A 71,507-nucleotide genomic window follows, 5' to 3' on the forward strand; every position below is an offset into this window, starting at 1 on the left:
GCTAGGTCAAAATCTGGCCGGAGATCCACCTGGCAGCCACGATGGATTCCACGTCATCACCAGGATATGTCGACGTCGACTTAGCGAGTTTGGGATATACTGTGCCAAAAAAAAAGTTTAGGTTAACTTGCAGATTTTCGACAGATTTGAGCTGTACCGTGCTATTTACCCTTATAATTATAGTGCAGGGATGCGGACGGGACGATTTTTGCGTCCCCAAACGAAAAAATCGTCTCATCCAAGGGTTTGGATGATGTTTGGCACGAAAATTCGTCTGGAGGTCTCGGACGATGGACGGACGAATCTGGACGAAAAATCGTCAGATTCTCATCCGGCGGTTGAGATGTAGCCACGTGGCCTCGCTATGATAATTTGCATGAAAGTCCCTGTAGTTTAACGCGCGTGCAAACTGACGCCGCTCAGAAAATAATTGTAAATATGTTCCTTTGCATTCTCTCTCCTTTGTATTTCTTTAAAAAACTTATAAAAATCTATATTAATATATTAAAAATATAAATCGGGTTTTGTTCGTGTGGGACGAGGGACGGGACGGTTTTTCCCCCGGACTGGACGAAAATTCATCCCGAGAGGACTGGACGGGACGGTTTTCGTAGCGTCGGACAAAAAATTCGTTCCATCCTTCGTCCCTGTACTGGTACGGACGTCAGACGGGACAAAATTTGTCCTGTTCCGTCCATCGTCCATGTCTGGGACGATCCGAAACTATATTTATAATGTAGAGGACAAGATAGAGAGATAGGTTCATAAAAGTAGATAGATAAATAGGATATGAGAAAATTGTGGTTTTAATTTGGGTTTTTAGAGTGTAGAACATATGGGTTTATAAATGTATATGGATAAGTGGTTAGGATGCGAGAAAAATGGTGTTTTTCATTTGGGTGTTTATACTGTAGGATATGAGAAAAGTATGTGTATTAATGAATAGGATATGAGAATATTGTGGTTTTTATTTGGGTGTTTATGATGTAGGATGTGGAAAAAGTATATGGATTAGTGAATGGGATTTGAGGTAATTGTGGATTTTATTTGGGTGCTTATAATATAGGATATGAGAAAAGTATATGGATTAGTGCATAGGATATGAGAAAATTGTGGTTTTAGTTTGGGTGTTTAAAATGTAGAACATATGGGTTTATAAATGTAATGTTAAGTGGATGGGATATGAGAAAAATGGTGGTTTTTAGTAGGGTGTTTATAATATAGGATATGAGCAAAGTATATGGATTAGTGCATAGGAAATGAGAAAATTGTGGTTTTTATTTGGTTGTTTATAATGTAGAACATATGGGTTTATAAATGTAATGGCAAGTGGATAAGACATGAAAAAAATGGTGTTTTTTATTTGGGTGTTTATAATATAGGATATGAGAAAAGTATATGGATTAGTGAATATGAAAGTATATGGATTAGTGAAAATTGTGGTTTTTATTTGGGTATTTATAATGTAGAACATACAGATTTATAAATGTATATTGATAAGAGGATGGGATATGAGAATATTGTGGTTTATAAATGATAATGTAGAACATACAGGTTTATAAATGTATATTGATAAGTGGTTGGGAGATGAGAAAATTTTGGTTTATAAATTGATAAGTGGATGATATTTGGGTGTTTATAAATGTACATGCATATGAATTTATAAATGTGTATGGTAAGTGGATAGGATATGAGAAAAATGATGGTTTTTATCTGGGTACTTATAATGTAGAACTTATAGGTTTATAAATGTGTATGAATAAGTGGATAGGATATGAGAAAAATGATGGTTTATATGGGTGCCTTAATGTAGAACTTATAGGTTTATAAATGTGCATGGATAAGTGGATAGGATATGAGAAAAATGATGGTTTTATCTGGGTGCCTTAATGTAGAACTTATAGGTTTATAAATGTGTATGGATAAGTGGATGGAATATGAGAAAAATGCTCGTTTTTATTTGGGTGCTTATAATGTAGAACATATATGTTTATAAATGTAAATGGATAAGTGATGGGATATGAGAAAAATGCTTGTTTTTATTTGGGTGCTTCTAATGCAGAACTTATAGGTTTATAAATCTATAGGAGTAAGTGAATAGGATATGAGAAAAATGATGGTTTCTATTTGGTTGTTTATAGGGTAGAACATATAGGTTTACAAAGTTATATGGATTAGTGAACAGGATATGAGAAAACTGTGCCTTTTATTTGGGTATTTATAATATAGAACACGTAGGTTTATAAAAGTCTATGGATTAGTGAATATGATGTGAGAGAATGGTGAATTTTTTGGAGTGTTGATAATTATTTAATGGTACTTTATGGATATATTCGATCAAAACAGTGATGGCAAAATTTCAAAGTACATAAGACAAGAGAGAGAATGTAATAGATCATAGGTTCTAAAAGTATATAGTTAAGTGAATATGATACCTAGGAAAAATATACTACTCCAAGATCACGGCTGATGAAATGGGCGACCTCAAAAGCAATCATAGAATCTTAGGCACAGTCCTAAATTGGCCGCTATGAAAAGATCCTTTGCATGACATTTTGAGGGATGGAGTTTAAAAAGGGATATGACAAAATGGTGGTTTTGTTTGGGTGTTTTAAAATATCTTGGGGCACTTTATAGAGACGGGTATCTGATAAAAGCAGTGATGATAGCGGATTTTAAAGTATAGGAAACAACAAGAGAATATATATTATACACATATTTGTTTATATTTAGTACATAGACAAATGAATATGATATGAGAATATGATATTGATATGTTTGAGTGTATATAATTAGACTATGGTAGTTTATAGAGATAGATTGAGAAGATAGTTTAACACAATTGCAACCCTCAGACAATCCTCTTCCCATCCTTGGCTACCAAATATTCAACGAACTGACGTCACATTCATCCTTCTACTCCGTGCACCCATGCCTTCTCAAATATCAATCTCTGTTAAAAAGGTTAACACGAAGAACAACAATTTATAATGGTGATCTTCAAATTGTATCAATATCTATTTTGATCCATTTCTTGATTCCTCAATTAAGATCTCAGTAATGTCAAGTAAATATCTAATTTTGATCTCTAAAACTAGTCTCAACACAAAACGAAATTCTCAATCTTCAATTCAATCATGATCAAATAAAAATCCTGCCATGTCAAGTTATAGTACAAATCTAATCTAATATCAATCCAGTACTAATTCTCTTTTACTTCGCCCTCTGATAAGCCAATATCTTTATTTCAACCCAATTAAATAATACATAAAAATATAACCCGTTAGCTCTCTTTTTATTTTATATTTCATTTATTCAGTCCAACTCATTAACCATCCAGGATGCTTTAAATTTTGAAATCCCTCGGCTAAATGAAAAGTAGGGTCAAATTATTTGAACCCAATATTTTCACTAAAAGAATGCTTTATTCACCTCCCAATAACTAGTCCTCTAACCATAATATCAGAAGACACTAATATATAATCCGTCATATTTTAATTCCCAAGTCCAGGGTCCCCAACTGATGCCGTACGTCGTCAAGACGTTGTCTGGTCGTCACCGAGGGTAGAGGCTCGGTATCGAATCTGAATATCTATCAGTCAACGATTAGGGGGTGTCGTCCGATAATGCAGATGAACAGAGAGTAAGTATGACGGAACTATGAAAGTCCTAGATGTAGTATGTGCAAGAGCCGAATGTGCGGTTATGCCATTCCAGGGATTGACGGGGTCGCTTAAGGTAAGGTCAAACGGACCTCACGAACCTCGCCTGAGAGGGTCGAGGGCGAGTACGTCACCGAATGGGAATATCCCGCTAGTATGCTCACACACGTCGAGGGAACCCGACTCGTACCGGATAGGTAAGACTCTCGTGTAAATTATCATCGTCTTCTCAACCTCTCTCTCTCACCTACGTCTAACCCGAGCGCGGAGGAGGCAATACGAAAGTGTACTAAAGTAGATAAAAGACGTAAAGAGCAGTAAGAGGGTACCTTCATCGCGACCTGCGACGGAAATTTTGTAACACTAGGGGCCGGCGGGCAACGTCGATGGGGCGCGGGCAGAGCTGTTGGGTGTGTGTGTGGCGGTGGCGCGGTCAACCGGATGACGTGGGCAGAGGCGTGGCGCGGGTAAGTGCCAAATCTCGGTGCGTGATGTGGTAGGGGCACAACAGGGCGCCGTGCCGGGCGTAGGGCGACGATCGGGCGCAGCGTAGGGTGCAGCAGGGCGCGGGGCTAGGCGCGAGCCGGAGCGCAGGGCGCGGGCACGTCGCAGAGGTCGGGCGCGGCGCTGGCGCGGGGCATAGTGCGGGGCCGGGTGCGAGCGCAGCGTGGGGCATGGGGCGGAGCGGTGGTCGGCGCGACGCAGGCGAAGCACGGCCATGACGCGGGGCGCGACAGCGACAGCGGCAGGCAGCGGCAGACTACTCTTCCCAGCGGCGGCGACAGGAGCAGACGGTGGACGGCGGAGAGGCGGCGAAGCTGACGACGTGCGGCGGCGAGGAAGGCGGCGGCGGCGCGTAAAGCGACGGGCGGCAGCGAGTAAAGTGGTTGCGGCAGCGCGTGAAGAGGCAGGCGGCGGTGAGTAAAGTGGCAGTGGCGGCGTGTGAAGCGGTGGGCGGCAGCGTTCTGGCGGGTGGCGACGGGGACGACGGCCTTCTCTTCCCTTCTCTTCTCTCCGTCCCCCTCTTCTTCTCCTTCCTCTTCCTTCTTCTTCTTACTTCTTCTTCTTCCTTCTTCTTCTTCCTTCTTCTTCTTCTTTCTTCTTCTTCTTTCTTCTTCTTCTTTTTCTTCTTCCTCTCCTCAACGAGAGTGACTCTAGGACTTCTCATGTTATAACTTTAAGAAAAATATCAAGAGTGAGTAGGGAGGGCGCCCACCCCTTCCTTTTAGAGGGAAATAGGTGGATGGGCCCTTTGAAAGAAAAACAAAACAAAATAAGGGAAATGACTAAGGGCTAGGGCCCATTAGCGGGAGGGGAAGATATCCTCATACGGAAACTTCCCCTCGCTGCAACGCAGGTACGAAGAACAGAAAGCTATGAAAGCGGGAAATAAAAGCGGGAAATGAAAGGGGTCGCTTGGTCGAAGATGGCGTGCCGTCACGCAGAATATTTGAACCCGGGTGTGCGCGACATCGCTTTGGCTTGTCGCATAGGCTGGACGCACGTCAGCGACGGGCTCAATGACGATGCAGACTCCTTGAGCGACGGTCCTGCGGTGTCGGACGGTGCCGCGCCATCACCAACTAAACAATACATTAGGATAATTATGTAAATTTTCTGCCTTTAATATATCTCTCAATATTTTATTGTTTTTTATTTTATTTATTCATTTATCTTAACCTGATTTCGGTTTTGGCCTTTCAGATTTTAGAGATCAGGTTACACTTTGAAATTCAATCTTGTTGAAGTCAGATAATTTCAATGATTTCAGGACATATAAGATAGGATGGAAACACCAAGTATTTTGATATAATAAACTCAAAGAATCAAGATCATTAAAAAAAATTCCACGATTATTTTATCCATAATTCTGTGGGACTTCCAAAGAAAAAAAATCAGATTCTAAAAATTAATACTGAGGTTGATTTATTTGTTTCTTTTTTATCTAAAACTAAAAAAATGTTTGTTATTATGTATATAGGTAACTACTGGCGTCACTTTTTTGTAAAGCGAGGTACTACTAGAAAATGTTGACTCTACAGAGAGATAGAGATAAAGATATAATTTAGGTCAGTTATTGGTTTAAAACCATTGTCCATTGGTTTTTTCAACAACATCAACTGCCACATTAGCTTAACAGCAACATTTGATAGTTTATAGTTTCTTTCCAGAGAAAGAGATATCTCTAGGTCTTCAGATCATTTTTTATTTTTATTAATTTTTATTTTTAACATTCACTGAAACTCTAATTTTACATTCTCAATTGAGTGTTTCTACTTTCAATATTCAATTATGTACATATGCATGTATAAACAACCATCATTTAATATATTTTTCCACGTTTGAATTTTTATAAATGAATATACGTAATGCGTTTTTCTAGTAAATAAAATCCATTCAGAAGTTGAAAACAAAGATAATACATTTATTCAAAAAAATAGTTTAAAATATATTATAATTAAATTTCATATCAAAATCACTTTGCATTGACATATTTTAAAAGCATGTAAAGTAATCGATTAGTGAATATTTTATTTTTAATTCCAAAATTATGTTATCATTTTAACTAAATAGTACAATTGTTTATCATGATCTCATAAGAGAATGATCATTGCAGAGTTCAACATGGGGCTAGATCTGTGATAAACTTGGAAGGTGTTCTGAACCTAATTAAACCCAAGGAACTCAACAAAAAATTCCCTCTAATTTATTTATTTACTAAATTGGCCTATCTGTTTTTTTTATAAACTCCCTTAATATTTACCATTTCCATTAGCTCCAGATCTTGAAATATTTTTTATTAGAGCCAAATATCAAACTATTTATTGTTCGAGTCATCAATGTACAACTACAATTTTTTTTATTTTAGCCACTTCAGTTTGTTTTTTAAAGTAATAGGTTGATGGACTGTGTCGACACAGTCCCACGCGAATGTTAACATACTTTTTTAATTTTAGAGAATAAGTTACAGAGTAAGGTAAATTAAAGACTTTGAGTCAAAATATTCTAAAATTAGGGTGAATGAGCCAATTTTACTTGAAGACAAATGGAACATCTCTTTGAAAAATTGACTCAAATAAGTGAATCATATTGCACATCTTCGTGAAAAATTTTATTAAGAATAATGAATCATAATTTTAAAACCTTAGTTCATCTTGATCCCACGTACTTAGGGAGAAAATTTTATCACATGATCAAGACTTATAAGAAATCAGCCTTAAGTATAAATTTATTCACGTGGGATAGAATATCTCATTTTAATTTTTGTGAAAATTCTGAATGGAATATATAAATCCATCAATATTCTGGAACGCCTAGCATACATCATCCCTTTGTCATTAATATTTATGGTGTTTCTCATTCAAAGAACCATCGTGTTCTCTTTGGTATACTTTGTTATACCTTAGCGAAAAAGCAACTGGAGATGAGATTTCAACTGAGATGAGCTTAAAAGACAGACTTTGCAACCCCTTACATTTATCTTACATGCAATGTGTTGGGTTCGGTGCCTTGGTTCGTCCATGGAAAACACGTTCCATGGATGCGGAAGTGTGTCGATCGATTCACAATCGATCTTTAAAACAAAATATTAAATGTACCTTTTGGGGAACTTATTCCACCCTTGACATGGTCATTTTGAGATTGTTCTGAAGCCGTTCACGCATCCGGCCTCTAGAAGTATCCACACGATCACTCGGTGCTTGGATCTCCACCTCTTCCTCTTCAACTCTTCTTGGAGACCCTCTCCTTGATTGATGTAGAGAATGAAGAAAGGTAGGGGGCTCAAATCAGACTTACATGGATGCTTAAAATGAGACCCCTTTCCTCCTTACATTTCTCTTAAGGTTTTCTTAAAAACCCTCCAAAGTAAAATATATCCACCAATGCCCTTATGACCTTGTGTGCGTGACCTTCTAGGCCCATGTATCATTCTAGTTAATAACTTTAATGGCCCAATAATATTTATTGACCAAACTTATTAATTAACTATACCAACATATTGATTAATTAAATAAGGATCGATTTAACCCAATCGATAGGTTAAGTTTCCAGCCCGTGGGGTGCCAAGCTACACCTCGTGCTCTAGAAGATATCGAGTAGTCTCGAATGACTTAGGGTATGGTTTATCTTCAAACCCTAATACATCAGTCCATTAGTACTGATGTTTAACGAGGATCATTGGAGAATGCCTTCTCCAATATCCTCACTCCACTGGCCAGGGATTTTTCTTCGTAGTCTTCCTTGAATCAATCTCCTCTTATATCGGGGGTAGATGATCCCATCTTGACCACTCAATCATCTCAGTAAGCTAGCTTCTTACTACATCCGATCTATAACTTATTTGAATCCCATGATTAGAGGCTCGTAAGTCGTAGTCAAAACGTAGTCGTCCGCTCACGAGATATCCTTGGTGTCTCAGGTTAATGGATCTTATACAAACGTGACTTGAATCAACCGGATTGACGTTTAGCTATAATACCATTCATGGATTCGTACGGATCAATTCAGTGAACTTTTTCTCCAAAGAGCACCCACTACTTGTCCTTAGTGCTGCCACATCAATAGCCACAGGATCAGCTATACTTATCATATAAGTAGGGTCAGCTAGTGCTATTCTATCAAGATAATTTGATGTTCGTGGCGCCAATTGATAAGCCGAAAATAGGGGTGAAAATTACGTAATTTTTTTAGCCCTTGTCGTTGTGAATTTTTGGCTTATGCAATAAAATTTATAAAACTCTACTTAATATGTATAGTGATAAGTATGAGTGTCGTCCAAGGGAGGCAAGTAGGAATTTCAATTTGATTTTCTTTTTGGTGTTTTAGATCCTAATTAGAGTGAATTTGATCTTCAATGAGGATCAAGTCACCCTAATTAGGTGAGAATTTAGAGAGGGGGATAGAAGAGATGAGAAGACTAGAAGAATTAAGGGCTCTAAATTTCCTTCTTTGATCCTAATTAAAGGATCCAAGAAGTCATTTAGAGAGGTTGAAAGAGGATTCTTAAAATGAGTTGGGTTGATTTTTGCAGATTGATAATTCAGAACTAAAATGGGGAAATTGAGAATTCTAAGAATTAAAACTAAATTTTTTAGAATTTTATTTTGTAATGCAATTGAATGCCCAGGTAAAATTTCTCAATTTCTCCTCTCAATCCTAATCAGGGCTTGTACATGCCGCTCAAGCCAAGTGATTTAGAAGTTCAAACTAGAATGGAGATGAAGAAACAAACAACTTAACCTATTTCATTCAAAATGCACAAAAGTTTGAATACAATGAAAGAAAAAAATACCAAAACTGTTGATCCAGGCTGGGACTCCTATGTGTCTTGCAGCTGTGATGAAGCACCCTCCAGAATGAGCCCCTCCTCTCGAAATTCAGCTTTTATACCTAGGTTACATGGTGAAAATCACCATTTTATCCCCGTTTAGTAATTAATTTTTATTTATCAATGTAGGCTAGATCTGAATGATCCAACCGTACAGATAGAAAGAGGGGATCAAGACGCGCAAATCCTTAAAAAATCATCTCAATCGGACTTCAAGATCAAAAGTTATTAATAAATCAATTTTAACCAATTTTAACCATTGGATTAAAATTGATTTATTTCTTAATTCACGCTATTGGTTGCCGCATTTCAAATTTCTTTGGCGGGCTCTCTCTCATCGCGCCACGTATCGCACCTGCGAAAAAAAGAAAAACAAAAGAAAATCGAAAAGCGGGATTTGCATATGCATCGCTACGCACGTACCGGTGCGTTTCTTTATACCTTATCCATTAAACTGTCGCCACGTCACCACCCGTGCACACGCATTGTATGCGCTGCACGGGCGGTGTACTTACCTCCTACGTGTAGCGCACATCTCATATCCGTTGGATTTTAATCCAACGGCTATGATTTCGCCACGTCGACGCGGCGGAAGGCACCGGCGCGCTTTTTCAACAAAGCCCTTCATAAAACAGATTATTGATATCTGACGCCGCCAAGAGGTATTTGTATATATGTCCTTTCGGCACTCTCTCTCCTCCGATTTTCTCTAAAATTAATAATGCAATTGCAAATAAACCCTGAATGATTTTAAATTGGATCTTTACGCCTGCCATGGCGCATCGAGAGTTTTCAGGGTCTTTTAGCACCGAAACGTTGCAAAAAGGCCCCGGAAAGTCTAGAAATTGCATAAATACATTTTTTTCTCTTATAAATATGCCCTTTTTAATAGAATAAATGCATTTCTTCTTGAAAAAAATCCCAGAAAATTCCTAAAAATTCGTAAAAAATTATAGAAAATTCTAGAAAATTCCCTGATTCATTCCCATGTTGATATATGTCGAAATAAAAATTTTAATGTGCCATTTTCATCAAAAAATAATTATTTCTAGCTTCAATAAATCCTTACAAATTCATATAATTAACAGAAAATTAGGGAAAAATCAGAAATTACTTGAAAGCATTATTTTCGTGTAAATATATGATAACAACCCAATTTTAAGCCTTTTAAATGCATAAATCATGCTAATAACATGAAATAAAGACCGAAATTAGGGTGTTATCAACTACCATCGAATAGGAATATTTAGAATACATGTTTGAAGACTAGTGATCACTATATTACGATCTCATCATAATTCACTAAGTCATTGCACGTATTCATGGACTTCATTATAAACATCACACGGAATAATAATGAACACAAATATTTTATTCAATGAACTTAATTAAACATGGTACTGTGATTGGCTTGACGCCCTCATAATATCCATCATAATGCATAGGTTATATATGTGATTGGGTCATGTATGCGACTGATTGTGTGCACTAGGGAAAATTCATAATTTAATTAGGACTATAAGAAAAGACTTTTGAAAACTCTGACTATATTGAAGCTAATACGTATTAACACACTAATTATTACTTTTACCTCATGACTTTAACTGGTTTATTCACATTAAAAATGATTACATACATGTGTTAACAAGTTTAACAAATTTCTTTTTTTTGGTCTAAAATATTCTTCAGGGATTTATTTAAATGGTCTTGTGATTTAACATATGACTGAGCATTATTGTGTCCCAATCGTCAATTTAGGCCAATTCATGCTACACAAATTGACTATCCCGCTCAATATAAAAAGTGCTATTTATGTTGCAATAATCATTTTTGTGATGCAATAATCAGATAATTGTATAATTTTTTTTCATATTGTTAATCCACAGGGACATGTGGCGTTAGGGTAAAATATGTAGTTTTAATTTACATTAAACGTGATAGAATGTAATTAAAAGTTTTGAAATTGCTCGGATATGTCAGACATTACTTTTTGACGAGTCACCCAAACTATGAATTTGTTTTGAAAAATTCGACAGAAAACAAAAAGAAATAAATTTACCTTTACTTGCACCTTTACAAATGATCCGTATGTTGACCAATGGTCTACAAGCAACAAATGATCATTTAGCTTGTATTACTTGGTGGCATTTCATTTGGGTGGGTCTAACATCCTTTGATTGACCCATCATATTTATATATTTCTTATAAATACATGTTTAATTTATGATGACACACAATATATCTATCACAACATCTCAATAGATTACCAAACTGGTATAATTAAAAATATTTTATTATTTTGAGAATTTTCTTGTGACCCTTGTCCCTTCCAATCAGAGTGCTTAATGCAAAAAAATTAGAGCAAATCCCACTTGGATCAAATAATGAAAAAGCCAATCCTATAAACTTGTCTCCAAGCTCCTTTTGCCATAGTAAATATATGTGAATTCCAAGCCCTACACTTGAATGATATTCTCCTTAAGGTTGCATCGATTTATTTATGAAGAATCAACAACTCAAGGCCCATTCTATCAAGACATCACAGATAGCTTGCACAAACTTGATTTTGCATTAATTTTTAGGGCATATTTTTCCGAGGTTTAAGTATTGAGGCTCAAATGATTGAATCTCACATTGAGAATGATAGATACTCCATACAATTTAGAGTTAACTTGGCCATCACCTAGGTGAACTTGGTATTCAATTTAGTGTTAAAATTACCACAGAGTCAGTAAACTTGATTTGGTATTCGATATTGATGTTTTTTTTATTTTTTATTGCATAAAAGATAAAAAACCAAAATATTGCTATTATACGTAATTTGGAGTTTTTGTAATGCACTTATCTTCAGATTATGCTTCCACAAATAATAAATAATAACGATATCATATCACATATAACATACGCGAGAATCTGATAGCGCGTGGTACGAGTTAAATCCCAGAGATCTCCGCTGCCCTCAGATTAAAAGCAATCAACGGCTCAGATTAAACTAATCTCCGGCACGGGGATCGGTAACGTGCGCCGTCGATAAGAGTCTCATCCAACGGCTCCAGATTTCCCCTGGTGCTTCTTCGAAAATTTCGTAACTACCGGATATCCGACCTCTATAAATACCCAGTCATTCTGCCCAATTCAAAACATACATTTCCCGCCTTCCCACTCCAGATCTACGATTCAAACGCTTCGTCCTGCTCAAAATTCTCCGGCGAAGATGTCTGGCCGCGGCAAGGGAGGAAAGGGGCTCGGCAAGGGCGGAGCGAAGAGGCACAGGAAGGTGCTTCGCGACAACATCCAGGGCATCACCAAGCCAGCGATCCGGCGGTTGGCGAGGAGAGGCGGAGTCAAGCGCATCAGCGGTCTGATCTACGAGGAGACCAGAGGCGTGCTCAAGATCTTCCTCGAGAACGTCATTCGCGATGCCGTGACTTACACGGAGCACGCTCGCAGGAAGACGGTCACCGCCATGGACGTCGTCTATGCGCTTAAGAGGCAGGGGCGTACTCTTTACGGATTTGGTGGTTAGATCTGGAATGTGTATGTTATCGTCAGCGTTTGGCTGGCTTGTCCAGGTTATTTAGCCAGTTTCTGCTTGCTTTTATGAAACTTTGTCAACGGTGTTGGCGATTCCTCTCTTAACCATGTTTATCTGATTAAACGTTCTGTTGTAAAAGGTCGTAGGTCAGCACCAGCAATCACTAAATTTAGGTCAATACCTCTTTTATAAAAGAGATGACAAAATTGACTGTCATGATTTAAGCAACAATCAACGTTGTTGTATCATAGCGTCGCAATTCTATACTCCTTTCAACATTTTAATATTATGATCGCACAACGAATTAATAGATAACATTATGCATAGATATACGACATTTAGCGAAAACTCAGACAATGTGCAATGGATAGGGATTATTGCAGGCTCAAGTTTTGGCGTATTTTGAACGTATGTTGAATCTCGCTATAGACGCCTGCGACAATTATGTACATTTAAGTTTGGACAGTTAATAATAGGTAGGGATGTCTGAATGTTGACGCTTGACATGTTGCAATACTTATTCTTGCCAATCCGTTGCAGAGCATTATCAAAACAATTGTAATCGTTATACACACGTTATAATGATGATTTGAATCTACATCGACGGACTATAATGATGATTTGAATATTGCTGCCGCATCGACCAAATAGCGCACTAACTTCTAAAATTCTCAATTACGACACTTACCTTAAAAGTAATACATGATTAAGTTGGCAGTCGCCATCCGAGTAACACGATTTTTTCTACAGTGTCAACAGGGCAGGAGAGATTCAGACGGCTCTAATATTATAATTAATTTTCATACATCAATCTGTTCGATTCATCTCCTCTGGTCTCAACTCCGCCGCCGTGGGAGCGACAGCTGGCCAACAAACATCGCTCCCGGGCCCACCATAATCCGACGTGGCGACATGTGGCGGGAGAAACGTGGCGAACTGTGAGCGGTCACCGGGTAGTCGTGCACGGGCCCACGAACTCGAGAGTGATTCCACGCTGGAGGCGGAGAAGCTGCCACGTCAGCTCGCGCAATCCTCAGCGTCGGATGCCAGCCTCTAGATGCGGTGACGTGGCAGGGGAGGTCGTCCTCTTCTGGAACATTCCAGGGTTGAAAGAAGCGCGGGCGATATTTTTCTGTTTGGGAAGGACAAAGGAGGAAGGTCGCGTGGAGGGAATCGGTGGCGAGGAGGAAGAATGGGAGCGGAAGAGGAGTTCGGAGAGGAGCAGGCCGGCGGGGAGGTCCGGTGGGAGAAGTTCTTGCCTCAGGTGTATGTGCGAGTGTTGTTGGTAGAATCGGACGATTCCACTCGCCAGATCATCGCCGCGTTGCTCCGCAAATGCAGTTACAGAGGTTTGTGATCATTTTTTTTTCCCCTGGATGTCGATCTGATCTACTGTGTTTTGCTTTTTATCTGCTGTTGAATAGCGTTTCTTTTGTTCTTTTGAAATTTTAATTTGTCTGATGAACTAGTTGCAGAATTACGTTCGAAACACGTCTAAAGTCGTCGTTTTTGTAATCCTATGGTACCAACGTATTTTGCCTATTGTTCCTTGAAATTTTAAGTTATGCACGAGCCAGTACGTTGGGTATTGAGAAAGATACTTGCAAGTTTTCGTAATTTGGATTTCGCAGAACTAGCGCATTTTTCTCGCTGAGAGGGGGGAGGTCCCTTAAGATTTGATGCGTTTTTCCTCTGTTCTTTGAAAATTTTATTGATCCAACGTGTCGGTGCGTTGAGCGTCAAGGTCTTGTTGCAGAGTAATGTTCAAAATACGGTAAAGTCTAAGTTATTGTGATCGCAGGGAACCGACGTATTTTTCTCTCTGGGACGGTGAAACCTTCCAGTTTTGATGCGTTTTCCTTCTGTTCTCTCGAAACTTTATTCATCCTATGATCCGTCGCGTTGAGCTTTAATAACCATTCGCAGAGAGAATCAATGTTTTAACAATACTATCAGGTCTCGTAATTTATTGACATTCCAGGCAACTAACAGATTTTTCTCTCTGATGGGGGGCAAATCTTCTAAATTTGATGAGTTTTCTTCGTTCTTCTTTAAATTTGGATCATCCAATGAGCCAGTGCGTTGAGCTTCAAGAACAAGTAGCAAAATAATGTTCAAAATAGTTGCAAGTAATCGCTATTGAGATTCCGCGGAACTATTGCATTTTTCCCTCTGAGGGGGCCGAAATCTCCTAAATTTGACGTGTTCTTCTGTAACTGTGATTTTATTCGACGGATGAACTCATCTGAGGGGGAAAAATCTCCCAGTTATGCAGCTCCGTTTTGTTGATCCTGATGAACTATTAGAAATCCTTCTCCTCCTGCCCTTTCAAATTTTTATTCATCAAATTAACCAGTTTGTTGAGTTTCAAGAACAAGTTTCAGATTATGTTTAAAATACTAAGAAAGTCCACATTATCGATTCTTCGTCGATTTTCTTTAAACTAGAGAGATAATTCACAATGTTTATCCTTGAGGCAGGATAAATTCACAAGTTTTTGAAACATTTGACAGGTATTTAATCTCTTTTTTCCTGTGTCTAGTGGCTGCGGCGGCCGATGGATTAAAGGCATGGGAGACATTAAAAGAAAAACCTCAGAATGTGGACCTTGTTCTAACTGAGGTTGAGCTTCCATCAATGTCCGGGTATGCCCTTCTCACTATGATAATGGAGCACGAGAGCTGCAAAAATATTCCAGTGATTTGTAAGTTTAATCATATCAAACGCATCCGGATACATAATATGATCCGAACTTAGTCTCAAGCCAATGAATGCAGTGATGTCGTCGAAGGATTCTGTCGAATTGGCTTTTAAGTGCCTGTTAAAGGGAGCAGCGGATTTTCTTTTCAAGCCAATCCGCAAAAATGAACTCCAAAACTTATGGCAACATGTCTGGAGAAGGCAATCGGTAATATTTTCACTCATGTTTAAGTTTTTTAGTTTCTCTTATTGGTGACTTGACATTTCTTCTGTTTTCGTTGTCAGTCTGGTGGCACTACAAGAGAAAACAAAGAAAAAAAATCAGAAAAATGCCCGGATCAGAAAATAGAACCAGCAGAGGGGTACAGAAGTGTTTCTCATCAAGATAAAAGCGCAGCATGTGAACCGATGATTCATGAAATTAAGGTATGATTAATCTCCGCAATGATGTAATTTTCTATTATTTATTTCCAAGCGTCGGGTTTGAGGACTCACGGGGAGGATCTAGTTTTTCTCTAATTCTTCATCGGTACCAAACCTCGGTAATTAGCCTCTTCAATAGTTCAATTTTGTTATAATTATTCCCAACAATCTGATTTGGGTATTTTTAGGGAAGAAAAATTCAAAATATAAATAGTGCTTAAAATTTCGTCTTTAGTGTTTTTGCCGAGGCCTAGGAGAAAATCTACTAATTTTGTCCGTGTCCATTTTTTTTACGGATTTATTCCAGTTATATATGTTCTTTGCTACAGAACCTTGATAATAAAGCTCCTCAATTATGAAATTTCTATCACTCCGCAATTATAAAAATATATTAATCTTTCTAATATAATCAGAGCATCAAATTTATTGTTGGTCACAGAACGCGTGCGCAAGAACAGAGATTAAAACTGAGAGCACGTGCTCGGAAAATGGCCAGAACGATACCCAGCAGGACTGCGTCAGCTCCTCCGCCGCCCTTGACGGGAGAATTCACAGAGAAGATCTTCGAGGTCAGTTTTGCATCAAATTTTCCACATTTTAAAATTCCTTTTCCGGGTTCATGGAATTATAAATAATTTATTTTGCGCAGATAAATCCACGGAGAGGGTTCTCGATGCGGCTTGCTCCAGCCAAGCCTCCATGGCCGTCGATTTCCAGAAACCGTTCACTGGGCTCGATCTGATCGGCGCGATGGATTGCCACGTGCCCAGCCCCGGCCGCGTGGACGATCCCGATGACGGGGATTGGAAATTCCTCGAACTCTCTCTCGACAGCCACGCTCCTCCGTCGGCCACCCGGTTGTTGAACCATTCGAGCTCCTCGGCCTTCTCAAGGTAATAAATACTGTGTGATGGATGATTGACCGTAATGCCATCACGTCCCGTTCCGTTCGGGGTCGGACGGAACGGATGATGGCAGTAGTAGGGACGTGACATCCCAGACGTGATGGGACGAATGAAGATCCGTGACGGACTGTGACGCGATGAAAGTTTCAGCACGTCACCGTTCCCTCACACTTCCAAGGATTTTGAAAAAAATGCATCATGTTGGCGTCACCGTCATGGTTCGTGGCGTCCCCGTCACTTCCCCATCGCCGGACGTTGTCACCGTGCGGAAGAGAGAGAACTGAAGGGGCATATCTCCAATTATCTTTGGACGGCATCCTTTTGCGCGCACAAATTAATGCAGGGACTTTTCTGTAAAATGCAAAGAAATCTAGTTAGCGACACCACCTCAGCCGTGGAAAGCTTAAATCTAACAATTTTAAAGTTTTTTTGGTCATTTTTAAAAATCCGTCATGGCCGTCATCCGTGACGGCCGTCCTGTCACGTCACTCATCTGAGGCCCCCCGTCACCAATGCGTCACCGTCACTGTCATGGCCCCCTAATTTCGTCACCATCACCGTCACGTCATCCGTCACGTTGCTGTCACCGTGATGTGTGGCGTGACGGATGACGGCTGCTGTTCCCTAGGTAGTAAAGCTTATGTAAGTACAGTGCACGGATTTGGACGGGACGGTCGTTTGGACAGCCTACGGACGGGAACGTTTGGACAAACCTCTAAAAACATGTAAGTCTCCGTCTCGTCCTGCGTCCCTGTCCGGACGATTGTGCACTATACTAGTACATCTCTCTTGCGAAAAAGGAAGGTCAGAACGGGCAACGGACCATCATCCGTCCACAAGTCTTGTCTCAATTATAGTGCACGGTCGCGGAGGGGATGGTCATTTCGTCCGTCCAGGTGTTTGGATTAATGACGGGATGCTGTGCCACGTGTCAAATTCTTAGTGGCCTAATGTCTTTGGATGGGATGAGAATGTCTTGGACCTGATGGTTTTAGGATGGGACAGGACGTGGACGAAAATATTTGGGACGGGACGAACTCTGGACAGGACAACTCAGACAAATCTCTAAAAATTGGGACGAAGAGCGAGACAATCTTTGTCCCCTCCCGTCCTTTGTCCCAGTCCTGGACGATCATGCACTATAATCTCAAATTATGTATCTGACTTATTAGAAACTTCATTGTCAGGTACAGTACGAGGACCCGGAAAGACCCTGTAAGACCCGAGACGGGAGATAACGGATCCGGCTCCCGCGGTCATTCCCAGAGTAGCACCTCCGTTGACCTGTCAACCGGCAGCCCACAAAGTCAACGCGGTGTATTAACTCAGATCGAAGAGACACTTCGGTCAGCGCACCGAGAGGAGGCCCTGAAGAAGTACCGCCTGAAGCGCAAGGACCGCTGCTTCGAGAAGAAGGTGGGGGGTCATTAAAGAAATTAAGGAAAATGAAAAGTTGTTGGTTAATTGATTTTTGGGTTTAGTTTAATGGGTTTAGTTTGTTCCGCAGGTGCAATATCATGGGCGGAAGGCTATGGCAGAGAAGCGGCCCCGGCTTAAAGGCCACTTTGTCCGCCTGCGCCAGACCCATCATCCTCAACCTCTGGATACTGAGACCTGACAAGTGTGAGGTGATATGTTATCCCATTATTATATCATATTATGTGCCCATGTCACTAACCCCATCGCTGATGCAAATGCAACGTTGTTAGATGCATAGTTTGAAAGTTCTAAAGGTCAAATTTTAGGGTAATGTTTTTGTCCACTTTCAGTTGAGAGGAAGAAGTATAGTTTCTTGCCTTCTGTTTTCATCAATTCAGTAAACATTGTTTGCCATTAAAAAGAATAGAGAAGTAAATGAACTTCGTATCATAAATATAAAAAAAACGGGCGCTCCCATGTTCAGGGAGAGAGAGAGAGAGGACACACTAGTCAGTATTTTATTCTTCATGCACCCTGCTCTCCATAGATTAATTTTTTTGTGGATTGGATTTTATTTTTCTGTGGCTCTTTTACATGTGCTAGGGGTAGAAATTTTATGTATGTGTATTTCCGGGTGAAAGAGACTTGGCTTTATAATGGTTGCAATAAGGGGGAGAATTGTTCCCCTTGGCCTTCTTGAAAATCTGGGAGTTGTTGGAGGATAGCTGATTAGATTTAAGGGGCTTCAAAATCTTGAATACCCTTATTATGAGAGGATTAGGACTTTCAACCTAATGTGAATTGCATAACCACTGTATTCTGTGTCCACATGCTAGGGCTGGGTTAAGAATGATTTAGTGTACAGCATTTTCTAGGGCCATACTAACTGAAGTCCTCACTTTTCAAGTTATATTAGTCCAATAAATATGGAGCTTCATATAGTTATTGGCTCTCTCTATGTAAGTCTTGAGAAAATCTAGTTTCTAGTAATGAACTTTTCGAGGTCATGTAGTGGGGTTCAGGGGTGATCTAGTAGGTAGTACAATGGGGAGGTTGTGATCGAGAATGACTTTGAAAGGCCATATATTGATGCTTGAGTGGGGATAGGGTGTTGAGTTTTAGCCTTGATTGATGAACCGTAATATTCCGCACGATAAAAATTTAAACACCATACATAGAGTTACATTTGCTATTGATCGATTCTTTGATTGAGTCTTTTCAGGCCACAATTTTTTGGCCTCTTTATGTATCTTCGTGGTCCATGTTACACCGTATATCCTTGTCTTCTTCTCAGACATCTTTGCTATAAATCTGAGAAGACCTTCTCACCATTCTAATCATAGAGACATAGAGAAAGGGGGGGAGGTCAAGAGAAGATCGAGAGCACACCATTTTAATTGTACTCGGGAATATTTTGAAAAAGGAGATTTAGTCCTTTATAATGTATATCCTCTAAGGAATATATAAAAAAACTCCTATATAAAGTATATCCTCTAACACCCATAAATCTTATGCATGTGACCTTCTAGGTTTATATACCAATCTACTTTTTTTAGCTCCATAGTCCCAACAACTCTTTATTGGCATGTCTAATCAATTATCTAGATATAAGTATATTTATTAATTATTCAAATTTCTATTTAAATCAACTGATAGCTTGAGTCTCCAAAATGAGAATTGATAAACTACACCACATATATATTAGAAGATACAAATGAAATTAATAACTCTTTTGTTGACCCTTTTTGTCATCAATAACCATGCATACTCCATTTGTAAGATACTACTTGGATGCTTGAGGGCACGGTGAACTGTCAAACCCTACTTGGTCACCTTAATTATGACTAAAATATTAGAAAATAATCAGATAAATCTTTCTCCAATATTATCTCTTCCTCGGTAAAGGATTTTATCTCATCATCTTCTTGGAGTCAATCTTATTTGATATTAAGATTAGAAAATGCCATCTTTGTCACATTTTCATTTTCATACATTTGCTGCTTCATCTGAGCTAAAAGACTGTTTAGAAGCTCGTATTTTGGAATTATTTCAAAATACACCCTAAAGTATGTCTTTGGTATCTCAGGTTTAAGACTACTAACACAACACAAACTTAAATTAACTTTGTTGAGAGTGGTGTTATTATTTAAATATCAGGATGCCATTCTTGAGTATCCTTTGAATAGGAATATGTAAAAAATATTTTTAAATACTATAAATTGTTATATTGTGATATTATCACAATTCACTAAATCACTGGACATATTCAAGGAATTCCTTGAACATGTAATGAATGTACCACATCTTGAAGCCATTAGTGTAGAAACATGGATGATAGATAATTGATTGTTGTAAGTCCATAAACGCAACTATACCCAATTATCAATCAGGTAAATTTACATCACATTTGTGTAAATGATCCCTAGACCCAAGACATCAAATATACATGGTGGATGGATGGATGGTTTTATTTTGAATAAAACATATGAGTTCTTAATCATGAGGTTTCAAACAACCTTAAATTAAATGTACCAACCAGTCCAAATATATTCTTAATATAAGAGAAAACTGACTTAAGGAAGAGAATGCAATAATATCCCTGGCCATGTTAGTCGAAATATCAAAGGTATTTTCTAATGATTTATCCAGCTCATTAGTAACAACTGGAATGACTGATTAGGATTTAAGAATTACAAATACTTTGAGCCATTACTTGAGCCTTGTGGATGAAGGATTATATGTTCATGATAACTAACGATGGTAAAATTCCATCAAAGAGTTGGCATATTCCTTAGTACACTCTAGAGCTTGAAGTTTAGTTGAACACCCCATGCATTGACAACTTGACCTCTCAAGTGGCTAAATAATTTCATTAATCTATGAGTTTGATATAAATAATTAATTACTGTTGATCCATACATGTTGTTCAATTATTATTGTTATTAACTTGACTAGGAAGTGGAATAAGGCCCCAAAGTGTGCGGTATTCCCACATAGAGGTTTGCGTGCTAACTGCGGGGACATGTCCTTAACTCACGATTGGAGACTGAGTCCTTAAGTGCAGCATGAAAAAACACCCTACTGGTGGTGACACCAGACCCTGATCTTTTAGGCCAACGGCCTTATGGTGCTCATGCCTATCAGAGCTCAAGCACGACGGATCAGCGAAGGCCCGCCCATGCTGGGCGCGTGGGCCACAGAGAGCGCGTGTACGTGGGCGCCAAGCGCCGGGCGCGCGTGTGGGACATGGAGGCTTGGCGGCAGGGATCTAGGCATTGCGCGCAGGGATATGTGGGCGTGTGCGTGGGCCGCACAGCCACGTGCACACGTCACATGCCCTGCGTGGGCGGGGCACGGGACGCGGGCCGAAAGGCATTTTGCCAGGAGACTAAGGCATTGGCACACAGAGAGCGCGGAGACGACTGCGGGCGAGTGGCGCCCCCGTGGGTAGCCGAGCACAGTGACGCCCATGGGTATCCAAGAGCACAGCCTCGTGGGTGCGCAACGCCCAGCTTGAGACGCCGAGCACAACGACGTCCGAGCGGACAAGACGCGATAGGTGTTTGCGGGGGTGCTGGTGGCGCACGGAGAGCTAAGGCTGGGATGGGACGGCAATTGGCTGAGCGCCATGCCCATGGGCGTGCAGCGCCCAGCCCAGGGTACACGTGTAGCAGCAAGGCTGGTGGGTGCGCAGCGGAGCGGCGGGCCCTAAGGCATATGAGCAGCACTACTAGGGCGTGCGGCGTCACATCTTGTTACTTCAGTATCTTCCCCCGCCTTCCACCATGTAATGTAATGGCTACGGCTATAATGTAACCTCTTTGATATATAATGCAATGACCCTATTCCTATATAGGGCTGCGTCCCCACCTTCTCTCCTAACCCCTTATAAGCATTCTTAAGCTATTTTGAAGACTTCCGCTGCAACAAAGCACGACTGCTCAGTGTTCTGCTCCAAACACTAAGGCCGACACACGTCAGATTCGAGCATTGTTTCTAGCTTGGGATTTGACCGCGTGACAAGTGGGCTCAGAGGGTCACATGCACAATATTTGTTGAACACTAATGAATGTTTATAATATGTAGGAATTTTAATGAAAATGCCATATTAAACATAAAATGATGAAGTATGCAGAGATACCCATACAAATCTCACTTTGTTTCCCCCTCTTCTCTATTCAACAGTAATATCCCTTCTTTCTTATGAGAGTCATATGGTGTGATATTAACTCACATCTCTTGAAGCGAAGTGAATCTTCTTTAGGGGACCGTATGATCAATTACCAACAAAAATATTTCTGATAGTTTGAGATTGATACTAGGAAACTCTGGGAGAAAGTTTAATGTATTTTCCAACACGTATTTAGAAGTTTACTATTCTAACATTTTCTTCCTGTTGGATTTAGTAAAATTAGCCTTTTTTTAGGATTAAATGAGAATGATAGATTTAACAAAGGAATTATGAAACATTCTTAGAGGCAAGTGTCGAAGGTGGAAAATGAACTCTAGAGGACACATGTGGGAGAAAGTTTAACATACCAGTAACCACGTGGATATGCCTAGAGGCTAGAAATCTAAAAAAATCAAAGAGACTCATTTGAGTAACTCATAGATTGTAGATTCCACTCCACAAAAGTGATAAGATCACTAAATACATTTTCTTGGTCAAAAAAGTTAATAGTTGCCTTATATGATTTCCACCATGTATATTTTAAAGGTTACCTTCATTGTAGGCCACATAATTCCATCCATAAGTGCTATATATGATTTCCACCTAGTGCAGTTAATCATTCTTGTTACTTGGTTGAACACTAAAAAAATGAAGATATGTTCTGGGGCTACAGTTCATAAGCAGATTTATGAGTTAAACTAGCCCCCTTAGGTTGTAAGTTCTTTGTATAATGTTCTCATGAACACGTTATGTATATGCAATCCAAGGAATTGTTAAAAATGCCTTTTAAGTCTCCTCATCATAAAATCTACTTCTAAATTACTAGCTTATGGCGGACACTTAACTCCAATAAAGTGGCTGTACTCACTTTGTCATTCCAATACACTCAAATCCTTCATAAATGGGTAGACCAGATTAAATCCCATGAAGATGTCATCTTGTGTTGTGTGAAGGAGTTGCTGAAGATAAGTCATTATCATATTTATCATATATTAAGGTATGAATTGATGTATTTTTTTGATAGACCAGAGAACTCGAAGGGAAATTTAAAGTTACTTTTAAATTCAGTTGAATTTAATAATAACACTTTCTATAATATATTACTTATTATTCTATACTTGTTAAGTGGAAATTGAGGTTCATCCCATTGGAAATCAATAAAAATTTAGTATTATAATTTCAGTGGAGAGGAGAAAAAGATTAGAAGAAAATATTGAGGTCGATGAAAGGGAATGAAATTTATGAAATGTAAAATATTATGTATGAAAGGGAAGGTTTTACACCCATTTTTTTGAAAAAAAGGTGAGGGAATTCGATAAAGCTCAATGATTAAATATCAAATACATTAGGTTTTTGTGTATCAAAGGACGTGTTTGTAATGGGAAAGGGTTCTTCTAAAATAAGGGAACATAATTATTAAATAAATTATGTCTTCAAAATTTAAAGTATTTTGAATTATGTCTTCAAAATTCAAAATATTTTCAATTATGTCTTCAAAATTACACTTTCTATCTCACATTAATTTGGGGACATCCAAGGATGCAATAGAGAAGGAACGACTTATTTTTATGTATGGGAGTTTTTCACTAAATTTCCCTTTTTGTTATTGTAAATATTATCCATGTCATTACTCTATTTTTGAAGTTGGTCGCACACAACCTCTTTTATGGGTAACATCTGATGAATAAGTGATTTAGTTAAATAGTGTGTCATCCAGCTGCGGCATAATGATTCGTGTTAAGGTAACTCCTTTTGGGAAAGCTTATACTTTATTTAAGGTAACTAAATAATTATTTATCTGAGACACTTCAAAGAATCTCTTCCTCAGGTTGGAATCATAACAAACATTTAAAATCAATGATCAAATCGCATTTGCGCACATCGGAGATGTGGATATCAGATATGTGTCTAACCTTTATAAGTATCCACGCGATCATCAACATGTCGAATCTCCTGCATTGATTAGCCCAGTTATCAATGCACCATTGTCATTTTGCCATTCTTATTTCATCGGGAGTGGAGGAACCCAAGGAAATAAGGGAGAAAAATGACGCAAAACCATATAAATATTTTTTTGGTGAATTTTATGTAAGGGGTTTCCCATTTATTCTTAAAGGGAACTTTTCATAAAACCCCGAAACTGTAAGTGTATTTTGTAATGTCTAAAATACCATTTATGTGTGACCAAGCCCATGAATCATTCTAGTAAACAAATTAATGACCCAGTAAATTTTTTAAAACTAATTAATTATATATATAAATTAATTAGTTATGGACTAATTAATAAGTTGACTAATTAATAACCCAATTGATAAGTTGATTTTTCAGCTCTTGGGGTGCTACACTACACTTTTTGCCCTGGAATAAACAAATGAGTATAATGACTCTCTCATGGAACTTTTTTCCATCTGTTACTGTGTAAATTTCCCTTATCTTCTTGACGGTCCTAGGATGACTTAGGGTAAGGTCAAATGTCAAATCCTAACGAGTGAAGAAATCTAAGTTAGTTCTAATGCGCTGACAAGTCATTTTGAAACTATTGTATGATATTCCTATACCATGGCTGATGACTTCATCGCATCACCTTCCTTAAAATTTCTTCGCTCATATTGAGGGGGAATGATCCTATCTTGACCACCCGTACTAAAAAAAATCATCGTGGGCTTCCATGACCAAGGACTTGTGGGTCATAGTCAAAAAATAAAAATCCATGTATATGATGTCTTTGGTCACTCAAGTCTTTGGACTACCTGTAGATCCGTAACATGAATCAATATAATAGTGAGTTGGGATAGTATGATTTAGGGACTCATTCTAATTTATTCATTGAACTCTTTCTCTAAAGAGCACCCACCATATTTATTTAGTGTCTTTACATGAATTGTCCTAGGATCAATAATACTTACCATATCAACAATATTTGATAGTGTTATTCTATCTGTTTATTTTTTATTTCTATCTTGAGTATCCTTCAATAATAATATTTAGAATATTGATATTTTATTAAATATCATTCAAATAGAAATATCAAGTTTCTATTTGAATGTTACTAAAGCGCTGAGTCCAAAGTGGAATACATGAAGATTGACAAATGTTAATAAAGTTTTATTGATATTTTTAGATGGATAATTTTTTGGATGAGAGAGGGAGGAAATTGAACTAAAAAAATGGAATAAATAATTTTAAATACTCCAAAGTGAGGATGCTCTCGAATTTTATTCTTCACCTTAATAAATATTTAAATTATTCAATATTTATTATTAATAATCAATGAATTTTATGAGAAAGCAATACTCTCAAATACATTTTTAAAATTTTTATTTGTTGAATGATATATAAGAAAAAACATTCCATAAAAACCACAAGATTAGAACAACTTCTTAGGTTGCATGAAATGATAAAGAATACAGTGAAGATACATTTAAAACATATTTGTATTGGAATCCACAAAGAAACAGTACAATTGGTCAAAACAAATTATAAATATACTTTAAATAGTATGTTGGAGTTATGAATATGTTTTGATCTTAAAAATATTATTTTGTTTTGAGTAAACAAATATCACCCTTAATTCTTGGATTCAGAAATTCTGATATAACTTAAGTGACACAATAAAATATTTTTTGAATATAAATTTAAAAATTAGTGCATTGATATGATGTATACAAAATTTCATATCAGGAAGTTTAGGAAAGATACATTTATATTATAAACTAAATAATTTAATTATATATATTTATCCTATGATGTTTAAGTGAGTTTTATAATTTTTTGACTGTCTAGATATAAAAGGTTATGTAAGGAAATTAAAGTTTAACTTGAACCTTTTTTCATTGAAAAAACCACAAAATACTAATAATGTATTTAGTTTAAGTATAATTCACTTGATGAGTAGAGCTTATAATGACCGTTTCTTTATTCCATTTGAACGAATGGGTAAAATTAGCTACATATGAAAAAAATCTTATTCAAGATTCTTTATCTTACAGAAATTTTATTCTAGGTGCAAAAATGTTTTGTATTTATTTTACCCAAATGATGCTTGAATAAAGCTACACTAAATTCATTATAAATATATTTCTTGACTTCCATCAATGCAATTGGGCTTACCGATGGATCAGTAAAGCTCTCCGCTTACACATAAAATATTGCTAATATAATGAAAAGGCATCATAATGATATAATGCCACATCTAATTTCCCACAAATGCGTAAAGTAATTTCATAATAATTTCAAAAGGATGATTTTTTTCTAAATTAAAATTTGCATAAGAAGGCATCACATTACTGTAATGCTTTAGTGTTAATTTCATAACAAAATTAGAATTGATGGATAGAAAGCATGTCAAATCAATGCCATTTTCGTTAAACTTATAATGTTATGCATGTCCTATTTGGATGTTGGTCTAGGTGTACCCAAGGTTTCCAACTCAGTCTGTCTCACTCAAGATGCTTGCTCATTCCTCCAAATTTCACAAAGATTTTGATTAAAATGATGTTAGACTTTTACTTCAAATTGTAGCCATTTTTTGACTGAGTTATGATTTTTTTCATGATTTAGAAACTAGAAACTTATTACAATGGAGGAAACTCAAAAAAGTTAATATGAACCTTATTACAATGTGTATTTGAAGAACACAATAATAATCAGGGTTTAAAGAACAAAGTATGGAGCTTGACCCTTATATAAGAGATGGACAGGCCAGATATTTTGAAACTGGATTTGGGCCAAGTTTATCGCTTAATTAATTTTCCAGTTTAGTCACTTGTTGAAGAAAAACTATCAAGAACTTTTATTTTTCCATAACAAAGAGTTTAATAGATCACAATGAATAAAAAATAACATATTATAATTACTTGAATACTTTCTCTTCCTATGTTTCTTTATATTATTCCTTTTGGTCCCAGGAAATTTTTCTGGTGATTCCAATTTCAAATCTAGAGCTCAATTTGAAATTCATTATACAACAAAGACATTTTCACTACACATAAGAATATATGAAAGGTTTATTCATTGGGTTTTAACATTTTTTGTGCATTTTTACACCCACTTTATATTCTGATGCGTCTATGTTCATCAAAATGTTTTGAAGACATTACATTTGCCTATTCCTTTAAAAAACCAAAGTAGTTTTCATCCTCAAAAGTTATGACAGATTAACATTTTTCTAAAGTGCTTTTAATTACTTTGTTTTATGAGATAGTTAGATGGCTTTTTTTAGGAGTATAAATTTGAGCTGGAATTCCTTGGAATGTGTAGTTGATCACTTTATTTTATGTCAAAAGCTCCCATTAAAAATTTATTTCACAAGTATTTTTTCAGGATTTTGAATGATTTCATTTCTCATTACCAATTTCCACACTAATTATTTAAGTTGGGTATAAAGCTACAAGCCAAAAACTCCCATCAAAATCATCATACCAATATCACATTTTTATTGGAAGGGTGATAACATGCATCTTTAGTGCCTTATATTATTATATTTATGCGTATTTATGCATTAAATTACTCATATTTGGATGTTATCAAGCTTAAAATGATTAAATCTATTTTTAGAACAAATTTCTGAAATTTTTCTATATTTTAGGATTTTTCTAATAGTATATTCTAAAAGAATATAATTTTTGAGAAAGAATATGATTTTTATGGAATTTTTGGATATTAAATTTGAAAAGATATGATTTTTCTGATTCAAAAAATATATTTATACGTATTTTTTGGGCTTTTATTTGATTTAATATGAAATTTTAAGTATTTTGGTTTTTTTTATGGCATAGTGTGACGTGGCGTGCGGATGCGCCGCCACATCAGCATTGAGAAAGAGATTTTTTCTTTGTTTTTTGTCCTTTTGACATGTACATGTGGCACGGAATATGAAAAGTCGCGGAATACGAAAAGCCACGGAATACGAAAAGCCATGGAATATGAAAAGCCACGGAATACAAAAAGGCATGGAATATGAAAAGCCACGGAATACGAAAAGCCACAGAATACCAAGTGCTTTGACTTCTTAACAGGCACAAACTGATGACATTGATGAAGAGAGAGAAGAAATTAAAGGCTAGGATTGCTTCAACTTCCAATGGCCATAACTTTTCATCTTCCCCTCCTCTTTCTCTCCATACCCTCTAATCTATAAATAGAGGCCTGGATCATTGTAAAAACCATCTTGAACTTGCTTCCCACTTTTTTGGGCTAATTGAAAGAGAGTGAGTTTTGAGATCCATCAAGAGTGTTCTTGGTGTCTTGGGTGTGTGGAAGAGACAAAAGAGAAGAGGGGGAGCTTACCGGCACTCGCAAATCGCCGTGATCCTGGCGGAACGTAAGGATCTAAGGTAAGTGTCTTCGCCTTACGTTGTTTCTCTCCCAACATCATCGTTATCATAGTTACAGTTTTTTTTTTATCAACGTTTCATTTATCACTTCACTCACTTACGTCCCCACTCTCTCATCTCTCCATCCTTGCCATCGTACCATTCCATATCCAACCACTATCCTCGTTCATACCATAGTTCATTATCGTGTCCGTCACAATCACTTACTCTTTTATTTAAGTTAAATTAACATATAAGTTAAGTACTTCTTAATCGATATCACTCGCTCATATCCTTGAATTGTGTTTTTGTCGATTGCTCATTGATCATCACTAGTTTAAGAAAGTAATTCCTTAATCATCGTTCCCTGTGGAGACGATCCGTACTCATCACTAACTACGTATTTTCAAGTACGGTCAAATATATTTTATTGAATAATCTCAATCACCAACGATGAATTTTAACCCTAAAATTGAGATTATCAAAGGGCCACACATTAAATTAGAAGCATCCATTGAGCTTTTCTTATTTTTTCCAGAATAAGGAAAAATACTACGTAAATCAACTCTCATTAAAAGATTCATACATTTGTGACACATTATTAATTTAAATGAGATTATTTGAGATTTTTGGGCAACCCTGAAGTTTTATCCCACAATTAATTTGATCTCTATCCATCAATGACCAATGTAATGATCCCCACCTTCCAAGCTTCAAAACATGCATTAGAAGCTAATGTTCCCTTCTTCTGATATTTGTGACATAGTATTAATTTAAATGACATTCTATGAGATTTATAGGCAACCCTTATCTGTTCTCCCTCTATTGATTTGATATGATCTCTATCCATCAACCTTTTAGGTGATGATCTCCACCTCCCAAGCTTGGAAACCCAGATCAGAAACTAAGGTTCCCTTCTTCTGCTATTTGTGACATAATATTAATTTAAATGACATTCAGTGTGAATTGTAGGCAACCAGGAAATGTTCTCCCAGTATTGATTATATATGTTCTCTATCTATCAAACTTTTAGGTGGTGATCTCCTTCATCAAAGCTTGCAACCCAGATCAGAAACTAAGATTCCCTTCTAATATTTTTGACATAGGATTAATTTAAATGACATTGAATGGGATTTATACTTAACCCTGAACATTTATCCCACTATTGATTTGATCACTATCCATCAACCTCCTTTGAGATGATCACCTCCTATGAATCTTGCAAACCCAGATCAGAATCTAAGCTTCCCTTCTTCTAATATACTCAAGCTGCATACTCAGCCATTAATTCCATAATTTAAGTTACTGTATAATAATTATTTATTTATTTATTTGTAAGGGTACTAGCATACCTTTATTGATGGAGTTCATCAGAGGAAGAAATTTTACTCCCATTCTCTTTTCTCTCCTGATGTAGCATCTTCCAAAAATTTCTTCCCGAGGGAGAGAGCACGCGGAGATTGGAAGGGAAGGTGGGTTTTTAGATGGGCTACTTCCACCGTCTGTCCCTTGTCTTGAATCGGCATTTCTTGCTTTCTTTGTCCCTAATGGCATCGGCGTGGAAAGGGCAGTTCGTACTCGCTGATTCCCTTCAGACACCAATTTCCCGCGATCTTTACCGTTCAAGGTCAGATTTTTTTCTGTCTTGTGTGTGGCATTTGATTTATCGAAGTTGTAGCTGGCGTGGATCTTCATCTTGCCGCTTCAATTTGCGCTAAATCTTCGTCAAAGCATATTATTTCTGATCAAGCTATTTCTTTTTTGAATTGGGTTATTTCAAACTTGATTTGGTGATCTTCCCGCGTCCCGAATGCTTCTTTCATTTTGTGTGTAATATTTTTGGGTACTCTCCTCCTGCTTACTGTAATAAGTTTGCCGGATTGCTCTCTAATCTTGCTTACCCTTTTCAATTCTACTCGATCGTGGCTTATTACTTCTCAATTCAGCTCAACTGAATTCAATGGAACTAAATCAACTCGTATGTCTGATAAAATGGTATATATGTTCTTGATTTTCACCTTATGAATTGCCTTTTCGTTGCAAATATTTGGTGTAGAATGCATACCTCATTAAAGTTTTATGTTTTGCAGTGATGCTTTGTTGCATGATGCCAAGGACCTTGTAAATCGTCATCCTGATTTATTGATGGTAATTTTTTTTATCATGTCATATTCATTTTCTTGTTTCTGGATTACTCAGTTATCACATTCTAATACCATTATCTCATGCAGATGGAAACGCTGAAAGCTGGTGACTCAGTTTATTCTGCAGAGGTAGCAGTTATTACTTACAATCGTACATTGGAAGGCCCTAAAAATTCAAAATTTCGACTGCTTCTCGTAAGTCTGTTTGGTTTTTCCATTTAAACATTTTTAAAATCAAAGATTGATATCTCACTGATCGTTTCACGATTTCAGAAGTTAGTTATCTATGTTCCTGACAGCCCATCATATCGTTCAGAGCTTTGGACAGCATGGGAGGGAGCTCATCACCTCTGAAGTTGCATTAAAGTTGCTATATGCCATATGTGGAGAGATTGATGTGCCTGGATATGATATGGTTTCCTTGAGTCGGGTGCTTGAAGATCTAACTATAAAGGTATCACATTAATATTAGTCAAGATTATTTATATTCTTTACTTCTAAGTTTTTTATCAAAGTTTTTGGGTTTCTGTTTTTCAACATTCAATTCTTATATTAGTCCCATATAGGAGCTGCTATAATGTTAGAGACTGTCACGTCTTGAGCTCGCCTAGTTGCTTCTGCTGCCAATGAGGTTTGGCTTAAAAAAGCCCAAAAGGCTACTATTGATTCTCGGCCTGCCTGTTTTAAAACAGGCTCTCTCACAAGCACATAATTGAACCTGTATTTAAGTGGATCTACTTAGGGAGATACTTGCAAATAGTAAGTAGGGGGGATTTAAAGAACCATAATAAAGGGAAAGAAGGACACGAGTAAAACAGACTCTCCATCTACAGAAATACTCGTAGTGCAATGGGTCATCTGGCTCGGCTGTAAAGATGTTGCTTTCAAGGGGACAACAATGTCGACATATGCTGTCATTCAAGAAGCATAGAATTTTGTTTCATGCTGGTATAGAAGGCCATAATGTGATGTGGGGGGGAGGACTAGTTTGATCCTCTTTGTAACTTGTGTGTTTATTTATACGGTATCAGGTTGATGACTGATTTTGGATGATATTCCTTTTTTCTTTCAAAAAATATGTTATATATTGGGTTTGAACTCGCGGCCTTGCAAAGCATATCTTACTTGGTCACCCACCCGCATGAAACTTTTGACATTGCACCATTTGATGCATTATAGAAATTCAGCCAGACGCGAGACTTTGTCCTGGCCCAGACTCTGCACAGTGGGGGGGGGGTGAATGCTCAGTGAGCTGGGCAAAGAGCGGTTCAAAAAGTTGAACCGAACTGCCCAACTTCCCAGCAAACGTGGCTGGGACCATGACCGTGGGGATGTGACTGGGTGCTCGCAATGCCGGATATGGTGGTGGTGGTGGTGGGAAAATGATAGGTTTACGGTGCCTCGTTGAGGGCATTCTCGTCATGTCCTCCTTTTATGTTCCTTTAAATAGCTCAGCCTCCCTCTAAGGGGGGCAGACTTGAATGTTGGACCTTAAGTGATTAGTGACTTCTCTTCCCTCTCGTCTTGTTAGTGAGATAGGTCTTATATGGCTAATGGGCCTTGTTCTATTAGCCCATTAGCCACTTATTCTCATTCTCTCTCCTAGGGTATAAATACCCTTCTCTTGTAACCTATCTGGTATGAGATTATTCTTCTTCTTCTACCTCATCGTCTCCTCTCCTCCTCCTAGCCCAACCTAGATTGGGATTTCACATGGTATCAGAGCTCTGCTCTTGATCCACTGCTATGCCCTAGTCCCTGGCCCCTCTGCTGCCACTGTCTGCTAGCCAGACTCACCAGCTTAGCCAGTGGACCTCAAGCAGCCGGCCCTCAGCCAGCCAGGCCAGCCACAGCCGCACTCGGCCAGCCGCAACAAGCCGAGCCAGTCGCAGCCAGCCAAGCCGGCTGCAGCCCGCCCTCGGCCAGCTGCAGCCAGCCAAGCCATCCGCAGCCGCCCTCGGCCAGCCGCAGCAAGCCGAGCCGGCCGCAGCCCACCCAGCCAGCCGCAGCCCGCCCTCGGCCAGCCGCAGCCAGCCAAGCCGGCCGCAGCCCGCCCTCGGCCAGCCGCAGCCAGCCAAGCCGGCCGCAGCCCGCCCTCGGCCAGCCGCAGCAAGCCGAGCCAGCCGCAGCCAGCCAAGCCGGCCTCCTTTGGCCCTCGGCCAGCCGCAGCCGCCCTCGGCCAGCCGCAGCCAGCCACGTCAGCCGCAGCCAGCCACGTCAGCCGCAGCCAGCCACGTCAGCCGCAGATAGCCCTAGGCTCGCCGCAGCCAGCCAAGCCAGCTGCAGCCTGCCCAGCCTTCGTCTCCTACTATGACGACCGATTCTACCCTCCACTCCGGGTCTCTCCCCCCTGAAACCACCCCGGCGCTGTCTCCCGTCTTCACGGCCGCCAACTTTGGGAGAGATCTACCATCTCCTAAGATTGGTCTACCTCGACCGCCTGCCCCAGACTGCTGTCGGTTGAATGCTCCGCAACTCCTTGCCTGGATCAAGTTTGTCGAGTCTACGCTGAAGGGCCGTCTCCTCCACAAACACTTGATCTATCCGCCCCTGCCGTTGACTGATCCGCACTATGTTGCCTTTGACGCCGAACAGAATTTTGTACATTCCTGGCTGCTGAACCACATGCTCTCTCCTTCGGTCTATGACAAGTTTCTCCACTTGACTACTCCGAAGGACATTTGGGATCATGCCCACAAGTACTGTGGTCATGATGCCGACCATTGGATCTTCTCTCTAGTGGAGCGCGCTGGGGCCCTCCGCCAAGGAACCATGTCCATCATGGACTATAGTTTGGCCCACACTGCACTATGGCGGGAAGTTGACTACTATATGCCCGTTGGCGATTCGAACGGCGTTGATCGTTGTCACACCCTTCGCCTTCGTTTTCTGTCATTTCTTGACCGCCTCAATCCCGAGTATGCCGAGGTTCGGCGAAGAACACTGCGCACCAAGGGCACTCTCCCGGATTTCGAAGCGGTGGTCAAAGACTTGATAGAGCTGGAGAGCAGTCTCCGTCGTGACCGCTCTGAGGTGGAGACCCCTGCTGAATCGACTGCCTTGCTCTCCCGCCCTGGTGACTCTTCTGGTCTGCTGCCCCGTCCGCCTGAGCAACCCAAACCCCTTGCCCCGGACCCGGCCTTGGACCCGCGGGACAAGCTGCTTTGCACCTACTGTGGCAAGTGCCGTCATACGGCGAAGCGCTGCCGGAAGAAGCAGCTTGACCTTCAGGCCGTCAAAGATGCTAAAGCCCATGTCGCCGCAGCCCAGGCCGCGTCCCCTTCTCCGTCCAGCAGTTCTGTGGTGACCATGGAACAGTTGCATACCGACCTTGCCGTTTGACTGCGCAGTTGACCGCCCTGCAGACCCAGCCTATGGCCCCCTTCGGGACGTTTGGTGCGTTACTTGCCTCTTCTCCAGATCAGTGGTACTGTGGACATACGGCTCTCACAGCCCCTCTCGTGTCGGATACCACTTGGGTGCTTGATACGGGGGCCACGGAACACATGACCCCGTTCAATCAGGGCACGTTGGGACTCGTGCTGTCCTCACCGCCGGAGGTGGACGCCTTCGAGTGGCAGGCATTGGGACCATCCACGTGGATGGTCTCGGTCTCATTCGAAATGTCCTCCATGTTCCGTCTCTCCGTGCCCTGCTTATGTCTCCGCAGCGACTTGTCGATGCGGTTCAGTGTTCCTTCCACATTCAACCTGTCGGGATCTTCTTGTCTACCAAGGTGCGGAAGACTACACTGATTAGGCGGGACCGGGGGCTGCTGCTGTTCGATGATGGGGGCAGATCGTGCTTCATGGTGCAGCGAAGTCTTCGACCAGCAGCTGATCCTCGCCAAGACCGCCTCCAGCTTGCTCATCAGCGCCTCGGGCATCCACCGTTCTCGACTTTACAACATCTGTTTCCGTCTTTATGTATGGGCTTGGACCTCAAGACAGTTGTTTGTGAGGCGTGCCAGTTAGCCAAACATCGACGCTCGTCTTTTCCCCCATCTGTTTCCCATACGACAGTGCCGCTGTATCGTATTCACAGTGATGTCTGGGGCCCGGCTCCGCAGCCCAGTCTGAAGGGGCATCGCTGGTTTCTGATCTTCGTCGACGAGGCCACCCGCTACACGTGGACTTACTTGCTTCCACCTAAGTCGGCTGTAGCGGCCACTGTTCGGCAGTTTTGTGCGATGGTTCAGACTCAGTTTGGCCATCCCATTCAGCGTTTCCGCTCGGACAACGCTCGCGACTATGTCAACCAGGAGTTGGCGTCCTACTTTGCCGAGCAGGGCGTTCTCCATGAGACGTCGTGCGTTGCCACCCCGGAGCAAAATGGCATGGCAGAACGTCGCATTGGCTATGTGACGTCTACTGCCCACACACTGCTGCTGAATTATTGTGTCCCCTGGACGTATTGGGGTGAGGCCGTCTTGATGGCTTCTCATCTCATCAACCGTCTGCCCTCTCAGCCTCTTCAGTTCAGCAGTCCGATTGATCGGATGTCTACTGCCTTTCCTGCCGTGACGTTGCGTACCAACCTTCTTCCTCGTGTCTTCGGTTGCACTGCGCACGTTCATGACACGGCACCTACCTTGACGAAGCTCGATGCCCAGGCCCTCAAGTGCATCTTCGTCGGCTACTCGTCACTCCAAAAAGGGTACAAATGCTATCACCCGTCCACTAGACGATTCTTTGTTTCTGCGAATGTCACCTTCGCCGAATTTCAACCCTTCTTTGGCCTTTCCTCCTCGTCCGGTCTCCCGCCGGGTGAGGCTTCTTCGGCTCCCCCCTTGGAGCCCTTCCCTGTCATCGAGCCCGCTGCTCCTTCTCCTCCCACGGATGTCGCTCTTGCTCCTCCACTCAATCCTCATGACTCCTCTCCTGCGGTGGCCTCCGAACCACATCCTCCGATGGTGTCTCCCCTTGAGTTTTCCTCTACTCCTCCTGAGCTCACCCCTCCTGTTTCTTTGTCTCCGCCCTCACCTCCGTCCGAGTCCTCTGCCCCTGCTGCGACATCCTCTCCCTCCACCGCTTCCGCTCCTTCTCCGTCTGGCCATCCATCTTCTTTGACTTCCCCTGGGGCTGATGATGCCTCGCTTGGCTGGCCAATTGCTCTTCGTAAAGGGGTCCGTCAGTGCACTCGCACACCTCTTTACCCACTTTCTCACTACCTTTCCTACGACAGACTGAGTCCTCCCTACCGTCTGTTTTTGACCCGCATTGCTTCGGTTTCTGTCCCACGCCGCCTTGCCGATGCTCTCTCCTGTCCTCATTGGAAAGCGGCGATGGACGAAGAAATGCATGCCTTGATCAAAAACCACACGTGGGATGTGGTTCCTCTTCCGCCTGGTAAGAAGGCCATGGGGTGCAAGTGGGTTCATACCCCGAAGCACCGTGCTGATGGGTCCCTTGAGCGTCGCAAGTCTCGCCTTGTCGCTCGGGGCTTTACGCAGTCCTACGGTGTCGATTATTTCGAGACCTTCTCTCCCGTGGCGAAGATGGAGTCTGTCCGCCTACTCTTGGCTCTCGCTGCTCATCATGGGTGGTTGATTCGGCAATTTGACGTCAAGAATGTCTTTCTCCACGGCGATCTTGAAGAAGAGGTCTACGTGAGTCACCCTCCCGGGTACCCTCTTGGTCCTCCGGGAACCGTCTGTCGATTGCGGAAGTCCTTGTACGGACTGAAGCAGTCTCCGCGGATGTGGTTCGGTCGCTTCTCTTCCGTCATGCGTGTTGAAGGCTACACCCAGAGCAACGGCGACGCTACCATCTTCTTCCGTCATGGCCCGACCGGGGTCGCTATCCTGGTGGTCTATGTCGACGATATCCTGATTACCGGTTCGGATACTGTTGAAGCGTCTCGTCTTGGACTCGCTCTTGCTCGGGAATTTGAGATTAAGGCACTCGGTCCCCTTCGTTATTTTTTGGGCCTTGAGGTCGCCTACTCGTCTCGCGGCATCTTCGTCTCCCAGCAGAAGTACACCGTCGACCTGCTGACACTGACTGGTATGACCGATTGCTCCCCACTTCGGACGCCTATTGATCCCAACGTGAAGTTGGGTGAAGGGGGCAACTCTCCGCCGGTCAACCACTATCAGTATCAGCAGCTCGTGGGGAAGCTCCTGTATTTGACCCACACTCGCCCCGACATCAGCTTCCCCGTCAACCTTCTCAGCCAGTTCATGCATTCTCTGCATGAGATCCATCGCCAGGCAGTCAATCGGGTCCTTGCATACCTGAAAGGCTGCCCTGGGAAGGGCCTCCTCTTCCCACGGAGCTCAGACACGACTGTGAAGGTATATACGGATGCTGACTTTGCCGGGTCCATCGTCGACTATCGTTCCACCACCGGGTACTGCGCCTTCGTGTTCGGTGGCCTTTTCAGCTGGAAAAGCAGTAAGCAGGACAAAGTGTCCCGCTCCAGCCGAGGCGGAATTCCGGGCCTTCGCTGATGGGGCTTCTAAAGGCCAGTGGATCTACGGGATTTTGCACGAACTTCGCGTCCAGTATTCTGGCCCGATCCACTTCTACTGCGACAACAAGTCGGCTATAGCCCTGGCCAAAAATCCTGGCCAGACTGGCCGGATCAAGCACATGGAGCGATACCGCTACTTCTTCAAGGAGCGGATGGACGAGGGCATCTTCGACCTCCATTTTGTGTCTTCCTCCGACCAGGCCGCCGATGTCCTGACCAAGGGCCTGTTGAATCCCCTCCTGGTGCGTGCTGTTTCCAAGCTCAGCATGGACGACATCCATACCTCACTTGCGGGGGGCTGTTAGTGAGATAGGTCTTATATGGCTAATGGGCCTTGTTCTATTAGCCCATTAGCCACTTATTCTCTCTCCTGGGGTATAAATACCCTTCTCTTGTAACCTATCTGGTATGAGATTATTCTTCTTCGTCTACCTCATCGTCTCCTCTCCTCCTCCTAACCCCAACCTAGATTGGGATTTCACACGTCTCTCCTACATCTATGCTCCGTCTCCCTCCACGATCCCCGTCCCTGCGATCGTCTCTGCATCACCGCGTCTTCAGGCGGCTCGTCCCTCGGCCGATTCCCTACCTCCCCTGCTCGGCCTCCTCTCTCTTACCCTTCCCGTTTCACGTCTCTACCCCGGGAATTCCTTATCTTGCCTCGTCCTCTTCCCCTTCCGATCCGAACCTAGCTCAAGGTTCGTATCGGAAAACCAACAACTGGTCTCACACATCCTGGAATTATTTTTGGAAGGCAGACGACCCAGTACTTGAGGTATAATAAACCTTCATTCATGTATATGGACCTGATAGGTTCTTTACTATGATGTAGCCAAGGAAGAAAATATGGGAGCATTTCTGGCATAAGCGAGATCGTGCTGAGGGCCTATAAATACAAGCCTATGACGGGAGCTCATTTCAAGATTTGAAATCATGTTTTTTCCTGACTGCGAGGGCCGTGCTAGGCTTTGTCTGGGACGGTGGAGTTATTCTGCATACCAGAAGGAGAAGAACTCCACCAGTCTCTTTCAGGCTACTGTTCTTTGCATTTTCTTTTTACTCTAGGCTCTCGTTCCGGCTCCTCATTCTTGAACTTTGATCAGCCATCACATTACAGTTTTTTCCATCATGCTTTTTTCATTCTTCAGACTTGCTTTTATATCTGATATAGATCGGTGTCAGCATCTTTGTATATGCTTAACCTTTTTGATTCATTCGTTTCTTGTCGTTTAAATTGAGTTTTGTGATTTTTTCAGTTTAAATTGAAAAAAATATGTTTTTACGATGATTTTTTTTTTGTGATTCAAAATCATACTTTTGAATCACAGATTACCAACGACCGTATTTCTGGATTTACGATTCTCCAAATCACAGATAAAAAAATCTAAGTTTAAGTTCAATGTGCATTGATAGGTTGTGCCTATGGAAAATATCAACGGGCGCAAGCTTGTAGAGTCGGGAGAGCTTTGTGAGAGAAGGAATGGTGGGCTCATCTGGTTCTACCTCTGAAAAATCACAGAATTTAAGACTCTTAAAAATAATTTCTTTTCTACAGGGAGAGGAGTTGATCTGAATCGTAATTGGGACGTTGACTGGGGGAAGAAGGAGAAGGTTTGGTTTATGAATCTCACTCGTTACATCTTTGTTTCGAATACTAATATGTTTCTTACGCGAAAAATATGAATAATTTTTCGTCCCAGGACTATGATCCCTATGAAGAAAACCCGGGAACCGGTCCTTTTAGCGAGCCCGAGGCCCAGATCATGCAGAAACTTGCAGAATCGTTTCGCCCTCACGTTTGGGTGAATGTGCACTCTGGAATGGAGGTAGGTATCTATCTTGCCCTTGATCTTGGCCGTTCACCTTTAATCTTGAAATTCAGCAAATCAAAAATATCAATTTCATGGGTTATTTGTTCCTCATAGAGTGAATTCGTCCTGTATTTCTATTCGTTAGAGAATAGAAAGGCCGTGGGATTCGTTGTACAATTTTTATGACCAATACCAAAATATTTTTTGTTTAAACGTCCTTTTTTTAATTTTAAAATGCGGTCCCGTGGAAAATTTTGGCCAGGATTTACGCCTAACGGCAGTACTTTTTTTGTTTTGAAAGTTTTTTTTTGAACTTTTAATAGTGCATGTGCAGACTTATGATACAGTAGTATCTAGAAAATGTATCAATGAAAAATAGAGCGCAACTCTACTAGCTTGGTGGAGATTCAACGCTGAGCTGGATCAAGTTTTAAAGCGATCCTGATGACTTGGCCTCTGATGTAGATCCGAGATCTGGAGCTTAGTCACCCTTCTCGTAGCTTTTTTGCTTTTAATTATTTTTTTAAATAGCGCAAGACTTCTGTGGAATTAATGGGACACTATTTATGTCTTTAATAACAGAATAATTGTACTTTAAATGATTTTTTATCAGCGTTAAACTTCTGTGGAATCAATTGGGGAGCATTCATTTCTACTTCCAAAGAATGCATGAAATGGGGCAATTACCCAATTTATTGCTTCATGTGAGCTGGTCTCGCCTATTTTATCATCATTAAGATTAGAATTCTGAGACTCTTCTTTGACCAGGGCCTGTTCATGCCCTACGACCACAAGAACTCAACACCCGGTGGATCCCAGCTTTTGGTGATGAAATCAATCCTGGATGAAATCAACTACCGCCACTGCCACCACAAATGCCTTATTGGATCCGGCGGAGGATCTGTTGGGTCGGCATTCATGGCCTTATTATTATATTTTTTTAAAATAAAAATAACTCTCTACTTTCCTTTAAAAAACACTCTAATTTTCTCTCATTTCTGGGTTTTTCTTGCAGATATCTCGCTCATGGGACTGCCACGGACTACATGTACGACGTCCTGAGAATACCCATCTCCTTCACCTTCGAGGTTTGACCCTGCCAATTAATAGTCAACGTCGGTCAACCTCTGGTCAACGGCAGTATTCTTCTCTCTTCAGATTTACGGGGACTTGGATGCTCCGTCCAAGGATTGCTTTCGGATGTTCAACCCGGTCGACGCCGCCACCTTCGTAGTAAGCTTTTTCTTAATTACAATTTTTTTTTACTGTATTAAAAATAAGTCTCGGGTACGGGCGGGGCAGAACGTCACTGCATTTTGGTCAGTCATCCGTCATGGAGACTGCAATTTTGTTCTGCACTGAAGGGGTGGTACACGAGTAAATCATCAGAATGGAAAGCATGAGTGCTCTTGTTCCGTTTCCATTCTAAGGTCAGGATGGATGACTGATGACAGTAAGGGACGGAATGGATGATGGTTCGTCATCTGGCCACGTGCCTTATTAAAGATTTGACTTTGACGTTAGTTGTTGACTTTCAGAGAGTGGTCAACGACTGGCCTGGGGCGTTTTTTTTTTCTGTCCTTGATACTGCCCGTCGCCGCCTTCCACTTCCATCTGGACGGAAGGGATGGCAGACGAAATGGAACAGAAGGCGTAAGTGCTTTCGTTCTGTTTCCATTCTGAGGTCAGGACGGATGACTGATGACAGAAAAGAACGGAATGGATGACGGCTTGTCATCCTTCCACGAGCCTCATTAAATATTTGAATTTGACGCCAGTTGTTGACTTTCAGAGAGTGGTCAATGACTGGACGGACGGGACGGTAGACGGTTGAAAACCTAGTTTTCGTTGAATGAGGGAACAGGACGTAAAGAAATGGAACGGAAGGCGTAAGTGCTTTCGTTCCGTTTCCATTCTGAGGTCAGGACGGATGACTGATGACAGAAAAAGACGGAATGGATGACGACTCGTCATCCTTCCGCGAGCCTAATAAAAGATTTGACTTTGACGCCAGTTGTTGACTTTCAGAGAGTGGTCAACGACTGGGCTGGGGCGTTTCTTTCTGTCTTTGAGATTGCCCGCCGCCGTCTGATGGAAGCGGAAGGCGGCAGCGTGGTGACGGAGATTAGCGGGACGGAGGCGATTGAGATGGGATTACGGGAGCTGAAGATTTATTTCCGGCTGTTCATGCTGTCTACGCTTCTTCTCATGTTCATGTTCTGCGCCAGGATCTTGAGAAAGAAGAGGCCTAGACTGATGATTTTTTCTTCCCCGGTATGAAAAATATTATTGTTTTTATTATTATTTCTCGCCATATTTTCTTCTCCAGAAGAGAAAATATGGTCCCTTGTCTGAGTGAGAGCTTGAGAGAGATAGATAGATGGTGAAAGAGAAGATGGTGTAGAGATAGAGATAGAGATAGAGATGGAGCGATGTTGAGAGAGAGAGGGACACAAACAGAGGGAGGGTAGAGAGATAGAGAGGTGTGGAGAGCTGGATAGAGATAGAGATAGAGATAGAGATAGAGAGAGTTATGGTTCAGAGAGAGAGGAAAAGGAGCGAGGCGGCGAAGAGGATGGAGAGCAGGGGGCGGAGATCGCTGGCGGATGAGGACGACGGCGCACCTGCTGAATTCAACAGCGGAGATGAGAAGTAGAAAGAGAAAGAGAAAGAAAAGGAGATAGAGAAGGAGATAGAGAGAGAAAGAGATAGAGAGAGACGGATAGAGAGAGCGAAAGAGAAAAGATGGAGAAAGAGAAGAGAGAAAGGGAAAGAGAAAGAGATAGGAAAAGATAGAGATAGAGAGAGAAAGAGAAAGATAAAAGAGAGATAGAGAGAGAAAGGGAGAGAGAAAGAGATTGAGAGAGAAGAGAAAAAGATGTAAACAGAGAGAGAGAGAAATAGAGTGAGAAAGAGAGAGAGAAAGAGAGATAGAGAGCCAGATCGAGAGAAAGAGAGAGAAGAGAGAAAGAGATAAAAAGAGACCAAAAGAGACAGCATGAGATAGGAAGAGAGATAGTGAGATAGAGAGAGAAGAGAGAAAGATATAAAAAGAGAGATAGAGAGAAAAAGGGAGAGAGAGATAGCGAGAGAGATAGAGAGAGAAAGGGAGAGAGATAGAGGATAGAGAGAGAAGAGAGAAAGATATAAAAGACAGAGATAGATAGAGAAAAGGAGAGAAAGAGAGATATATAGAGAGGAAAATAGATAGAGATAGAGAGAGATATAGAGAGAAAGAGAAAGAGAGAACTTCTTACTGCAGGTAGACTGATTGGTGACGGCGACGGCGGTGATGTTGAGGCCAGAGGATTTGTAGTAGCCGGCGTAGTGGCAGCGGGTGGAGTTACACCCCACCGTCACCTGCTCTCCGAGCTGCAGCGGCCTGGAGGCCATGCCCACGTCGCACGTCGGCGCTCGACAAGCTGAGGAGTTGGTTGAGCTCAGGTTGCTCATCTTGCAGGCCAGTCTGCTCCGTCCCATGGTAGAGAGATGATGTAGCCATCAAGGAAGACGAAGTGAGAGAAACAACCAGATGAAGAGGCAGAGGGGGGGGGGAGAGAGAGATGAAGATGAAGAGGGAGAGATATATGAAGATGGAGAGAGATATGGAGATGGAAGAGATGAAGATGAAGAGGGAGAGATATGTGAAGATGAAGAGAGAGATATGGAGATGGGAGAGATGAAGATGAAGAGGGAGAGATATGTGAAGATGAAGAGAGAGATATGGAGATGGGAGAGATGAAGATGAAGAGAGAGATATGGAGATGGGAGAGATATGTGAAGATGAAGAGAGAGATATGGATATGGGAGAGATGAAGATGAAGAGGGAGAGATATATGAAGATGGAGAGAGACAGATATGAAGATGGGAGATGAAAATGAAGAGGGAGAGATGTATGAGATGGAGAGAGAGAGAGATATGGGGATGGGAGAGATGATGATGAGGAGAGAGATATAAACAGGAAGAGAGATATGAAGATGAAGAGAGATAAATGAAGATGAAGAGAGAGATAAATGAATATGAAGAGAGAGATAAATGCTATGGTGAGAGATATATGAAGGTGAAATGAGAGGTGAGGATAAAGAGAAAGATATATGAAGATGGAGAGAGATAAAGATGAAGAGAGAGAGAGATTAATAGGAAGAGAAAGATATGAGGATGAAGAGAGAGATTAATGAAGATGGAGAGAGATATACTAAGAGAGAGATTAATGAAGATGGAGAGAGATATACTAAGAGAGAGATGAAGATGGAGAGACAATTAGGAAGATATATATATATATATACATATATATATATATATATGTATATATATATATATATATGTATATATATAAGGAAAAGAGATATGAAGAGGAAGAGAAAGATATGAAGGGAAAGAGAAAGATATGAAGATGAAGAGAGGTACATAAAGAGGAAGAGAGAGATTAAGAGGAGAAGAAAGACATGAAGATGAAGAGCGAAAAATGAATATGGAGAGAGAGAGAGATATGAAGGTGAAGCGAGAGATATATAGATGATTGAGAGATATGAAGATGAAGGGAGAGATATATAAATATGGAGAGAGATATAGAGAGGAACAGAGAAAGATTAACAGGAAGAGAGATATATGAAGAGGAAGAGAAAGATATGAAGATGAAGAGAGAGATATATGAAGATGGAGAGAGAGATAGAGAGGAACAGAGAAAGATTAACAGGAAGAGAAAGATATGAAGAGGAAGAGAAAGATGTAAATAGGAAGAGAGAGATATTAGGAGGAAGAGAAAGATATAAAGAGGAAGAGAGAGATATAAAGAGGGAGAAAGAGAGAGATTAAGAGGAAGAGAAAGATATAAAGAGGAAAAGGGGGATATAAAGAGGGAGAGAGAGAGATTAAGAGGAAGAGAGAGATATAAACAGGAACAGAGAAAGAGAGAGCTTGAGAGAGAAAAAGAGAGAGAGAGGGAGAGAGAGAGAGATCGACAAGACGATTAAATTAAAGATAACGCGAGAGAGAGCGACAAGAAGATGAAGATAAAGAACAAGATAAAGGGAGAGAGAGGGCGAAAAGAGGATGAAGATAACGAGAATAAGAGAGGGTGAAAGAGAGAGAGATGAAGATAAAGAGAACGAGAGGGGGAGAGAGAGAAAGCGACAAGAAGACGAAGATAAAGAGAACAAGAGATAGAGAGAGCGACAAGAGGCAGAAAGGATAAATAGGAAGAGAAAGGGAAAAATTAAAAAAAAAAAACTTACTGCCACGAAGAGGCGCTGCAGCCGCACTCAACACAATCACTGGCCGTGAAAGCGTAGCTCCCATTAGCAACGCGAAGCGACCCATCTTCCGCGTTTCCGCGAATCGACGAGTCACAAGCTGCAACATTTTCCCCGGACAAGGGCCGATCAAAACTCCAATCTTTCCAAACCTCTCGCCCAGAAAAACCCACCAAAAAAAAAATAATAAAAAAAGAAACTCCCCGAGCAAGCGCCGAGATCTCACCTCTAAGCGGCACATCAAGAACTTGATAAGCCTGCAAGCTCTTCGGATCAGACATGTTATTCACTCTAAGCAAATCCTTCTCCGTCGCGCCAAACTCCGCCGCTATCGCCGCCACGACGCTCCCTGGCGCCGCCACATGAGCTAAATGCACCGCCGGAACCGTCTCCTTCGCCGGGTCGCAGCTGCAAGGAATCGGAATCCACAGCTTCTGCCCGATCTCGATCAGATCCGCGTTCTTTATCCCATTAACGGTCTGGATCTGCTCGTAAGTCGTCAGATGGCCGAACTTGACGGTGGCGATGAGAAAGAGCGTGTCGTTCTCGGCAACAGTGTAGACGGGTCGCCGGTCGGAGACTCCGACGCCGCCCTTGCAAGCGCAGGGGAACGGAACGCGAACGGCGGCGCCCCCGCGGAGCTTGGCGGAGGGAAGCGTGGTTGGGGGAAGCCCGTTGGCGCCATACAAAGCGAGAATTGAGTCTAGTTGGAAGAGTTCCTTCACGGCCTTGTAGGTGGTCTCGTTGCTCGGCACGTACCCCGCCATGGCCTGGCAAGCACCGGCTCCGCCGCAGGCGAAGGCCGTGGCCTTGGCTACGCCTCCGGCGAGCACAAGAAAGAAGAGTGTTAAGCCGTTGCAAGTCGCCATGGCCGGTTTCTTCTTCTTCTTCTTCTTTGCCGATATCTTTCTTCAGGTCGAGGTAGGGAAGGGAATTGGTGGGTTGTCTTTGTATTTAATGTGGAGAAAACCGGTGTGAACTGTGAAGTGGAGTAGACGCGGAAAGACTGAGAAGAAGGGGAGTCGGTCAACGTGTCTTAGTCGTGACTTCGTATGTAGAATAGTTGAGGAATAGGTGTTAGGTTTGCTGTCACGCGTTGGAGTTTTCCTCCCTTGTAGGGAGAGAAAGTGCCTTCGATATCGTCGTCATCATCCTCTTTTCTCATCATCATCATCATCATCCTCTTTCCTCATCATCATCATCATCATCATCATCATTATCATCATCATCGTTCTTATCCGCATCTTCAACAGTATGGAGCCTCATAACAATAATGTAGCAATGAGTTGGACTGATTCATCATAATCAATTGCTTGCTTGCCATGGAGCCTCATAAGGATAATGTGGCAACGAGTTGGACTGATTCATGATCATCTTTTCTCATTATCATCATTCTTATTTGCATCTTCACTAGTTGGCTTGGCATAAAGCCTCATAGTGGTAATATAAAAATGAGTTGGACTGATTCATTGTCATCTTTTCTCATCATCATCATAGTTGTATCATTTTGGCATAAATGCATTATTTTAATATATTGTCTCAAAATTTAATTGGCATAATAAACAGATCAGGCAGATCTGTAGGCGATGTTTTGGTTGTCAAACTATCTGAAGTAATATTTGTCAGTTCTATGCTTTGAGTTTGAGTACCTCCAAATTGACTTCGAGTCTAACTGTCCTAAACACTAATTAAAAAGGGCTATGTAGATGTTTCAAGTGCACAGTTTCAAAGGAGGGAATCACAATAAATATAGAGGCGACATGTAGTTCTCTCAAAGATGAACGTTTGAGGAAAAACTCAAGTTGTTTGGACCTTTTTGGAATCAGATAAGTGTTGCCTTATATAAAAGTCAAAGACGAATACTTCCCAAAATAAAGATAAAAACATTAAGTGTAGAGACAAGCTTATTTGTGAATAAAAGTCAGCATAATAATTTTTCAGATACATTTTTGATGGGAGTTAAATTTGGTTGGACCTGTTCTCAATAAAGTCAACAAACAGAGATGAGGGTTTCCCCCATCAAGTAAAATATCTTTAAAATTGAATATGCTGCAATGAAGGAGAAGCCGACAGATTATCAACATCACTTGAAGTTGAAGCCTATGTTTCCTATTGAGACTACGTTGGACCCATGAAAGAACCTTGAGTTTATCCTTGACGATGAAACTTTTTATCATCCATACTAATATGCAATTGCTCAATAACGTGTCCACATCTTCAACTTTAATCTGTTGGATTCTACATGCCTACATCTGGATGAAGAAATAAAAAAAATCCACAATGGAAGTGATAATATGCAAAAAAGCATGATAATTAATGCTTATTACATGCATTTAGAGCATAATTTAGTTGATTTATGCATGTTATCATGAATTATTTGTATTTTTTTAAAAATAGAGAAATTCACTAAATACATAATTTCTACATGAAAGTGATGATATTTGAAGATGTTTATGATTTTAACCAAAAATATATTTAAAAATAATTAATTTTGGTGAAAATCTCATGTAAAACGGAGTTTTAGATCAAACAATATTTAATTTTGAATTTCAATGGAATTTATTGCATATTTTATAATTTTTTTTAAGCTCAAATTCGCAAAAAAAAGAGGCCCATTAACCACCTGCTGACGTGGCAGGGGCACCTATGTGGCATGCCATGAAAACGCAGAGGGAGCACAGGTGGAGCTGACACGGCACACATGTGTGCGTATTTGATGGAGCGCACCCAAGCGTCATCGACAACACGTCATCGGAGCTGTCTTCACCGCCATCAACATCACCGCTGGTCTGTGTCCAGCCCAACCGACATGCCAAAGCGTCCGTGAGGACACCCGGGTTTGAATACCCCCGGTAGAGCACATCTGCATCCGTATCAGCATGTTTTATTTATCTGTTTTCAGTCGTTTGATTTCATGTCTGTGTTTGTCATGATGAGTTCACCGTTCTCGTCATGATACATCCGTATCGTCACATTTTCATCCGTCGTTTTATTTCGAGTCGTTTTATTATTTCCCCATGTTTTTTTCATTTTAAGTGTTGTAAAGGGGTCCCTTAATGGGCCCCTATGTGTACTGTGTAATGGGTCCATCATGGCCCCTATATAAGGCCATGATGGACCATGTACATCTTAGATCTGGATTATTGTGGCAGTTATCTTGTGTTCAGATCTCACGCTTGAAGAAGAAAGAGGAGAGGAGAGGAGGAAGAAGAAGAAGAGAAAGGAGGAAGAAGAAGGAGAGGAGAGGAGAGGGAAAAGAGAAGGAAGGAGTAGAGATCGCACAGTCTGATCGCATAGCTGTAGGGGGACGCTAATGATCATCCCACACCACGTCTGGACATTCGTCGAGATGTTCTGCATCTCCGCCAGTGGAACTGGTCGCCGTGTGGTTTATGGGTGTTGAAATCACTTCACTCGGGAAGGCCACACGGACGTACTGATTGGAATATTCTCAGGTCCTTCCGTCTGGTAAATGACGCCGACGAGCTGGTGATCCCACACATTCAGTCAACCGCTGGTAGCTTGGAGCGGAACGGGGCGATGCCCACTACGACGTGAGTGATATCCCTTGGTCGTCTCTCCGGATTCTCGTCACGCGGATCCACTGAATTGTGGCTGCGATTCTGTTTGGGCTCTCTACAACGTTGACTGCCTTTGGGTTACTTCCTGACTGCCCAGCCGAGTACTAGTCAGCCGCATGATCATCGGGCACGACTCCATCATCGTTCGGCCCCCACAAGCATCTCCCGGGATACGACGACCCATCACTATATCACGATTGACGGGTCATTGTGGAATCGACCAGGTCACTACTTCCACGAGCACTGACGACGATAGTGTCTCTACAAGACGGCGACGTTGAATCGCGGGAGCTAGAAGGCTCCGTCCCAGCCTGAAGCTGCGCCGGATCCCAAATCTGGGACTGTTATCCAACTGCGCCCTTGCCGAAGAATTGCCCGCAGTGCCCTCGTTTGGGTTGTCAATGCATGTCTCCACTCTATTCCGACAACTAGTAGCACTCTAGTGTGACGCCCTTTAGCTCGCGCCCGCCAATTCACGGACGTCAGCTGCTCCCGCCAAATTCATGAGAGAGAATTACTTCGAGAAAACTACAGGTTGAGCATCTTCCTAGGTACGGGTCGAGCCCATCCGTTACGTGTGAGCCCCTATGGAATTAATTTTGTTTGGTGCCTTAGTCGCCGTCGTCGCTCTGACGAGGGTCAGAAGGTCACCGTCATCGTCATCGATCCCCACTCCGGAGCTCGTAACTTGGTGAATTCCCACTCATCGGCCCTGCACGTACATTCCACTTAGGTCATCCGCCTCCACGTAGTTACATTCACTTAGTCAATTACCCATCAGTATTAGAGGAGCAAAGGGTGCACGTGCGAAAATTTCAATAGCTTACTTAAGCCTGTCTTTTTGTAATTACAACTTGCTTAGAATTTTTCCATATGGGACTAACTCCATTTGCAGCAATGTGTGACGTGGCAGCATTACAGCCATTGGATCAAGATCTCAGAGTTAAGCTCACCTCCTCATTTTTGTCTTTTTCTACAGAACAAAGAGGCACACCAATCGGGTGGTCCATGATCAATCTGATCATAAGGGAAGTGATAAGCCAAAAATAGGGGTAAATTTTATGCAATTTTTAACCCTTATGGTTGTCAATTTTAGCTTATACAATAAAATTTATAAAAACTCTACTTAAGATGTGTAGTGATAAGTACGAGTGTCGTCCGAGGGAAGCTAGTAATGAATTCAATATGATGGTTTTCTTGGTAATTCAACCCTAATTAGAGTTAATTTGATCTTCAATGAAGATCAAATCACCCTAATTAGATGAGAAATTTAGAAAGGGGGGTAGAAGAGATGGGATGAATAGAAGAAATAGGGAGCTCTAAATTGGCTTCTTTGATCCAAAGAAAATGGTCTAGGGGGTCAATTAGAGAGGTTGGGAGGGAAATTTTGATTTGAGTTGGTTGGTTTTGTAGGTCTTATAATTCAGAAATAACTACACAATTAGATAATACAAAGGGAAATTTACTCTCCTAGGAATTGAAGTTTTTTATAGTTTTCTTTTATATGCACTTGGAATAGCTAGGAAATCTCTCAATTTCTCCTCTCAATCCTAGTAAGGGCTTGTACATTCTGCTCAAGCCAAGAGATTTAGAAGTTCAGACAGGGATCAAGAAGAATGATTAAGAAATGCAACTAACAACATCCAAAATACACCAAAAGTTCAAATACAAAGAAGAAAAAAATACCAAATAGGTTGATCCAAGCTGGAGCTCCTCTCTATCTTGCAGCTGTGATCGAGCACCATCAAGAATGAGCTCCCCCTCTCAAAATTTAGCTTTTATACTGAGGTTACATGGTCAAAATCACCATTTTACTCCTGTTTAGTAATTAATTTTTATCTACCAATGTAGGCTTGATCTAAATGATCCAATCATACAGATAGAAAGAGGGGATCAAGATGAGCAAATCCATAAAAAAATCATCTCAATCGGACTTCAGGATCAAAAGTTATTAAAAAATGAATTTTAAACCAATTTAAGCCATTGGATTTAAATTCATTTATTTATTCATTTCTTTTTTTAACACGCCATGACATTTCGTCCTCTCATTGGCGGGTGCATTTTGAATTCTCCTTTTTGCGGAAAAGTCCTTTAGAAATCTGGGAATTACTGCTAAACGCTGCCCAAAAATAATTGTGTATATGCCCCTTCGCATTCTCTCTCTGATTTATTATAAAAGCCATTAAAAAATAGTAAATAATTGCAATAATACCCTGTAACTGTTTAAATAACAGATTTACGCCTGCATACACGACCGAGAGCTGTTTTTGAGGGCATAATTGCAACTAAAATTTACGAAAAGCCCCTAGAAGAGTAGAAATTGCTTTAAAACTCATTTTCTCATTATAAATATATCCTTTTCCTCTTTAAAAATTCATTTCTCACTTAAATAAATCTAGAAAATCCAATTAAATCCTAAATAAATTCTAGAAAATTCCATAAAATTCTAGAAAATTTAGTATTTCATCCCCATAATAATTAAGCTCGAAATTTAATTTTAAACCTGCCATTTTCATTTAAAAATAATTATTTCAAGCTCAAATAAATCCCAGAAATTCATAAAATTAACAGAAAATTAAGGAAAAATCAGAAATGACTTGGAAACATTAAATTTATGTAAATATATGATAACAACCCCATTTTAAGCTCTTTAAATGAATAATATTGTGCTAATAGCATGAAATAAAGACCGAATTCAGGGTGTTATTAGGAAGCGAATCCGACGGCCAGAAAAGAACCCGCATTTGAAGAGAAGGATGACAGCTGAAATCAATTCTGATCTTGATGATCAGATGATCCAATGATCCGATGGCTGAGGATCTATCCGATCATCAAAAATCATGAAAATGGGTATAAAAATTCATAAACAATTCAAAAAATGTGATGAAAGGAAATGGAGGCATTTGAAAAAATTCACCTTCCTTCTCTTGATCTACCTTTGTATCTGCTGCAACAGGCCAAGGCACCACGTGCAACTTATGGGCTCATGAATGGAGATAAGGTGTTTGGGAGCATCACCACTAAAGGAGGTAAGCCCTAAAATATTTGATTAGAATTTCATTCCAAGCTATTTCATTTCATCCATCCATTCCACGTTCACCTATCTCTTTTATTTCTGTTACAAGTTATTTATCCATATGAGTAGGGATTAATAGCTTATAACACCCATTCCTAATTAGGGATTTCATTGGAAAACCCCTAATTAGGACCTTCACCATCACATTCATTCACTCTTCTGATCCTATCTTCATACCACAATCTAAATACCACCCTAATCTCTGTGTAAATTTATAATTATTATGAGTAATAATTAAGGATTTATATGTATAAGTAAACAATAAAATCAGATTTTATCTTTTCTTTAACACTTTTTACACCAATCACTTTATCAACTAGTAATTTGATTTAAAAATCAATCTCAATCACTAAGCCTTCTCTGTGGTTCGACCCCTTACTCACCAATTTACATCAGTAATAAGTGAATTAGGGTTAATTATAAATATTATTGAATAAGTCTCAAAATTACATAACAACTAGGTTAAACACCTAAATTTTGACCTATCAGGAAGACTTAAAACGGAATTATCACGACATCGATAAAACATTGAAACAAATTACCTCGGCAAGGATCACATCCATGTTTCTATTGATCCTTGAACGAGTCACTTGGAGCTGCTCATGTGCGCCATCTAAAAATATCCACACAGTCCTCAGCACGTTGGATCTCCTCCTTCTCATTGACGAGCCCCGTTCACGCTTTGTTGTCATCGTTACATTGTTCCAACCGCATCGGGAGTGGAGAGGAGGTGTGAGAGGAAGGGAGAAGAAGGGGAAGACCACTAAACAATTCTAGCAGGGGTAAATTTGTTTATATCCTTCCCCTATTTATATGAAGTGGGTATTTTTTATAAAACCCACCAAAACTTAAGTATATCTTTCGATGTCCAAAAGACCATTTGCGTGTGACCTTCTAGGCCCACGTATCAGTCTAGTTAATGACTCCAGTGACCCAATGACCTTTATTGGCCTTCCAAATTAATTAAATATATCACTATATATATTAATAAATGTCAGATCGATTTCACCCAATTGATAGGTCGAGTCTCTAACACGTGGGGTGCGAAGCTACACCTCGTGCTATAGAAGATACAAAGGAGTGTGTATCAACTCACTCTTGGAACCTGTTCGTCATTAGTTACCAAGTACGTATAGTCCCTCATCCTCTTGGTGCTCCTAGGAAGACTTAAGATATGGTCAACTATCAAACCCTAATCGATCACCTAAGTTAGTACTGATGTGTTTGGAAATCATCGGAGAACTCTTGTCCAATATTTCTCTCCCTTTGCCAAGGACTTCATCACATCATCTTCCTAGAGTGTCACCTCTTATATTGAGGGTGGATGATCCCATCTTCACCGCTCAAATCGTCTTCGTGAACTTCTTGATGCACCTGAACTATGACAATTTCGACTCCCATGATTAGGGACACGTAGGTCATAGTCAAAGTAAAACTGTCCATCCATAAGACGTCTTTGATGTTTCAAGTTTAAGGACCACTTACACAACCGTGATGTGAATCAACCTGATTGAAAGTTCGATGTAATACCATTCAGGGATTCATATGGATAAAATTAGTGAATTCTTTCCACTAAAGAACACCTACTATCTATCCTTATTGTCTCCACACAGACTACCGGACCGACCATACTCATCATATGAGTGAGGCTAGATAGTGCTATTCTATCCGGATACTTCAATAGCATTCTTGTGTATCTTTAAATAATAATATTTAGAATACATGCTTTGAAGATTAGTGATATCCGTATGACAATCTCATCATAATTCACCGAGTACCGATCATGTGTTCATGGAATTCATTATAAGCATCACACATGCACAATAATGAATATGTTTTATCTATGAACATGGAATGAAACATGGAATGTGTGATTGGCTTGCCGACCACATATATTTCCATCACAATCAACCACCAAAGTGCTTAAAATTAATGATTGCATTGATGGATCTAGATAAAAAAATCGCAAGTCTAGGTCAAAGCTATACTAGAGATGAATTAAATGAATAGTTGAAAGAAACTCGCTTTGTTCCTCATGACGACCCACTCAAATGGTGGTCTGAAGTGGGGTTTACAAAATTTCAACAACTTAAAAGGGTTGGAAAGGAGTTCCTCTCTATTTGCACTTTGAGTGCAACATCTAAGCATATTTTTTCAGCAGGAAGAGGATTATCATTCTCAAAAGAGGACTATCTGCAGAATCTATATCCCAACTGATGCCTTTAAAATCTTGGGCTTATAGAGCTGATGAGGAGTACAAAGAGGAAGATGTCAAAGTGGAGGAAATTGCAAAGGATGGCAATGAAGACTTCAAATTTTGTGATCATTTTATGATAGTACTGTTATTCAAAATTTAAAATTCCTTTTCCAATAATGATACTTAATTGTGATGCTTCTTTTAGTTTGTAGAAGAAAGGCTGCGGCACAACAATGCTATGTTGGATGTGCTGCGGTGATTGGACTGAAGCAGTCTAGGAAGAAACATTTTAAACGAATATATTAACTTTTAGTGAATTATTTCTTTACAAAAAGTTCTCGCCAAATTTTCATATTTGACTTATACTAGTTGAAATGACTGAGTTGAGACCACACTAGAACCGAATTGGGACAGGATAGGACCAGACCAGAACTGTACCAAATGTTTGATAAGGTCTAGGTCCCCCATAAAAACCAGGGCCATCAAAACCATCCCTTTCTTTTAATAAACATCTATATTATTTTTTGTCATCTTCTTAACTCACAATCATTTTTATGTTATTTCTTATATAAAAAGTATGCATTCACATCTCATTTAGAAGATCATTAATTCCATAGTCATCATTCTTTGAGGATAAGACCCCTGTTCATTTCCTATCTAATCATATTTGAAGAGTCGATGCCTTGTATAAAAATTGATTGATTAGCTCAATTATAAACAACCATTTAAACACCTAAAATTGATTTGGTCAACCAAAATCATTTGGCATACCAAATACATCTTGATTAATCCTTTATTCATGGAGTGAAATTGAATATATTTGGTCCGTCATCCATGAATTACTTTTTCTAGAAAAAATTGCATTAAAACTTTCCAAGCCTCAGTGGTTGACTTTAACTCACTCACATAAGAAAACACAAGTTTGGTTGAAGCATAATTTAAGAATATATATTATGGTTGGTTTTCCGCCATAATTTTTATTCACGATTGAAGATATATTTCCCTTTCTTTCTAGTGAATGGAATGGAGTAGGATCACCCCTAGTTAGACGTATCTGGATCGAATCACACAAATTTATGATATAGAGAATAATACTTGCAAGATTTTGAGAGACATGTAGTTATTACTTGTAACCTTTAGAAAAAAATCTATTTTAGATAGGATGAGAATCAAAACCAGATTTGAGGATGATGAGAATGATGGAAACATATGTGACCGACAAGCAAATTACACATTTTCATATCTTTTTCCATGTTCATTAATAAAACACATTCATTATATTGTACTTGTGATGTTTATAATGAAGTTCATGGATACATGATCAAACTTACTGAATTATAATGATATCCTAATACACATATCATAAGTCTTTAAGTATGTGTTCTAAACATTTCTACTCGAAGGATAATCGAGAAGGACATTGTACTATTTGGATATAATAGTACTATCTAGATGCACTAATTATGGGTATGGCTGGCCTTGTAGCCATTAGTGGAAATAAAGTGGGTACTCTTTAGCAGAAAGAGTTCATTGAATTGATACGTATAAATCCTTGAATGGTATATCAATCAAGTTGATTCACATCATGGTTATGTAAGAGTTCCTTAGACCTGATACACCAAAGAAGTCTTTTGGGCGGAGAATTTAGTTTGGTTATGATATATGAGTTCCTAATCTTGGATTTCTAAATAATCTTACTTCGGGTGCATCAAGAAGTTCTCGAAGACAATTGAGTGGTCAAGATGGGATCATCCACACTTAGTACATATATAGGAAGATGATGTGATGTAGTCCTTTGGCAAGAAAACAAAATATCAGAGACAAGATCTATGGTGATTTCCTTACGCAACAGTATAAACTCATATGACATACCCTAAGTCATCCTAAGAGTGTCAAGTGGACGAGGGTGACGTAGGATGACTACGGGGTAGGCGAGGAAGGGCGGGGCGACAGGATGTACGGGCTAAGGGTAGGATGGGTGTGTGAGGGATAAAAAAATCCACAGAAATTCACGGCCGGATTCGGATTTAAAACCGATGAAAATTTGGTGGTGCAGCTCCAACCCTTTCGAGGGCGGGAGTATTGTCTTCCCCCACCGCGATGATGCCTAAGCAACGAAATCAATACTCGAATTTGCATCGTGAGGAAACACTCGAGAAAGAGGGAGAAGAAGTAGAAAATTCAAACCAAATCTAATTCTGATGGCGGTGAAAACTTCTCGAGAAAACACTGAACCAAGAACACTTCGACACCAAAAAGTTCAGGCGTACCTCGACACCGTAGTGCGTGAAGAGTTTGCGGGAAATTCTGATCGTGACAGAGCTAGGCGAATCCGGGCGTTGAGCTGCCCACTGGACGAGGACGATGCTGGGCGTTCTGGGCATTGAATGGTCCTGGTTGAGAGCTGATGTCGTGGTCGCAGAGTCAAGCGTGGGCGAACACCCCCGCGCGCGAAGTGCGCAAAGGGTGTGCGGAGCTCACGGAGCGCGCGGGCGCTGAGCGCACGAAGCGCGCGGAGTGCGCGGAGTGCGACGAAGCGCACCCGGAGCACGTGGAGCGCGCGCGGCCTGAAACGTCGGACGGCGTCGATGACAACCGTCGGCCTGGGACGCTCTGGGCGATGGCTTAGGACGTGCGTTGGGCGGCCCTAGTAGGAACGGCCCTGGGCGGCCTTGGGCGGCCCTGGTAGGGGCGGCCCTGGGCGGTCCTGATCGGCCTGGCTGGGGCGGCCCCTGGGCGGCCTGTGAGGGCGGCCAAGGGGCGGCCTAGGGCGCCCTTGGGTGGCCTGAGAGGGCGGCCCTTGGGCGACCTGGGTGGGCGGCCTGGGAGTGCGACCAAGGGCGGCCAAGGAGGGTGGCCAAGGGGCGGTCACGGGGCGGCCTGGGGCGGCCCTGGCGGGGCGGTCCTGGGCAGGCCTGGCGGTCTGGCTGGGCCGGCCCCTGGGCGGCCTGTGAGAGCGGCCAAGGGGGCGGCCTAGGGCGCCCTTGGGTGGCCTGAGAGGGTGGCCCTTGGGCGACTTGGATGGGCGGCCCCTGGTCGGCCTGGGAGTGCGGCCAAGGGGTGGTCACAGGGGCGGCCTTGAGCGCCCAAGGACGGCGGCCTGGTAGGGCGACCACAGGGGAGGTCTGGGGCGACCCTTGAGGGCGAGAACGAGAGAGAGAGGGAAATGGAAGAGAGGGAAGAGGGAGAAAGAAATGGAAGAGAGGGAAGACGCGGTGACCGGCGACGCGATAGTGGCGGTGGCGGTGACGACGACAGAGGATAGGGTTTGAAGGTAGAGGATAAGGGAGGCTGGGCAATCCTCCAAGAAGAGTTAAACAAAAACTCGATTCTTGAATTATGATTGCCTAAGAGTTTCTTGAAAACAATGGCCTTTATATAGGCCTTGGAGAAAAGAGAAATTGACGAGAAAGTAAAGACGAGAAAATAAAGACGTGCGCCGTGTCATGCCAAAGGGCAGTTGTGGATCTGCCTTTGGTGTCGTGTCATGACGCGCGTAGAGGCGTGCGCGGGTGGAGACGTGCAAGTTGGCGGTTGTGGCGTGTCGGCTTTAGGGTTGACTCCGGTTGACCGTGGCGAGTTGACTTCAGTTGACTCCGGTCGACCGTGGTCCAAAGCATGCGTGTTGACTCTGGTTGATCGTGGTGACGCGTTCGTCGATGAGATGATGGCGTCCTCGCCATCAGAGGGACTATAAGTAAATGGTAACTGATGATGAACAAGTTCCATGTGTGAGTCAATGCACAACCTTTTGTTCTTCTAGAGCACGAGGTGTAGCTTGGCACCCCACGGTTGGAGACTCCACCTGTCGATTTGATTATATCAATCGGACATTAATTAATTTATATGATGATATAGTTAATCAATTTACAAAGATAATAAATTTTATTAGGCCGCTGGGGTCATTAACTAGACTGATACATGGGCCTAGAGGGTCACATCCTAATGGTCATTTGGACATTGGAAGATATACTTAAGTTTAAGGGTTTTAACAAAAAAATATCCACTTCATATAAATCGGGGAAGGCCCTGAATGAAATTCACCTAGGCTTGAATTTTTAGAGGGTCTTCCCCTTCTTATCCCTTCTCCTCACACCTCCACTCCACTCTGAATGAAATCAACATAGCATAAAGGCGACAATGAAGAAGGGTGAATGGATCCCGTCAAGGCAAACGAGGAGATTAAACGTGCCATGGACCATGTGGATGCATCTAGAGGCTGCATGCATGAGCAGATTGAGGATCCAAGATATCATATATGCGATTCGTGCACATGTGATCCATTTCAATGTTTTTTTGATGCCATTATGATTCTGTTTTAAGTCTTGCACTGTGGCCCTAGAATCCAATAGTGGGTGTATCAGTTGGCAGATTCACAATAAGCATCATCTCAACTGTATAAGCCTCTATCACCATGATACCATGAAGAAGATCGCGTGATAAGAGAGAAAGAAAGATAGGGAAGCATCACTGTAGTCCAAATCATTTCTTATTTAACAAAAAAACAAATTAACCGCTGCAAACTGATCTTGTGTGTAATGCTTAAACGTGTGTTAGCAATGATTTTCGTTATAGTTAGTTACATGTAATATCTAGTAAGTACTGTGTGGCTAAGTTGAGGCCATAAAATGTTTGCAATGTATGGAATAATTAATAATTGAAATTTAAATGTTCTAGTATATAATTACAAGGATACAGGTTGATGGCGACCACGACAATGCTCTAGTACTGGACGTGCCTCCAGCTTCTAATGATATGTCCTGTGTCACGATACGTCTTGTGTCACGATACATTGCCAACGCCAACTTCAGAACCGTCCGTTGGCGTGACACGTTGGCACGTCACCATCATCGTTTAATATTAAGTTTTTTTTTACATTTACGGTTATCTTATTTTCTCTTTCCTCCAAGGCCTATACATAGGCCAATGTTCTTTTGAAAAACTTGGTGAATTTCTTTGGAATTGAAGTTTCTTCTTCTAAAGGAAGTTTGCCCTAGCCGTCTTCCCTTTCGAGTTGCTGCCGCTGCCTCTTGCCGTCGTCGCCGCCTTGAGAGAAGGCCACTTTCCCTCCTTCGCCCGCACGTGCACAACCACCTGCCCGCGTCTGCCGTGTGTTCAACCACCAGTCTGCGCCCGCCATGCGCCCTTCCTCCCGTCTGCGCCCACCGCGCACACGGCCGCTCGCCCACACCCTCCGCGCACGGCCGCTCGCCCGTGCCCGTGGAGCGCGTAGCCGACCGCTCGCACCCTCCGCGCGCACGGCTGCCCATTCGCGGCCGCTGCGCGCACAGCTGCCCATTCGCATCCGCCGCGTGCACGGCTGCCTGTCTATGCACCAAGCGCCACTTCCTGCCCTCTCTGCCGCCACTTGCAACTTCTAGCACCGTTGCCCGCCGCTTGGCCATCGCGTGCAACTGCCTACCCCAAGTCGCCGACACAGTCACTTGTCGCTGCCAACGAACCCCGCAAGGGGGCTGCCCCGTACCCTGCAAGGGGGGGACTCCCCCCTTGACCCCCTGCCAACTAACCGCGCAGTTGGATCCGCGACACCCTATTGAAGCGCACGTCACTCGCCCTGCCAACGACGCATCGAGAATTACCCGCATCGCCATGACGCACTACTCTAGTGCCGAGGTAAATTCTATCCTCTTTGGTGTCAGTGTTCTTCATGCAGTGTTCCTCGATTGTTTTTCCATCGCCGTCGGATTAGCTGATTTGGATTTTGAATCTTCTAGCGATTAGTTGATTAGGCCTTTGAATCTTCTAGCGATCGGCCGTTCGATTTATCAAAATTGTTGCTTTGTTCTCACCACGGTGGTTGTAAGACAGTACTCCCACCCTCGATCGAGGAAAGGGACTGCACCATCAGTATTTTCACCGGACTTAAATCTTCGAATTCGATTGTGTGAATTTTTGGTTTGTTTTATCCATCCCTAGTTGAGTTAGTCTATCCTCCCCGTGTCAATCCTAGTCATCCTGCATCACAGGTCATTAAACTATTGTGTTTAGTTAAGTCCATTTTATTGGTTAATTTTATTAATTGAACCTATATTTGAATGATTGATACTCACCTTTAAGAAGTAGGATTCTTTCAAACTCAATACATTGGCGTTACAGTTAGACAGTGGGGCCTTGATCATTCACTTGATTTCTCCGATTGCTGATCAAATACCATTTTTGATATGATTGATCTGTAGTGGATATGGTCCATGATGGATTAAGTTATGTTTTATGTCTTGGCATTTAATTATTTAACCCATGGAATAATATTATAAATTGATTTCCATCAGGAAAATACATTTTTTCGATTAGTGATACGAGGTCATCTATAGGAAAAAAAATCAGGAAGCTCATAATGGCTAAGCTGCAAAGACTAATAAATTAATATAGTTACATATTATGTGTTCTGAATCCATATTATGATTCCAAAAGGACGGTAAATCAGTAAGACATCAAAAACTGTTCTGATAGCTTGATCCCAATTTTCTACCACTCATCTCTGCAAAAGTGACCTTTATTCAAGCTCAAATTTGTTTTCCTTGGAACATCAATTCACGATGTAGATTTCAGATTTCCACCAAATACAAATCACTATTAGTAGGCATGAATGTTTCTCAATGGCCAAACAAAGTGGGTTTATCACCAAGTAGTTGAAAAAGGGGACATGATACTCAAATAAGTACTAAACAATATATCATTTAATCAGAATCAGATGTCCCCGATAATACATGTTGTTCAATAATCCCAAATTCGGTTGTCCTTTTTCCATGTGTCAAATGCCCTCAATGCTGGAATACGGGCTGAGTCAACCCTGTCCGTTCTGCTCTCGCTTTGCTCTGTCTTCTCATGCTTTTGACCCACTCCTGCTGGGTCATTTAGTTAGCTCTGCAACCTGCTAATTCCCTCTGCAACCTATTAGTATGGCTGAACAAGCTCCCAATTGCTGAAGTAAATAGAAAATAGATTTTTAGATTATAGATGCCGACTTTAACAAATGATTTCTTTAAGAAGTAAAAGCAAAAATTATTAGACTTTTTAAAGTCTAGAAACCTCATAAGTTATCATGGAAAATTCCATAATCATTTTGGACTTAATTCCCATGCACAATATTTTCTATATAATTAGCTAATATCATCATAAATATATTAAAGCAACATGTTAATGCAAGAGTAATGTAAAATACATAACAGGTTTCCTAATTTCACCAACTCACATGCATAAAATGATTACAAACAATATGTAAATGTATGTCAAGCTAGGTAAACCGATCGAAATAGCTGATTGTGAGTAGACGTGATCCATGCATTGTGTATTGTCAGATCAATCAACATATGGCTGGTCCCCAAGAAGAAATGAAACTCGAGTGATTGGCCCACTAATACCCTTTACATCCACTTTGTTCCATTCTATGTATCTTTCTGGTGTGTCTCACCCTCTCTCGCCGATTTGTACATGAGCATGAGCTTCCCTTTTCTCAGCTGGCCATCTCCCACTCCGTTGTTCTATTACATGCGTGTCTTTCCCTCAGTGGAAGATGTAAACAAGGCTGCCGGCCATTTCTCTGCGAAGGTGTCAACTGTCAATAGTTGTAACTCCGTTCCTTATCCACCTGTAGGTTTCTGATTAATTTCCTTCTTGGTTTGTCCTTTAATCGAGACCCACATTCTCTCTCCCCCTGAACTACATAGCAATTTCCAATTGTTTCTTTGGTCTTAACTCTATGAAATTATGCAATAATATGAAAGCAGGGTGAGACATTTATTTGGTGGAATACACAATAAACATTGTGAGCTAATTTCTGCCAATGTGCGGAATGAAAATCCATTCTATTCTAATGCATTCTTATGGTTATTTTAATTCATTCAAATGGTTGAAATAATTCATCGATATGGATAATTTTCATTTATTCATATGGTTGATTTAATTAAGTCATCTGTTTTTTTTAATTCACGCATCTGGTAATTTTTAATTCACTTATTGTATTTAATATCATTCACTTATTGTATTTAATATAATTCATTAATTTGATTATTTTAATTCATTCGGTCTTTATATGACCACATAATCCCAAACTGATCTATTTCGTCCAAGGCCTAAGAGTAAAGTCATCTGACGTCACATTTGAATATAAAATATCAAATCTTTAAGGCCATTGACCGCCATAGATGATCATTCTTAAATTCATGCACATGGTTTATTCATCTAGAAGCTATCCCTTTTTCTCCTTCTCAAGCCTTCCATCTCTTTCTATCACTCTCCCTCTCTCCTATTTCGAAATCAAAACGTAGGCAGAATGAGTAGAATAAAAACTAGCAGAAAAACTAGTCTATGTCGGATAAGTCACATGCACGATCAAGATCCTACCATAATGACTCAATGGAAAGTGTAATCAAGAAAGAGATAGAAATCGGAAAATTATCTCAGCGACTTTACAAATTATCTTTTGCCGAAAGATTCAAGAAGAAGTTGCGGAGAAGAAAAACTAGTCTATGTATATGTCGGATAAGTCAAATGCACGATCAAGATCCTACCTTAATGACTCAATGGAAAGTGCGATCAAGAAAGAGATCGAAATTGGAAAATAATTTCAGCGACTTTACAATTTATCCGAAAGATACGACCTTACGATGACACAGCCGGATACTTAATGTTTTTGTGACGCTGTTCGCCATTTGTACAAGATATTACAGCGTTGTCCAGCAACTTATCGGATCTGTAAGAATACATTTATGATCTTAGCGACTTTAGAAGATACGTTTCCCCGCGAGATATAAAGTTTCCGTAACATAAACTCGCGGTAACTGCGTCCGGTACGTTGTGTGAACTGCTATATATACATCATTTTGTCGAGTACTCGAAGTCACCGTATCCGTGGGAGAACACGCCGGCCTCTCATCCAATCATCAGGGTTAGCATCTATTTTTCAAAGAATTTTCACTTACTACAAATTATTTCGCGCTCGTTATCTTCTTTATTTTCTTTGTTTAGATTTGCTTATCCTCCGTCGAGTTGTTGTATATTACTGATTTTAACTAATGTGGATTTTCGTCATTTGCAAATTCAGAGAACCGTCAGAGGAAAGCGTGGATGGCCAGCGGTGGAAAAAGAGAAGAGGAGATACGCGAGGAACAACGGCGCGAAGAGCTGAAAGCTCAACTGGCAATTGAACGCATAAAGCTGGCAAAGGTGCAAAAAGCGTTGAAACTAAAGGAAGATTTTATGGATGCCATGGAGAGAGCAGATCAGAACCCAACTTACGACAACGTGTGCGCTGCGTACCTGGCGGAACGCAAGCTTGAAGAACATCTCGGGAAGTGATTTTCAGATAAATTGGAAAGATGTTATGCGCGAAGTCTCCCTGAAGTTCGTATTTGGAAATAAAGTGGGCTTTGCTTTCGGATGAGTCCGTGAGACAGATAAATGCGTGGCTTCTTCTTTCTTCATGTCGCTTTGAAAGACGAGGATGCTATTTTCATTTCACCTTATCGTTAGTTGTGCCGAGAAACAAATGGGAGAGAGGAGAGAGAGAGAGGAGTGCGATAGAGAGGGAGAGCGAGGAGGGGGGGGACAGAGAGAGAGAAGAGAGAGAGAGTGGGAGAGGAATGAGAGACACAGGGAGAGATGGAGAGGCAGAGAGGGAGGGGAGAGAGAGAAGAAAAGAGGATGGAGAGGGAAGGGAGAGATAGAGGGATAGAGAGATAGATAGAGATGGAGAGATAGATAGAAAGAGAGAGAGACAGAGAGGGGGGGACAGAAAGAAGAGAGAGAGAGAGATAGGGGGGGCAGAGAGAGAGAGAAGGAGAGAGAGGGAGAGAGAGAGGGAGTGAGAGAGACGGAGAGAGGGGGGAGAGAGAGCGAGACAGGGAGAGATAATGTGAGAGAGAGGGAGAGAGAGAGGGAGAGGGGGGGAGAGAGGGAGAGAGAGAGGGAGAGGGGGGGAGAGAGGGAGAGAGAGAGGGAGTGAGAGAGAGGGAGGGAGAGGGGGGAGAGAGAGAGCGAGAGAGGGAGAGAGAGTGTGAGAGAGGGGGAGAGGGGGAGAGAGAGAGCGAGAGAGGGAGAGAGAAAGAGGGAGGGGAGAGAGAGGGAGAGAGAGAGAAAGAGAGATGTAAAAGCTTCTTGAAGCTGGGGTTGGAACATGAACAAGAACAAGCATGGAGATAGAGAAGGAATAGAGAGAGAAGAAGAGAGCGATGAAGAGAGAGATGAAGAGATGAACACACCAAGATAGGTAATTAAGATCCTTCTATTGTCGTCAAATTTTTTGTTAACATTGGTCTGTATTTGTAGTACAGTGCAGTAGTATAATAAAGGAAAACTTTCTGTTTTGATCGTAGCTGTTATAACTGATTATACGGGGTATATTGGAGTCAGTATTAACCATTAATTGTTTCCTATCTACAGTTTAAGCCTAGCCCTCTATCTTTAATCCTATCTATATCTGAACCAAGATTTAATCCTGGACACTAGTACCCTTTAACGAGTGTAAGGTACGTGTAATATTATTACTTGCTAATCTTAGTTAAGTTGCTATTTGTCCTCCTGCTGACTGGGCTGACAGGTAGGTGAGTTGCCTGACTTGTCTTTCTTAATAAGAAGGGGGGGGGGGGGGAAAGAGAGAGAGCGAGAGCGAGAGAGAGCCAGCAAAAGAGAGAGGGAAGGGGAGAGAGAGAGAGGGAGAGAGGGAGCAAGAGAGAGGGAGAGAGGGAGGGAGAGAGGGAGGGAGAGAGGGAGAGAGAGGGAGAGAGGGAGAGAGGGAGAAAGAGGGAGAGAGAGGGAGAGAGGGAGAAAGAGGGAGAGAGAGGGAGAGAGGGAGAGAGGAAGAGAGGGAGAAAGAGAGGGAGAGAGGGAGAAAGAGAGAGAGAGGGAGAGAGGGAGAGAGGGAGAGAGAGAGAGAGAGGGAGAGAGGGAGAGAGGGAGAAAGAGAGAGAGAGAGGGAGAGGGGGAGAGAGAGAGAGAGAGAGAGAGAGAACTAGAGAGAGAGGGAGAGAGAGGGAGAAAGAGAGAGAGAGGGAGAGAGAGCGAGGGAGAGGAAGAGAGAGGGAGAAAGCATGAGAGAGGGTGTGAGAAAGAGTGTGAGCTAAAGAGAGAGGGAGGGAGAGGGAGAAAGAGTGAGAGAGGGAGAGAGAGGGAGAGAGAGGGAGAGAGAGCGAGAGAGAGTGAGAGAGAGGGAGAAAGCATGAGAGAGGGTGTGAGAAAGAGTGTGAGCTAGAGAGAGAGGGAATGACAGGGAGAAAGAGTGAGAGAGGGTGAGAGAGTGTGAGTTAGAGAGAGAGGGAGTGATAGGGAGGAGTGAGAGAGGGAGATAGAAAGTGAGAGAGAGGAAGAGAGAGAGAGAGAAAGAGGGAGAGAGAGAAAGAGGGAGAGAGAGAAGAGAGATAGAGAGTAAGAGAGAGAGGAAGAGAGAGGGAGAAAGAGGGATAGAGAGAAGAGAGAGAGAGATCGAGTGAGAGTAAGATTGGTGTTCCTCCTATGGTCGGACATTTAGGACCGATGACTGATTCGACCAGACCAAACCTGGTGGACCAGTTGGTCGGGTAGGTGTTGGTTCAGGGGTCAAATTGGACTGGAACTGGAAGTAAGTTACTAGATATTTTTTTTACTATTTTTTGTAAAATTTTAAAAAATTATGAATCCAACTCGTCGAAGAGGTTTCTATTGAACTCAGTGGAGCCGCCATATATTTTGCAATATGTGGGCACCCAATTGATCTAAAGGACTTCTTCTTCGAAGACGGAAAAAACCCATTAACAGCAGTTTATCCGATAGTTCTCCATGAAGAAAGGGAGGTGCGGAGGGAGAAAGATCTAGAAAGGAAGATTGAGGGGGGGAAGAATGGAAGGGAGGGGAAGGAGCATTCATAACTGGTGGTTCTAAAGCTTATTATGTGGATAATATACATAACCATCAACATAAATTTTCTACTTTTTTTGACATTGACTAGTCAATCTGACTGGACCAGTACCGGTCTGGGACTGAATAAGAAATGACTGGAACTGAGCAAAACTTTAGGTAAAATTTAGGTATTCGCTAAAAACCCAAACCAGACCGGTACCGTCAAATCCTAGTTCCATCTGACACTTAAAATTTGAAAACTTTAATGTTATTCGCAGAGCACATGAAGAGGATCGCTTTGGCGATGGGGCTGGAGTGAAATTTGTCTTTCAAAAGAATTATGTGATGATTCGCTCACGATAAAGTTAAGAACATGGTATTATTTAGAGGGTAAAGTCCCCATAAACACAATACACAGCATGATAAATTGTAAATCTGAATAAACAATGACACTAAGAATACACACTAATGAAATGTGATTGGTAATCTCAGATAAGCATTCTACATTTCTAAAAAATATGTAGACAGGGGGATGAACGAAGATGATAGAATCATTTTCAATCAGGCAATGGAATAGTGAAATGCTAAAAGTGGATTGCAAAATGGTGAACGAGAAGAGATCCCACGTAGTAGAATGAAGTTTTGTGATCTCATCCCATTACTAGAAAAAGAGAAGTTCATTTGTTACAAGCAGTACATATAATGTGACAAAAAACTATGATATCTGGAGACCAAAAGGAAATAATTTTCAAATTAAAAAGAAAGCTACATATAAAAGCTGAAGCAAGCTTCCACATCTTTATCTCAAATGGTTGTCACATGAATATTGTTGATAAGGGATTGGGGATTTGAACTGATCATTTGAGTGTTCGATCCGATTGAGCCTTCAGATGATTGGATCCAAACCTTAAGCAGACCCCAGGAAAATTCGAATCGGATCCGATCTTCGCATCTGTTTTGGATCAAATTATTCAATTGAACCCAATGCTTGGATAAAAAAATCAGATTTGATTCAATTCAAATGTCCTGTTTGGATTGGATTAGATCGAATACTTGAAATAAATATCAAGACATATTTTCAGGATCTCTTCCCGCCGATCCGATATGTGAGTGACTGCTGATTCAATTTCTGAATTCTTCCATATGCTGAGGTGTGCTCTAGATTGAAACATGATATGTTGGGTGTATTTTAATATTATGATCTATGCATAGTATTCTTGGTCGATTTCTTCACTCTTTCTTTGCATTTTAATATTATGATCTGAGCATAACCACAGGTGTGTTCTTAGTTGATTTCTTCATTCTTCCTCTGCATTCTTCTCTTCTGCAATGATGCATCTACATTATGCATTCAGCTTTTGGATTAAGCTGAGGAGGTGTGCTAAGGCATGTTCTTATTTGAAAAGCTCCTATGTATACACAATCGTCACATTTTTAGCCAGAATCAGATGAAAATAACTTGGTTTTGGGATCCCGAAAATTAGTGTTATTCAACAGATCTAGAATTTGAGTCAGATGAGCTGGCATTGACTAGGGGTAGAAGATTTTTTCAGGGCATTCTTTGTAAGACCCATCTGTTTGCATCATGAAGGTCTCCTGAAGGACCTTCACAAGTCAATTATGACAAAGATCAAGGATGAGTCACAAATTTTGGATGCTGATGATTCTAGTGGTGATCACAATGGTGTTTAGATATATTTAGATTGAATTTGACTGGGTGAAATTTTTTTAACGGAGAAAATGTTTGAGTTAGCCTTGGGAAATCAATTGGCCAGTAGACTGATTTACAAAGGAGATCCTTCACATAAAACTTGAACCTCTTCCCCAGATTTAGGGTCTTGACCCACATAAAATGTCAAAATTTGTTTAGTGGTCAAACACAATAATTTCTGTGGAGGTATCGACCCTCTTTTGTATTGGTGTTTCTTGTTCAACATCAAAGCTCTAAAGATAATCTATATATTTTTAAGAAAACTGAAGGATCATTATACATAATGCCTTATTCTCTAGCCTATATATATACCCATAATTGAGAGAGTGATGGGGAAAAAGTATGTGGAAGGGAGATTTCGCCGTCAGCCATCTCATTATGCCTTCAAACTAGTTTGGTGACCTAGAGATGTAAATGCTCTAAATATTTAAGTTATTTATTTAAACCCATCATATTCCTGATGGGTTTAAAGCTTAAGAACATGCTTATCAAGGTGAGACTGTAACATTTATCATACTTGAATATCACTTCATAGTTCATCAGTTGAATGACAATATGCATGATGTCTAATTTATTATAAATTTCACGCTTTGATATGAAAACCCACCTATGTAGGCTCCCTTGGGAATAAAAAAATTTCATTATTTTCAAGGGTCAAGGTCTCTCTATAAGGCACACAAGAAATAAGAAACTTCATAAATCCCTTATTTGTTCAAGGGATACTTCCTTGTGGGGAATTTAAAAACTAGCATCTTCCTCTCATGCTCTGATAAGTCAAAATTTTGGTGTCTAACGTAGTCGATGTTTTAATTCCAAGACTTATGCAATAAAGTTTTAATCATCCCTGTTTCACTTATTACTTAATTAATTGGTGAGTAAGGGGGTCAAACCACAGAGAAGGTTAGTGATTAAATTTCAGTTTTTTAACACAATTCTATGATTAAGAAACTGGTTAAGATGAGAAATTGTGAAAGAAAATATAACTAAATAATTATTAATGTTTTGAAATAACTAAGTGATATTTATAAGTTCTTAATTCCTTCTCATATGTATTAAGAACTTAATACATAGCTGCCTATGATTATACTAAAATTATCAAATGATGATTGGATGAGTGAAATTTATTGGTTATAATGAGAAACCCTAATTAGGGATCTCTAATGAAAACCCTAATTAGGGATTTCTTATGAAAACCCTAATTAAGAATGCATATTATAAGCTTTTAATCCTTATTTTTAGGGTTTAATAACTTATAACAGAGAGTGAAGTGATATGATAATGTAAAATGGATCTAAAGATGGGGGAAATTGAATAAAAAAATCCTAATTAAGTGGTTAGAACTTACCCCTTCCTTTGGTAATTCTCCCAAGCATTAATCATCCTTCGTGGACTCGTATATTGCCCCCGGTGCCTTGGCATGTTGCAATAGACATGGAGATAAATCAAGAGAGGGAAGAAAATCACTTTAGAAAGAAGAAAAACCCCCAAATTGGCACTCCAAAGCCTTTGTTTCTCAAGGTCCCCTAAATGGGGAAAGACAATGAGTAATTAGGAAATTTTGGTCCATTAGAAGAGTGAGACGGAGGAAACTACCAAAAAAAATTCAGCCGCAAACTCTGGAATGAGAAGTTATGGCCCTTTGAAAATTTCTTCAATTTCCTTTTTTAGGAATTTTTCCAAAATTTTTATGATTTTTATGACCTTTTCTTGATTTTTGATGATCGGATTGATTCTCAGCCATCCGATTGTCCGATCATCAAAAGTGGGATCGATTTGAGCTGCAAGATCATCTTCATCAAATGCAGAATCTTATCTGGCCGTCGGATCTGACTGCCTTATAATGGGATCAATTGTGGATCGTCCGATTGATGCTCCCCTTGACCTGCAGAAAAAGGCGAAAGAAAAGGAGGTAAACTTACCTCCAAAAATTCTGATCCAATGGTTCTGGCGTGGTGACATCACACATCTCTATGAACGAGGTTAGCCCCATATGGAAAGATTTCCAAATAATTTCGGGTACAAAAAACAGGGACATACGTGCACACATGCGCACCCACATGAACACACATGTATGCCCCATCAGCGCTAACTCTGCTCATGAGTGTACAACTGTAGGCGCAATAGCTGCATTAGCTCGGTGGATATGGGCCCCCTTTTTGATCTAAACATAACTTAGAAAATATTCAATAAATTCTGGAAAAATGCCAAATATTTTTATATTAAAAATACCAAAAATGTCTTTCAAATTAAAACTCCTTTTAAAATGAAAATTTCACCAAATTAAATATTTTTAAATATATTATTCACTACAGTCATAAAAACCTCTAAATATCATCATTTTAATGTAAATAATGGTTATTTAGCGAATTTATACTATTTTTGGTGAAGATTACTTAAAATTCATGATAAAATTTATAAATTAACTCAATTATGCTTTATAATGCATGAAATCAGCATGAATTAACATGCATATTTGCATGTTATCATGCTCTCTTCCATTAGCAATCTTACTTGTGGCATCTCTCCACCTCCTTTCCATCTCTCTACCTCGGTCAGTTCTTAATCAAGGGTCAAATCCATTCACTAAATTTCAAACTACATTTCAATGGGATCCTCCACTACTTCCACCCTTCATTCTTCTTCCTTCCTCAAACATACTCTTGATATCCATCAGAATTCACATGTACTTGGATTTCATGATTTACGACATCTCCATTTGCGACATTGCCTGATTCAGGTGGAAGGTTATCAATCACAAGATACAGGAGGCTGTATTATAAACTGAATCCATAGGCTGTTAAAAATGCATAAATTTTGGATATGCTCAAATGAAAATGATACCATATTATCATCCCAAAATGAATAAAAATTTAATTTCAGTTGGTGTGATGTTCAAGGAGCATGAATTTTTTGGCACTGATATTTTCTTTATTAGGACCTATCAAACTTTGATAATGAAAGGAATAAGACATGCGCTGCCAGGTTGGGAGCAGCACATGCACACAATAGGCTCACACAACACGCCTGGGTAGGAATAATTGATCTACCGAAAGAATTTTAAGAAATGGTTCCCTCGTTGGAAAGGGTCCAGAGCAACCAAGGCTGGACATGGAGTGAATTGGCAACCAGAGGAAGGGGAGAGAGTAGACATCAGGCTTATCTAGAGCACTGTCTTGATTCCTTCCCTTTCCCTTTCAGGCGGGTTTTTAAAAGTCCAGTTTTGTTCAATTTCAACATTTTAGTGAAGTGAGTTATCGAGATTCACATCTCTGCCGCATACTATTGTTAGTTTAGACCTATCAGACACCAAGGGAGATTCACCAAAGGGAACATACATGACCAGAGATGAGTCAGCAGATTATTCTACCGATTGCTATGAATTACAAAAGTGAAGCTAGGCCAAATGAAGGGCACAAAAGCTGAAGATTGTAAGAATCAGCTGAGAGGAGTGTATGGCTGAAGTATCTAAAATACCTAAGGAAGTGATAGAACCAGGAGGAAATGGTGATATAGAGGTACCCTCTTCAGGTGTTGCTTGTCAACATAAAAGCTTTGAAGACAATATATATATTTTCAAGAAAGTACAGGATCAATATCCATAATGCCTTATTCTCCACCTAATATTATAGACTCAAATGGAGAGAGTGATGGAGAAAAAGTATGAGGAAGGGGATATTTTTTATTTGGCGCTTTTAACCCGGACATGGGGAGATATTTTTATTACTAGAGACTTTCAAAGATTTTGGGATGCTTTTCTTAATTATAGTGGAAAGCATCATCATTTGTGGCTTGTCTACGAGTTGCATACTACAGTTGCTCAAGCCAGGAAAAGATATGACAGTGTCATGGTGTACACATGCAAGTTGAAGGGCATTTAGAAGGTAATGATGATACAAACATCGTTTGGGGTCGAAAATGGTGGTTTTGAGGGGGGTTTCCCTATTGCGCGTGTTACGCATGCGCGCTTGTGTGCGAGTAACTTCATTCCCTTGTTGTTGGAAGCTGTTGTTGGAAGCAGCAGTTGTTGGAAGCTGCTATTGTTGGAAGCTACTATTGTTAGAAGCTGTTGTTAGAAGCTGTTGTTAGAAGCTGCTGTTGGTTGTTAGAAGCCGATGTTGCTAAGGGGCCCCATAGCTCGCTCCCAAAGACTCTCGACTTTGCGGTTTCTTCTCGCTCGAAGTACCTGCTCGCAACAGCCTCTCAACTCGGGTGGTCACGTTGGGAAATACACCCAATAAAATTCCACAGCCCCAAGCCAAGCCGCACACTAGCATTTTCAAATCTTTTTGTTTTACCTCCCTTGAGTATCTTTGGCTATGTTAACATGGTAGAAATGAGTATATACTTGAGTAGAGACTCATTGTGTTCCTAATGCACGTGTATGAAAATATGAGAAATCAACTTGTTAAAGGAACCCACACTTGAAAGGCCATTGGATGATAGAAGAAGAGGATCATCTATAGCTGACACTGAAAGCACATACGAACAATTCTGTTGCATTTGTGAAAAGAGATGTGAGGCCCAGCCGGCTCAAGGAAAATATTGGTTAAACATATCTAATTTAGGGGAGTTAAATTCCTTGGAGTGCATATTGCAAAAGGATAAGATCCATGGAGACCTTCTGGAAGTCAGCGCGCAAAAACCAACTAGAACCAAAGAAAGCATCATTGCTATCTCCTAGTGTTAGGCCCCTAACTAGGCGACATTCCCTGCCCAGAGGCCTGCGTGCTTATTGGGAGGGCGTGTCCGTTGTATTTTGGCTCACGACATTTTAAGGACTGAGTCATAATGGATAGTGATATCCAAATACCTGATCTATTAAGCCATTGCCACTGTCGGTGGTGATTAATGGCAGACTGCGCACGTGCCCGTCCACGCCCAGAGCGGGACGGATCAGGTACGGTCCGCGCGTGCTGGGCGCGTGGGCTGATTGGCGTGTGCGCACGCGCGCCAAAGCCAAGCGCCACGCGC

General features: G+C 41.0%; 4 protein-coding genes and 1 long non-coding RNA gene across 8 annotated transcripts; 4 read left to right on the forward strand and 1 right to left on the reverse strand.

Moving 5' to 3' along the window:
• The first annotated feature begins 12,122 nt into the window (after window positions 1-12,122).
• On the forward strand, window positions 12,123-12,630 carry LOC144710605 (histone H4). Its single transcript, XM_078584416.1, has one exon. The coding sequence runs from the start codon at window positions 12,206-12,208 to the stop codon at window positions 12,515-12,517; it is 312 nt and encodes a 103-aa protein (XP_078440542.1). The 5' UTR covers window positions 12,123-12,205; the 3' UTR covers window positions 12,518-12,630.
• A 1,001-nt stretch (window positions 12,631-13,631) lies between these two features.
• LOC144710643 (two-component response regulator-like APRR9) lies at window positions 13,632-18,304 on the forward strand. 2 transcript variants are annotated; one of them, XM_078584461.1, is made up of 8 exons: window positions 13,632-13,875; window positions 15,069-15,230; window positions 15,304-15,434; window positions 15,512-15,652; window positions 16,089-16,218; window positions 16,299-16,542; window positions 17,748-17,970; window positions 18,062-18,304. In XM_078584461.1, exons 1-8 carry the CDS (start codon window positions 13,719-13,721, stop codon window positions 18,170-18,172), a joined length of 1,299 nt encoding a protein of 432 aa, XP_078440587.1. In that variant the 5' UTR covers window positions 13,632-13,718; the 3' UTR covers window positions 18,173-18,304. The 2 variants fall into 2 exon arrangements, with proteins under 2 accessions (XP_078440587.1, XP_078440586.1); XM_078584460.1 differs by having other exon boundaries at window positions 13,635-13,875; window positions 17,742-17,970.
• An 11,525-nt stretch (window positions 18,305-29,829) lies between these two features.
• On the forward strand, window positions 29,830-41,188 carry LOC144710743 (Zn-dependent exopeptidases superfamily protein). 2 transcript variants are annotated; one of them, XM_078584584.1, is made up of 11 exons: window positions 29,830-30,085; window positions 30,549-30,606; window positions 30,690-30,797; window positions 30,919-31,056; window positions 38,490-38,559; window positions 38,632-38,687; window positions 38,777-38,902; window positions 39,656-39,795; window positions 39,903-39,975; window positions 40,046-40,120; window positions 40,916-41,188. In XM_078584584.1, exons 1-11 carry the CDS (start codon window positions 29,943-29,945, stop codon window positions 41,165-41,167), a joined length of 1,239 nt encoding a protein of 412 aa, XP_078440710.1. In that variant the 5' UTR covers window positions 29,830-29,942; the 3' UTR covers window positions 41,168-41,188. The 2 variants fall into 2 exon arrangements, with proteins under 2 accessions (XP_078440710.1, XP_078440711.1); XM_078584585.1 differs by lacking the exon at window positions 40,916-41,188 and adding an exon at window positions 40,426-40,851.
• On the reverse strand, window positions 41,165-45,077 carry LYM2 (lysm domain GPI-anchored protein 2 precursor). Of its 2 annotated transcripts, none has more exons than XM_078584588.1 (4): window positions 44,366-45,077; window positions 44,122-44,239; window positions 42,145-42,353; window positions 41,165-41,511 (listed from the first exon to the last, which is right to left on the reverse strand). In XM_078584588.1, exons 1-4 carry the CDS (start codon window positions 45,006-45,008, stop codon window positions 41,426-41,428), a joined length of 1,056 nt encoding a protein of 351 aa, XP_078440714.1. In that variant the 5' UTR covers window positions 45,009-45,077; the 3' UTR covers window positions 41,165-41,425. The 2 variants fall into 2 exon arrangements, with proteins under 2 accessions (XP_078440714.1, XP_078440712.1); XM_078584586.1 differs by having other exon boundaries at window positions 41,165-41,514; window positions 44,366-45,076.
• A 16,606-nt stretch (window positions 45,078-61,683) lies between these two features.
• On the forward strand, window positions 61,684-62,476 carry LOC144710426 (uncharacterized). The gene is made up of 2 exons (XR_013583287.1): window positions 61,684-61,901; window positions 62,058-62,476. It is a non-coding gene; the product is annotated as an uncharacterized LOC144710426 (long non-coding RNA).
• Window positions 62,477-71,507: the final 9,031 nt, after the last annotated feature.

The sequence above is a fragment of the Wolffia australiana genome, chromosome 12, assembly GCF_029677425.1.
Source record: "Wolffia australiana isolate 7733 chromosome 12, ASM2967742v1".
Taxonomy (NCBI): Eukaryota; Viridiplantae; Streptophyta; class Magnoliopsida; order Alismatales; family Araceae; genus Wolffia; species Wolffia australiana.

Excerpts from the sequence above, each read along its gene's own strand:
- LOC144710605 (XM_078584416.1), top strand. The coding sequence starts at position 12,206 with ATGTCTGGCCGCGGCAAGGGAGGAAAGGGGCTCGGCAAGGGCGGAGCG.
- LOC144710643 (XM_078584460.1), top strand. The coding sequence starts at position 13,719 with ATGGGAGCGGAAGAGGAGTTCGGAGAGGAGCAGGCCGGCGGGGAGGTC. Across the intron at positions 13,876-15,068 it reads CCGCAAATGCAGTTACAGAG|TGGCTGCGGCGGCCGATGGA; the intron begins GTTTGTGATCAT and ends TCCTGTGTCTAG. Across the intron at positions 15,653-16,088 it reads CGATGATTCATGAAATTAAG|AACGCGTGCGCAAGAACAGA; the intron begins GTATGATTAATC and ends TGTTGGTCACAG.
- LOC144710743 (XM_078584584.1), top strand. The coding sequence starts at position 29,943 with ATGGGCTACTTCCACCGTCTGTCCCTTGTCTTGAATCGGCATTTCTTG. Across the intron at positions 30,607-30,689 it reads GTCATCCTGATTTATTGATG|ATGGAAACGCTGAAAGCTGG; the intron begins GTAATTTTTTTT and ends TATCTCATGCAG. Across the intron at positions 39,796-39,902 it reads TCCGGCGGAGGATCTGTTGG|ATATCTCGCTCATGGGACTG; the intron begins GTCGGCATTCAT and ends TTTTTCTTGCAG.
- LYM2 (XM_078584586.1), bottom strand. The coding sequence starts at position 45,008 with ATGGCGACTTGCAACGGCTTAACACTCTTCTTTCTTGTGCTCGCCGGA. Across the intron at positions 44,240-44,365 it reads TCTTGATGTGCCGCTTAGAG|CTTGTGACTCGTCGATTCGC; the intron begins GTGAGATCTCGG and ends AAAATGTTGCAG. Across the intron at positions 41,515-42,144 it reads CACCAATCAGTCTACCTGCA|CAGGTGCGCCGTCGTCCTCA; the intron begins GTAAGAAGTTCT and ends TGTTGAATTCAG.